The sequence below is a fragment of the Erythrolamprus reginae genome, chromosome 2 (assembly GCF_031021105.1).
Source record: "Erythrolamprus reginae isolate rEryReg1 chromosome 2, rEryReg1.hap1, whole genome shotgun sequence".
Lineage (NCBI taxonomy): Eukaryota > Metazoa > Chordata > Lepidosauria > Squamata > Dipsadidae > Erythrolamprus > Erythrolamprus reginae.
The window spans coordinates 26026311-26097693 of record NC_091951.1 but is presented as its reverse complement, the minus strand read 5'-3'; the positions used below and the strand labels follow the sequence as shown (position 1 = coordinate 26097693).

The 71383-nt window shown below is 42.2% G+C and overlaps 3 protein-coding genes across 4 annotated transcripts; all 3 read right to left on the bottom strand.

Moving 5' to 3' along the window:
• Window positions 1-11298: 11298 nt before the first annotated feature.
• LOC139160063 (zinc finger protein 850-like) lies at window positions 11299-42945 on the bottom strand. Of its 2 annotated transcripts, XM_070737592.1 has the most exons (3): window positions 42885-42945; window positions 29426-31493; window positions 11299-14481 (listed from the first exon to the last, which is right to left on the bottom strand). In XM_070737592.1, the coding sequence occupies exons 2-3, from the start codon at window positions 30642-30644 to the stop codon at window positions 12542-12544; spliced, it is 3159 nt and encodes a 1052-aa protein (XP_070593693.1). In that variant the 5' UTR covers window positions 30645-31493; window positions 42885-42945; the 3' UTR covers window positions 11299-12541. The 2 variants fall into 2 exon arrangements, with proteins under 2 accessions (XP_070593693.1, XP_070593691.1); XM_070737590.1 differs by lacking the exons at window positions 29426-31493; window positions 42885-42945 and adding an exon at window positions 20697-20765 and having other exon boundaries at window positions 11299-15385.
• Window positions 42946-48317: 5372 nt separating this feature from the next.
• LOC139160062 (zinc finger protein 850-like) lies at window positions 48318-56052 on the bottom strand. Its single transcript, XM_070737589.1, has 2 exons — window positions 56029-56052; window positions 48318-52036 (listed from the first exon to the last, which is right to left on the bottom strand). Exon 2 carries the CDS (start codon window positions 51173-51175, stop codon window positions 48845-48847), a length of 2331 nt encoding a protein of 776 aa, XP_070593690.1. The 5' UTR covers window positions 51176-52036; window positions 56029-56052; the 3' UTR covers window positions 48318-48844.
• A 4013-nt stretch (window positions 56053-60065) lies between these two features.
• On the bottom strand, window positions 60066-70307 carry LOC139160065 (zinc finger protein 665-like). Its single transcript, XM_070737593.1, has 2 exons — window positions 70236-70307; window positions 60066-63737 (listed from the first exon to the last, which is right to left on the bottom strand). Exon 2 carries the CDS (start codon window positions 63721-63723, stop codon window positions 61867-61869), a length of 1857 nt encoding a protein of 618 aa, XP_070593694.1. The 5' UTR covers window positions 63724-63737; window positions 70236-70307; the 3' UTR covers window positions 60066-61866.
• Between the last annotated feature and the right edge of the window lie 1076 nt (window positions 70308-71383).

Genomic DNA, 71383 nt, shown 5'->3' with positions numbered 1-71383 from the left:
AATCCCTCTCTCTCTCCATCCCTCTTCCTTTCTCTTCCTTCCTTCCTCTCTTTTTTGCTCTTTCTCTCTCCCTCCTTCCCTCCCTCTATGTCTTTCCCTCCCCCTCCTTCCCCCCTCTCTTTCTCTCTTGCTTTCTTTCTCGCTTTCTTTCTCATTCGCTCTCCCCTCCTTTCTCTCTCGTTCACCACGCCGGCAACAGAGAGAAAAAGAGAGAGAGAGAGATGGAAAGAGAGTGGAGGGCGCCGTTGTCTTCGCCTCTGCCCGGCGGCTCTGCAGCGAAGAGGAAGCAGCCGCGCACCGCCTCCCGGGAGCCCGGCTGACTTTTGGAGCCGTTTTGTTTTCGGCCGGGCGGAGGCGGCGCGTGGAGGCGAAGACACGGCGCCCGGCCAAGCTCCGCCTCCCGGGAGCCCAGCCGACTTTTGGAGCCGTTTTGTTTTCAGCTGGGCTCCCGGGAGGCGGAGCGTGGCTGGGCACCGTGTCTTCGCCTCCGCGTGCCGCCTCCGCCCGGCTGAAAACAAAACGGCTCCAAAAGTCGGCCGGGCTCCTGGGAGGCAGAGTGTGGGCGGGTGCCGTGTCTTCGCCTCCGTGCGGCTCTGCAGCGAAGAGGAAGTAGCCGCGCACCGCCTTCCGGGAGCCTGGCCGACTTTTGGAGCCGTTTTGTTTTCGGCTGGGCGGAGGCGGCGCGCGGAGGCAAAGACACGGCGCCCGGCCACGCTCCGCCTCCTGGTATCCCAGCCGACTTTTGTATCCCAGCTGACTTTTGGAGCCTGCTCGCTGCTTGCCGCCCGCCCGCCACGAGTGGCGGGCCGGCGGGCGGCAGGCAGCGGGCCGGCGGGTGGGCAGCGGGCGGGCGGCGAGCGGGCGGGCCGGTGGCCAGGTGTTCGGGGGGCAGCCGGCGCACGCTCCCCAAATCTCCCTGCCAGCCGACCCGCCCGGAACATTCAAAATAAGAAAACCCTTCGCCTTCGCTCTTACTTTGAATGTTCCGGGCGGGCGCGCAGGCAGGGAGATGGGAAGAGCGCACGCCGGCCCGCGCACCCGCCAGCCTCCGGAGAACGCCTGCCCGCGCGGCCGAGGAAAAGGGTGCGCGGGGGGTATTTTGGAGCACGCGCGCGCTCACGTGCGCAGCTTACAGGGAACGGTGCTGGTGAGACCACATTTGGAATACTGTGTTCAGTTCTGGAGACCTCACCTACAAAAAGATATTGACAAAATTGAACGGGTCCAAAGACAGGCTACAAGAATGGTGGAAGGTCTTAAGCATAAAACGTATCAGGAAAGACTTAATGAACTCCATCTGTATAGTCTGGAGGACAGAAGGAAAAGGGGGAACATGATCGAAACATTTAAATATATTAAAGGGTTAAATAAGGTCCAGGAGGGAAGTGTTTTTAATAGGAAAGTGAACACAAGAACAAGGGGGCAGAATCTGAAGTTAGTTGGAGGAAAGATCAAAAGCAACATGAGAAAATATTATTTTACTGAAAGAGTAGTAGATCCTTGGAACAAACTTCCTGCAGACGTGGTCGGTAAATCCATAGTAACTGAATTTAAACATGCCTGGGATAAACATATATCCATTGTAAGATAAAATACAGGAAATAGTATAAGGGCAGACTAGATGGACCATGAGGTCTTTTTCTGCCGTCAGACTTCTATGTTTCTATGGGGAAAAAACTCTACATCAAGTACTGAACAGATTCATAACAAGCTGATAATGTAGCTGACAACTATGTCATCCAAAAGGTAGAGGAGGGAAGTAGAGGAAAAACTATACTGGCCCTAATTCTTACTACCGTGTTTCCCTGAAAATAAGACTGTCTTATATTTTTTTACCCCCAAAATATGCCCTTGGCCTTATAACCAAGCAGTGTGTATGTTTCTTATTATTTTTGGGATGCAGGAAGTGGACCAGGCTGCGAGACACACATCTTACCAGACCCTGGCAGTTCCATGACTAGATGGACCATGAGGTCTTTTTCTGCCGTCAGTCTTCTATGTTTCTAAATATAAGAGGTAAACAAAAGCATACTGAGGTAAAATCAACACAGCAGCAGCATGAGGTAAAACAATGAGAGCACAGGCAGGAAACAAGGAAACTCCCCCTTTTCATTCAAGGCAACCAATCACAGCTTAGATTGCCTCATGCAACAGCTTATTAAAAGTAAAAAACAAAATGGGAAGAAATACAATATTTAATATTTATTGTCCCTCTTTCTCTCTCTGTGTGTCCTTCTCTCTTTCTATTTCTCTCTCTCTATCTTATCTTTCTCTCTCTTGCTTTCTTTCTCTCTCTTCTCTCTTTCTCTCACTCACTCTCTTTGTATCTCTCCCTCTTTCTCTCTCCCTCTGTCTCCTCCTTTCTTTCTCTCTCCCTTTCTCTCTCTCCTCTTCCTTTCTCTGTCCTTCTCTATCTCTCCCTCTTTATCTCCCTCTCACCCTCTCTTTCTTTCTCTCTCTTCTCTTTCTCTCACTCACTCTCTTTCATCTCTCTACCTTTCTTTCTCTTTCTCTCCCTTTCTATCTCTCCCTTTCTCTCTGTCCCTCTTTCTTTCTCTGTCCCTCTTTCTCTCTCTTATCTCTCCTCTCACTCACTCTCTGTCTATCTCTCTCTTTCTCTCTCTCCTTCTCTATCTCTCCCTCTTTCTCTCTCTCCCTTTCTATCTCTTCTCTTCCTTTCTCTCTCTCTTGCTTTCTTTCTCTCTCTTTCTCTCTCCCCTCCTTTCTCTCTCTCTCTCTCATACACCACACCGGCAACAGAGAGAGGTAGAGATCGGGCGCGTTACCGGGAGGTGGAGGCGGCGTGGGGCTGGACGCTGGGTGCCGGGGACGCCGGGGAGGGCGAAGGGGTGGACGTGGCTGCTGCCTCAGCTGCAGAGCCGAATGGGGGCAGAGGCAATGGTGGAGTCCGGTGCTGGGGCCATGTGGGGCCGCTCATCCAGGGGGCCGTGGACCGGCAAGCCACCCTCCACTCTCTCTCTTTCTCATACACCACGCCGGCAACAGAGAGAGAAAGAGAGAGCGGAGGGCAGCTTGCCGGTCCACGCCCCCCTGGATGAGCAGCCCCGCATGGCCCCAGTGCTGGACTCTGCCGTTGCCTCCGCCCCCGCTCGGCTCTGCAGCTGAGAGGCACATCCACTCCTTCGCCCCCCCCCCCCGGTGTCCCCGGCACCCAGCATCCGGCCCCACGCCGCCTCCACCTCCCGGTAAAGCGTCCGATCTCTACCTGCAGGAACGGGTGGTGGGGCACTGCAAAGGGCCATGCTTGAAGGCCACTATGGTGCCGCAGTCCCGGATTGCTCACTTCTCCGGCCAGCAAAGCCAGCTGCCCGGAAAAGTGGTGCACTTTTTAAATGCGCGCTTTTCAAATGCAACACTTTCCTGCATCAGCCAGCAAAGCCGGGCAGTCGGCTTTGCCGGCTGGAGAAGCGAGCGATCCGGGACTGCGTAGCTTTGCGCAGGAGGGACAGGGGAACAAGGCAGTCCCCACCACCTATGTCAGCGGCGAGGTGTGCTTGCCTTGTGCCACGGGGGGGGGGGGGGAGGTGATGGAGGTCAGGGGTTTTCAAGCAGCCGCCTCCCCCCCACGCACACACTTAGCCATGGCACACTTAGCTGTGACTTTCAGTGGACAATTTTTCAATGCCTTTTCCTGAATTTCGCATCCACTCACCGCGGAGGAGGAGGTGGAGAGGCAAGGGGGCGGGGAGGAAAGCGGGCCTGCAATTGGCCAATTTCTTTCTCGCCTTTAGGGAGAGGAACTGTTGCTGCTCTGCCATAGGGCAGCAACAGTTTCTCTCCCTAAAGGAGGCAAAGGAAGGGGCCAATTGCCGGCCCGCTTTCCTCCCTACCCCCTTGCCTCTCCACCTTCTCCTCGCTCAGCAGCCGACCGCGGTGAGTGGAGAGGAGATTCAGGAGCTTATCATATCGATCAGTAAAATCTCGTGAGCTGCCGCGGGCCGGTTAAAAGACCTCATCGGGCCGCATCCCGCCTGCGGGCTGTAGTTTGGGGACCGCTGCTCTAGGGTAACTAATCAGTACAGAATACAGCATTTTTATACATTTATCACTCCCATGTTCACACCCTTATTTCCTCCCATCTTACTCCCATATTAGGGTGGTGATTCAGCACTTTCACTGGCCATTACATCTCCTTTTTGGGGTATCTCCCTGGACTTTTTTGGGACTTTCCCAAGTTTATTCATCATTGATATTCATGCCTTTATTTGTTCTAATATTTCCACACCTTGATTGATTGAATTATTTTATTAGAGTTGAAAGGGACTCTGTAGGTCACCAAGTCCAACCCCCTGCTCAAGCAGGAAATCCTACACCTATCCAGCCTGATGGCAGTCCAATCTCCTCTTGAAAATGTCCAGAGATGGGGCATTCACAACCTCCGTTGGCAGGCCGTTCCACTGAACGCTCGCTCTGACCGTCAGGAAGTTCTTCCTTATTTCCAGGTTGAATCTTTCCTTGGTCAGCTTCCATCTGTTGTTCCTCATCTCGCCCTGCGGTGCTCTGGAAAATAGTGTGACCCACTCCTTTCTGTGGCAAGTACCTGTATACTGCTATCATGTCCCCCCTGGCCCTTCCTTTTACTAGACTATCCATGCCCAGTTCCAGCAACCTCTCTTCATATGTCTTGGTTTCTAGTCCCCTTATCATTTTGGCTGCTCTTTTCTGTCATCTTTCCAGAGTTTCCATGCCTCTTTTGAAGTGTGGTGACCAGAACTGAATGCAATACTCCAGGTGTGGTCTGACCAGGGCATTATAGAGTGGCATTAGAAACATAGAAACATAGAAGTCTGATGGCAGAAAAAGACCTCATGGTCCATCTAGTCTGCCCTTATACTATTTTCTGTATTTTATCTTAGGATGGATATTTTATTTTATCTTAGGATGGATATATATATACGAGTCTGCGGAGAGGGGCAGCATACAAATATAAATAAAAAAATAAAAAAATAAATGAAATAAAAAAATAAAAAAATAAATGAAATAAATGAAATAAATAAATAAATAAATAAATGTTTATCCCAGGCATGTTTAAATTCAGTTACTGTGGATTTATCTACCACGTCTGCTGGAAGTTTGTTCCAAGGATCTACTACTCCTTCAGTAAAATAATATTTTCTCATGTTGCTTTTGATCTTTCCCCCAACTAACTTCAGATTGTGTCCCCTTGTTCTTGTGTTCACTTTCCTATTAAAAACACTTCCCTCCTGGACCTTATTTAACCCTTTAATATATTTAAATGTTTCGATCATGTCCCCCCTTTTCCTTCTGTCCTCCAGACTATACAGATTGAGTTCATTAAGTCTTTCCTGATACGTTTTATGCTTAAGACCTTCCACCATTCTTGTAGCCCGTCTTTGGACCCGTTCAATTTTGTCAATATCTTTTTGTAGATGAGGTCTCCAGAACTGAACAGCATTAATACCTCCCTAGTCTTGGGAGTGTATCCCCCTGTTGATGCATCTTAAGATATGGGCTCTGTGGTAGAATCCTCCCAAAAATTCACAGGTACCAATTTCACACACACACACGTTTGAAAATTCAAAACAATGTTCTTTATAATGAAAATTCACTTAAACCAAGCCCTCTTTTGGTATAGCAAAGAGCACTCGTCTCCAAACAAACTGGTAATTTGTACAAGTCCCTTATCAGTTCTGTGATACTTAGCTTGCAGCTGTGAGGCAATTCACGGTCCTTCTTTCACAAAGTGAAACACACATTGCTCTAGTTTATTTATTTATTTATTATTTAGATTTGTATGCCGCCCCTCTCCGCAGACTTGTTTAGTTTCAAAGCGGGGGGGAAAATCAGCACACAAAAGGTCAAAGTCAGTGAAGCAGTCACGAAACATAACGATCAGATAATCCTCCACAATGGCCAAACCCACAGGCTGCTATTTATAGCATCCTCACTAATTACCACAGCCCCACCCAACCACAGGTAGCCTCATTTTCTTTGATAATAATCTCTCAGTTGTTGCCTATGCATCGCTCTCAGCATGCGAGGTTGTATTAACTCTTGTTTTGAATCCAAGGAGGAGCTAGATAATTGATCTCCTTCTGAGCTGTCTGCCACACTCTCCTCCTCCCTGTCACTCGTGTCTTCTTGGTCAGAGGAGCCTTCATCATCCGATTCCACCGGGGGCAAAACAGGCCTGCAGCATGTAGATGTCTCCCCCACATCCACAGTGCTTGGGGCAGGATCTGGGCCAGAGCTAACCACAACACTGCTAAACATTGTTTATTCTTTCTAAAGGTCATTCACACATTTCTTGTTATCTTGTTACCATATTTGTAGAGAAACAAATCCTCCTCTTTTTACAAGAAAAAGGTTATGTGAGGCAAATGGGAGATAGTGTCTTATTATTTTTCTTACAACTCCTCCCTTTCCCTAAGAAATTGTAGTCCATAGGTTCATGAATATTATTTTTTTAAAGAATTTTTTAATTTACAAATACATATAACAAACAGAAAACATTTAAAAACAGTGGATGTTACGTGACAAGTCAGCTTACATTTCTCATGATATTCATTAATACTTATTCATACTTATGTAGCTAATATTAACAATTCATTTACAATTGCTATACTGTACATCCTTTCAAATAGTTTTTTCCTTCTTTCTTTCCATCGATATTAAACTGCTATTTCTTTCTCCTTAATCATTACATCTTTTATTTTAACTATTTTGAACTTTTCCATTTTTCCATCCAGCACTAGAATCTATCCCAGCATTTATAATAGTCTGAAGCATTTTTATTTTTTAGTTCGTATGTTGATTTATGTTGTTTGGTTATGACCTTTAAAGCCCTTCATGGCACTGGACCAGAATATCTCCGAGACCGCCTTCTGCCGCACGAATCTCAGCAACCGATTAGGTCCCACAGAGTGGGCCTTTTCCGGGTCCCGTCAACTAAACAATGTCGGTTGGCGGGCCCCAGGGGAAGGGCCTTCTCTGTGGCGGCCCCGACTCTCTGGAACCAACTCCCCCCAGAGATTAGAACTGCCCCTACTTTCCCTGCCTTTCGTAAACTCCTTAAAACCCACCTTTGTCGTCAGGCATGGGGGAACTGAATCACCTCCCCCAGGCATGTACAATTTATGCATGGTATGTTTGTGTGTATGTTTGTTTAGTAAATGGGGTTTTTTAAATATTTTAAATTATATTTTGATTTGTCATGAATTGTTGTATCCTGCTGTGAGCCGCCCCGAGTCTGCGGAGAGGGGCGGCATACAAATCTAAATAATAAATAAATAAATAAATAAACTTCTTCTTCTATCGATATATCATTTTTCCATGCTTGTACAAAAGTTATCGTGACTGTAGTTATGTAAAATATCGATTATATTTTTAAATAGCTTCTCCCGTGCTATTCCCAATAGAAAAAGTGCCAGATTTTTTTAATTTTCTCATCTAGCATCTCTTCTAATCACACATTAATTTTTTCCCCAGTATAATTAGTTGTGGCTGCTGATTTTGACGCAGAGGAGTGGGAGCCTTCTGTTTACAGAAGACCAGTCTGTAATCAGACTGAACCAGAAGCAGAGACAGGGAGAGAAATGGAGCAGGAAGGGACTGGAGAGACAGAGAGGGGAATGGAGTCAATCAGATCTCCAGCCAGAGGTTCATCTGAATCAGAAGGGGAAGAGTTAATGAACAACCCTATTCTGAATGCTCGGGTGCGAAGAATGTTGGGAAGAGCAGCTGCGCAAATGCAGAAACAAATTATAGGTCACAGGTGATAAGACTTAATGACGTTGCCGCAACCTTGAAAAAGGGGAGGTGGCTATGTAAAAGGAAAAGAACTGGAATTAACCAGTTTTGTTCACATTGCAAAGGGGAAATTTCTTAAGATTAAAACCAAAACCTTTTTTCCTTAACCCAGACACACTGTAATGTACATAAATCACCCGCTTGATGGAGCCTGACACCTCTCCCCCAGCGCTTCAGGATCCCGGCCGGCAGCTTCAAGCGGGCGGTGGGTGGGAGGGGAAGGCGGGGAGGGCTCTGACTCAGAGCCTCCCCCTCCCGCCCACTTGAAGCTGTCGGCCGGGATACTGAATAGCCAGCCGGCAGAACCTGCCTCTCGAGTCCTCTTGCCTGGCGGGAGGCGAAGCGCTGGAGGGGGTGTGTCAGGCTCCCTCAAACAGGTGATGTCCGGGAGCCACCGAAAATCCCTGCCCCTACTTTTCTCTCATTTTGGCTGCTCCCGGCCATCGCCCGCTTGATGGAGCCTGACACCTGCCCCCCAGAGCTTCAGGATAGTTTAGTTTAATCAGATTTGTATGCCGACAGCTGGCCGACAGCTTCAAGCGGGCAGTGTGGGGGAACGGGGAGGTTCTGAACCTGCCTCACCACTCCTAAGGATCATACTAAAGTACTAAAGAAGGAAAGACAAAAAAAACCCCTATTAAGTATTCAATAAATGGTGCAAACACTTACTAACCACACTGCGCCCCCCCCCCTCACTGGGGCAGCAGCCCATTACTGGATTGGAGTCAGACCGTTTCCCACTTACCTTTTCTTTCCACCTACAAGTTTAATCCTGAGAAATGTTTGAGTAAAATGAATCAGGACAAAATTCCAAAAATCAATTTCTCACTTACACTTTCAATGAGAGATCACAAATAAAATTCAAGACTTCTCTAAACTCTTGAAATACTGCCTCGTGTGAATTTCCTTGTGTGCAATAAGGGATGATTTATGCTTGAAGTATGTAATGTCCCTAGATTGAACATTTCAAAGATTTCTCCATGGTGTAAGTCCTCTGGTGTCTTACCAGGCTGGAATTATGATTGAAACCTTTCTCACAATTAGGACATTCAAAGGGTTTCTCTCATGTGTGAGTCCTCTGGTGTACCACAAGGTTGCAATTCCGACTGAAAACGTCTTCCAGTTAGGACATTCATTCCTTTTCTTTATTTTTTAATTTTTTCCACTTACTTTACATTTATACATATACCATATCAACATGTTACAAACTTGTACATTTTTCTAATATATCATAAACAAATATCCTAAAGTCACACCATTACTTTTTTCTCCCATCTGTTTTCCTTCTATATTTCATGTTACGCCCCTCTCTCTATCTCCCTCTCTTCCCTCTACCTTCTTTCTCCCTCTCTACCTCTTACCTTTTCCCCTCCAACCTCTCTCACCTTCTTACCTACCTCCTCTTTCTAGAACCCTAAATTTATTCCAACTTTGGTGCTATTCATAAACTACCATCTTCCCTTTATCTATATTTAAATATGTAATACAGTGATACCTTGTCTTACGAACTTAATTGGTTCTGGGACAAGGTTTGTAAGGTGAAAAGTTCGTAAGATGAAACAATGTTTCCCATAGGAATCAATGGAAAAGCGATTAATGCCTACAAGCCCAAAATTCATCCCTTTCGCCAGCCGTAGCACCCGTTTTTGCGCTGCTGGGATTCCCCTTAGGCTTCCCTCCATGGGAAACCCCACCTCTGGACTTCCGTGTTTTTGTGATGGTGCAGGGGAATCCCAGCATTGCAAAAATGGGCGCTTCGCTGGCAATGGAAGTCAGGAGGTGGAGTTTCCCAGCGAGGGGAGCCTCAGCGAAATCACAGCATCGCAAAAACACCGTAGTCCTCGAAACACCACCTCCGGACTTCCGTTACCAGCAAAGCGCCCATTTTTGTGTTTGTGATGCTGGGATTCCCCTGCAGCATTGCAAAAACACAAAAGTCCGGAGGTGGGGTTTCCCATGGAGGAGAGCTTCAGGGGAATCCCAGCAGCGCAAAAACGGACGCTTCGCTGGCAACGGAAGGTCTGGAGGTGGGGTTTCCCAACAAGGGGAGCCTTTGCCTGGTAATGGAAGTCAGGAGGCAGAGCATCCTGCCGCCGGCTGCAGGTTCATAAGGTGAAAATATCTTGGAAGAGGCAAAAAAATCTTAAACCCCGGGTTCGTATCTCAAAAGGTTCGTATGACGAGAGGTTCGTAAGACGAGGTATCACTGTATATTCCTCTAGATATAACAAATATTATCTAATGTTACCTCCTTCCACCTATTTTTGTCACCTGGATCTACCAACTTTAGTTTTCAATTTTCTTTCAAATTACAGTGAACCCTCGAGTTTCGCGTCCTCAAGTATCGCGAAAGGGCTATTTCGCGAGTTTTCAACCCGGAAGTAAACTCCACCATCTGCGCATGCGTGCCCTTCCACGCATGCGTAGATGGTGGAGTTTCCCCGCCGGGCAGAGGCTTCCCTGGGTCTTCCCCCTTCCCCCAGAGGCTTCCCTGGGACACCCCAGCTCCACTCCCCAGCTGGGAAGCGGCCCCAGCAACAGCGTGGGCGGGCGGGCGGTGCCCGCGCGCTTGGGGACATCCCAGCTCTGCTCCCCAGCTGGGAAGCGGATCTAGGGAGTCCCCACCGCGCGCGCGTTGCTGGGGAAAGCGCGCGCGCTTGGGGACATCCCAGCTCCGCTCCCCAGCTGGGAAGCGGATCTAGGGAGTCCCCACCGCGCGCGCGTTGCTGGGGAAAGCGCGCGCGCTTGGGGACATCCCAGCTCCGCTCCCCAGCTGGGAAGCGGATCTAGGGAGTCCCCACCGCGCGCGCGTTGCTGGGGAAAGCGCGCGCGCTTGGGGACATCCCAGCTCCGCTCCCCAGCTGGGAAGCGGATCTAGGGAGTCCCCACCGCGCGCGCGTTGCTGGGGAAAGCGCGCGCGCTTGGGGACATCCCAGCTCCGCTCCCCAGCTGGGAAGCGGATCTAGGGAGTCCCCACCCCGCGCGCGTTGCTGGGGAAAGCGCGCGCGCTTGGGGACATTCCAGCTCCGCTCCCCAGCTGGGAAGCGGATCTAGGGAGTCCCCACCGCGCGCGCGTTGCTGGGGAAAGCGCGCGCGCTTGGGGACATCCCAGGTCCGCTCCCCAGCTGGGAAGCGGATCTAGGGAGTCCCCACCGCGCGCGCGCGTTGCTGGGGAAAGCGCGCGCGCTTGGGGACATCCCAGGTCCGCTCCCCAGCTGGGAAGCGGATCTAGGGAGTCCCCACCGCGCGCGCGTTGCTGGGGAAAGCGCGCGCGCTTGGGGACATCCCAGCTCCGCTCCCCAGCTGGGAAGCGGAGCTAGGGAGTCCCCAAGCGCGCGCGCACCCCAGGCGCGAGCAACGGGGTGGGCGGGCGAAGGGCGGGCGGCAGTGGAAGCAAAAACACCATCTGCGCACGCGCAGATGGTGTTTTTACTTCCGCACCGCTACTTCGTTAAAAATCGATCATCGCGTGGGGTCCTGGAACGGAACCCTCGCGATGATCGAGGGTTCACTGTATTCACCATTGCTTATCATGCAAATTTCTTCTTGTACTTCTTAATCTTAGGCCTTCCTCCTTATTTTCCTCAATTTATATTTTAACTGCTTCTTTTTTAGTCTGCCCTTTCCAAATCCCCTAACTTTCTAACATCTTTCTTCTTTTTATATCTCCTTTCCAATTTTATTGTCTTTTTAGTATCACATTCTCTGTATTTTAAAAATTTCTGACCTTATCACTACATTTCCATCGGTTAACAACATTCTAAAATCTCCACATTGAAAAGTCCCATTTATAAAATTTGTAAAATGTATAGTCTTATACAGAGACCTTTATAAGTAATAAATACACAAATCTTATAACAATATCTATCATTACCTAACTCCTTTTCAATCTGTTTCATTTCTCTTCATATTTTTATTCATCAGAACTTAATTTCAAACCAACATATAAAATATACATTCTTATATAAAACCCTTTGCAAATAATAGTTATGCAAGTCTTATAATATTCCAAATTACATCTATAGTTTTCTAAATCTTTTTCAACATTAACTCAATTTATAAGAGCAAATCTTATAAAGAACCTCAAAATTTGATTCAATCCAACATATACCAATTTAACCTAAATGTATTAATTTATATAACACTTCTTGACATACTAATTATGTTGATTATACTTATCTACACTCATATTGTTAACACAATTGTAATAGGAAGGAAAAGAGAAATCTCATCAAGGATCACTCATCAATTCTCTTTTGAACTCTCCCAAATTCCATTTCTTATACAATGGTACCTCTACCTAAGAATGCCTCTACTTACAAACTTTTCTAGATAAGAACTTTTCAAGATTTTTTTTGCCTCTTCTGTTCTTTCTGTTCTGTTTCCTTTTCATCTGTTCAGCCTCCTTGGTTTTCTTTTATTTCATCTTCCATTTCGCTCATCATGTATTCCATATAACCTTTATATGCCAAATTCATTTCTACTTTCTTTTCACCAGTGGTTCCAGGAAACAATTTTTAATCCCTTCATGTCTGGTGTATGACAAGACTGGAATTACGACTGAAACCTTTCTCACAATAAGGAGATTCAAAGGGTTTCTCTCCTGTGCGAGTCCTCTGGTGTTTCACCAGGCTGGAATTATCACTAAAACTATTTTTGTTTGTATGTATGTATGTATGTATGTATGTATGTATGTATGTATGTATGTATTATTAGATTTCTATGCTGCTCTTTTTGTAGCGACTCCTTTTCAACAATCAGGACATTCAAAGGGTTTCTTTCCTGTGTGAGTCCTCTGGTGTTTTACCAGGTAGGAACTCAGACTAAAACATTTCCCACAGTCAGGACATTCAAAGGGTTTCTCTCCTGTGTGAGTCCACTGGTGTTTCATGAGGTTGGAACTATCACTAAAACCTTTTCGACAGTCAGGACATTCAAAGGGTTTTTCTCCTCTGTGAGTCCTCTGGTGTTTAATCAGTTCAGAACTCTGGCTAAATCTTTTCCCACAGTAAGGACATTCAAAGGGTTTCTCTCCTGTGTGAGTCCGCTGATGTTTCACCAAGCTGGAATTCACACTAAACCCTTTCCCACAGTCAGGACATTCAAAGGGTTTCTCTCCTGTATGAATCCTCTGATGTGTCACCAGACTGGAACTATGACTAAAACTTTTCCCGCAGTCAGGACATTCAAAGGGTTTCTCTCCTGTATGAGTCCTCTTATGTTGCAACAGGCTGGAATTCTGACTAAAACTTTTCCCACAGTCAGGACAGTCAAAGGGCTTTTCTCCTGTATGAGTCCTCTGGTGTGTCACCAGGCTGGAACTATCACTAAAACTTTTCCCACACTCAGTACATTCAAAGGGTTTCTCTCCTGTGTGAGTCCTCTGGTGTTTCACCAGGCTGGAACTAATACTAAAACTTTTCCCACAGTCAAGACATTCAAAGGGTTTTTCTCCTGTGTGAGTCCTTTGGTGTAGCACAAGGCTGGAATTACAGCTGAAACCTTTCCCACAGTCAGGACATTCAAAGGGTTTCTCTCCTGTATGAGTCCTCTGGTGTCTCACCAGGTCGGAATTTTGACTAAAACTTTTCCCACAGTCAGGACATTCAAAGGGTTTCTCTCCTGTGTGAGTCCTCTTATGTTTCAAAAGGCTAGAACTATCACTAAAACCTTTCCCGCAGTCAGGACATTCAAAAGGTTTCTCTCCTGTGTGAATCCTCTTATGTTTCAAAAGACTCGAACCATCACTAAAACTTTTACTACAGTCAAGACATTCAAAGGGTTTCTCTCCTGTGTGAGTCCTCTGGTGTTTCACGAGGTAGGAACTCAGACTAAAACATTTCCCACAGTCGGGACATTCAAAGGGTTTTTCTCCTGTGTGAGTCCTCTGGTGTTGCATCAGGCTGGAATTATGACTAAAATGTTTCCCACAGTCAGGACATTTAAAGGGTTTCTCTCCTGTGTGAGTCCTCTGGTGTTGTACCAGGCTGGAATTACGACTGAAACCTTTCCCACAGTCAGGACATTCAAAGTGTTTTTCTCCTGTGTGAGTCCTCTGGTGTCGCACAAGGTGGGAATTATGACTAAAGCTTTTCGCACAGTCAGGACATTCAAAGGGTTTCTCTCCTGTGTGAGTCCTCTGGTGCATCACCAAGCTGGAATTCTGACTAAAACCTTTCCCACAGTAAGAACATTCAAAGGGTTTCTCTCCTGTGTGAGTCCTCTTGTGTTTCACCAGGCTGGAATTTTCACTAAAACTTTTTCCACAATCAGGACATTCGAAGGGTTTCTCTCCTGTGTGAGTCCTCTGGTGTGTCACCAGGCTAGAACTATCACTAAAACTTTTTCCACAGTCAGGACATTCAAAGGGTTTCTCTCCTGTGTGAGTCCTCTGGTGTTTCACCAGGCTGGAATTCTGACTAAAACTTTTCCCACAGTAAAGACATTCAAACGGCTTCTCTCCTGTGTGAGTCCTCTGGTGTGTCACCAGGCTAGAACTATTGCTAAAACATTTCTCACAGTCAAGACATTCAAAGGGTTTCTCTCCTGTGTGAGTCCTCTGGTGTTGCACTAGGCTGGAATTGCAACTGAAACCTTTCCCACAGTCAGGGCATTCAAAGGGTTTTTCTCCTGTGTGAGTCCTCTTGTGTTGCACCAGCTTGGAATTATGACTAAAACTTTTCCCACAGTCTGGACATTCAAATGGTTTCTTTCCTGTGTGAGTCCTCTTGTGTTCCACCACCTTGGAACTCTGACTAAAACTTTTCCCACAGTCTGGACATTCAAATGGTTTCTCTCCTGTGTGAGTCCCTTGGTGTTTCATGACTGAAATTAATTTTTTTACATACTCAGCACATTCAAATGTTTTCTCTTCTTTGCGAGTCGGGTAGTTCAGCAGACTGGAATTCTCTCTTTGAAATATTTCTCACAGAAAAGGCTGTTCAAATCCTTTTATTCTAGTGTATGTCTTTTATTGTCTCATGACCTGAGAATTTCTAAAGAAACATTTACACAACCTGCACAGTCATATGTTTTCTCTTTCATGTGTGTCTTCTGGTATTACACCATGTTGCCATGCTCACTAAAGTACTTAGCACATTGGGAGCACTTTTGTGACTTCCCTCTTATGTGGTTGCTTCCGTGAATCACAAGGGAGCTGTTCTGACCAGTTTTTGCTACGTTGAGATAATGTGTATGGCTTTTCTCCTGTCTAGCTCCTTGTTAAATAAACAGCTGTGATTTGCAACCTCTTCTTTTTCCACAATAGGCAAATTTATGTTGCTTTTCCAAAGCTGAGGTCACCAGAAATATGGATAATGCTTTGTTTAGTGTTGTTTTCATTCAAGCCGTTTTCTTCCTCACAGGGAGAAGCCTGCGTTCCTGTCTGCTCTAAGTGACTTTACTATTGGCCTTTTCCTCCCCACTGACTTCCAGATATTTCCCTCTTTTGCTGATTGAAAAATAATCTCCTTTGACTTTTCATGTAACATTTCCTTGAGTTCTGCATAATCTGCTTATTCGAGCTTGAAATCTTTCTTGTTTTTCTCTCTCTTGTCTAACAGCTGCTGGAAGAGGAGGAGAATTGTATGGTTATCTGAAAGAAATGGAAAATAATTTGATTTATCTGTAAGATTCAAAGAAAAATAGAACTTTAATTGTTTATAAAGTAGTTAGAGATGATGGGAAAAAAGAAAAAAAAGTATATATAATAAAAAAGCAAATATTCCCCAATACTAATCACTTACATAATTTATGATTCATAGAAGACTAGCTAGATCCATGTTCAAATATCCATTCAAATTCAATTGTTTAATTGGGTCAATCAAGAATTCTTAGCAATGCAAAGAACAATCATCAAATATATATTTAAGTGCTGGGGATAGATTATATAATTGTAGGCATAATTCCCTCTAAGCTGAGCAGTGAGCAATCGCTCACTTAAAAATCATCATCAACTCAGAGTTTTCCAAACCTGCCCAGAAGCCGAGAGGGAAAGAGTGAGAGGGAAGGAGAGAGAGAGGAAGAGAGAGAAACAGATAGAAAAAAGAGAGGAAGAAAAAGAAAAAGAATGGGAGTAAGGAAGAGAGAAAGAAAATCAAAATCTAGTTTGAAACTAGCTCAACTATTTAAGTGGCATTTTGATATTGATAGAGTTGCCCTATTATGAGCTCACTGTTATAGACAGTATTTTATTTTGAAATTCTCTGAGGCAAAAGAGGGTGGGTTTTTTATTTGTTTGTTTGTTTGTTTATTTATTTATTATTTCTGTGCCGCCCAGTCCCAAAGGGACTGCCGCTCAGACACTATACTTTTCCGCCCACCCCAAAAAAAATTAGAGGGAACACTGATTGTAGGTACTGTTTTTCCCCAAATATAAGACCGGGGACCAACTTGTGTTTGGACGCAAAATGGGGGTGGCAGGGAGGGTGGAGCAGAGTGGCGCAGGGGTGGGGCGTGAGACAGGTGGAGTTTGGCAGCTCTGTGTGTCTCTGGCTGGTCTCTTTACAGAAAAAAGCTTTGCATGGTACAGAGACTATTCTCACTGCAAGGAGTTTTTAATTGCTTGTCCTAATGGGAAGAGTTTCTGTATTTTGCAAGCTTTTATTTCCTAAAAAGACCAGCCAAAAGACACAGAGAGCTGCCAAAGTCAAGTACCGGTGAGATGCCTGTCTTGCAGTGCGATGTGCTCTGTCGTGTTCCTGGTGTTGTGTCCCCTGACCCAGCTCCAGCTCTCGATTGAAATCGTAGGAGGAAGAAACTCTTGATGGCTGCTTGAGGAAGAGCTGACAGCCAAAATTCTAGCTGAGCTCAGTGGCAGGAACAGCTGGTTATGCACTGCCTTGTCCCCCTCTCTCTCACATGTCTCTCTCTCTCTCTCTCTCTCTCTCGGCAGGGAGGAGGGGGAAGCGTGCATGTAAGACAAAGCACCAGAAGGAACCTTTTGGCTGGCTGAAAGAAAAGATACGGAAGCGCAGCTTAGCACAACCAGAAGATTGGCTTTCAGCTCAGCTTTCTTACCCAGCCTGCGAGAGTGTCTCCCCTCCACGAGATCCAGAGTCGGAGGAGGATCAGTGTCCTGCAGGCCGTTAAAATGCACCGCCCTTGCCTTCATCCTCCATCTGAAGGAGACAGGTGGTGGATGAAGAGGCCTGAGCCGTCGAGCAAGCAGGAGGCATTTCAAACTGATGTAGGCAGAGCCCAGATGAGCGCAGGGCTTGAGAAGCAGATGTCCCTGTCGCCCTCCCTTTTGGCTCTGCCTCTTGCCTCTGTCTCCCTCACTTGCTAGACTGGTTTGGCCTTTGGCAGCATTTTGAAACCTGCTCCTGCCTGCGATGAAGCCTTCAAAGGTTGTCTGCATGTTTTTCGCAGGTAGGAGCGTGTTTCAAACTGACGTAGGCAGAGCCCATATGAGCCGAGCTAGGTACCTGGGGTTTTGCCAGTTTATAAAGCCTTACAAGGTGTGCAGATTCTCCAAATATCTCCAACATACTACTGAAACTGCTGCGTTTACAGCTTCTAGAAGTTGCCCCAAAAATATCATTTTTGCCGATTCTGCATTTTGCAATCTTTATTTGAGATCTCCTAGAACAGCCAATTTTTAGTCTTTTGAACTAAAATTTTGCACAGCATAGGTTTATATAATAAAGAAACTATGTCCCATATTTCATCAAAATCTAAGATGGTAAGGTGGGGATGATCTTTACAATTGTCCCACTTCACACAGAATGAGTCTTATCTTACATCAATACCTGAGAAGATCCTGAATAAGATAACCAAGGAACAGATCCACAAACATCTAGAACCTAGCAAACGTATAACCAGAAGCCAACATGGGTTTGTTGAAAAAAGATCATGCCAAACAAATCTTATTTCCTTCTTTGAAAAAGTGTCTAAATTAGTAGACCAGCAAAATGCTGTGGACACAGTATTTATTTATTTATTGGATTTGTATGGCGCCCCTCTCCGGAGACTCGGGGCGGCTAACAGCAACAATAAAACAGTGTACAATAGTAATCTGATATTAGAAATGATTTAAAAATCTATTAATATAAAAACCAAACATACATACATACATACCATGCATAGAATTGTAAAGGCCTAGGGGGAAAGAGGATCTCAATTCCCCCATGTCTGGCGGCAGAGGTGGGTTTTAAGTTGCTTACAAAAGGCAAGGAGGGTGGGGGCAGTTCTAATCTCAGGGGGGAGTTGGTTCCAGAGGGCCGGGGCCGCCACAGAGAAGGCTCTTCCCCTGGGTCCCGCCAGGCGACATTGCTTAGTTGACGGGACCCGGAGAAGATCTACTCTGTGGGACCTAACTGGTCGCTGGGATTCGTGCAGCAGAAGGCGGTCCCTGAGGTAATCTGGTCCGGTGCCATGAAGGGCTTTATAGGTCATAACCAGTCTGCGGAGAGGGGCGGCATATAAATCTAAATAATAAATAAATAATAAATAATAAATAACCAACACTTTGAATTGTGACCGGAAACAGATCAGCAACCAATGCAGACTGTGTATACCGGCATTTGATAAAGTGGAGAACAACCTAATACTTCGCAAATGAAGAAAATGTGGTATGGATAGCATCATCATCCGATGGATTTGTAACAGGCTGACAAACCACACTCAATCATTAGTCAATGGAACTACATCTATATAGAGGGAAGTAAGTAACCATGTGAAGAACCCCAAGGCTCTATGTTAGTTTCACTATTCTTCAATATGTTCATAAATAATTTCTTTCTTTAAAAATAAAATAAAATAAACTTTATTTAAACACACAAAATACAAATGATAAAACTCGCACAGAAAAAGAAAAAAAAGATTGAGATAAAAGCTGGACAATTTGTGACGTTCCTGTAGTACAAATCTAATAGTTCTTATTTACTTTTACATGAACTGTATTTACATATATACATCGAGTATGGCAAAGGTCTTATTCCGGTATATCTTTTGGTTTTTCTTTCATGACTGATTCTCTGGCATTTACTTCCCATATTATCTAGCATTTATTAACTCTCTGATTTTATTTTTTGTCCCTTTTTTCCATTCAGTGATAAAACCTACTCCAAGAGTTAGTATAATCTTGCTCATCTATATTTTTTATTTCTTTAGTTAAACTATCCATTTCTGCAGACATTGTGATTTTTTCAATTATATCTTCCTCACTAGGCAAATTTCTATTTTTCCAATGTTGTGCAAGCACTATTCTTGCTTTTGCCATTATATGGAGGATTGGAAACAATTGATTTTTCCCAAATTTTCACAGGGTTTACTGGGCTAAAAAATATCAGGTTTCTTTTCTATTTTTTTCCTAATATTTCTTGTAACCATGTTTGAATTTCCCCCCAGTATCTCTTAACTTTGTCACAACTCCACCACATGTGATTCAATAATATGATTATATATTATACAGTGTTCCCTCGATTTCCGCGGGAGATGTGTTCCAAGACCGCCTGCAAAAGTCGAATTTCCGCAAAGTAGGGATGCGGAAGTAAATACACCATTTTTGGCTATGGACAGTATCACAAGCCTTCCCTTAACACTTTAAACCCCTAAATTACCATTTCCCATTCCCTTAACAACCATTTACTCACCATTATTACTGGTACTCACCATTGAATAAGACACTTAGTGATCCTGATATTTATAAACATAATTATTTATTAACAATAATCATTTTTTTTGTTATTTATTTGCAAAAATTATTAGTTTGGTGATGACATATGATGTCATTGGGTGGGAAAAAACGTGGTATAGGGAAAAAACCGTGAAGTATTTTTTAATTAATATTTTTTTAAAAACCGTGGTATAGGCTATTCGCGAAGTTCGAACCCGCGAAAATCGAGGGAACACTGTACATTATATAATATGATCTAAATTCTTTAGTGCATCTCCAACATCTAGATGAACGGTTTTTGTCTATTTCAGCTAATTTCATAAACAATTTCAATGAATGACTAGAATGGGAATTCATTGTTTGGTTGTTTGGACTTATATTCCACCCAACTCCCAGAGGAAAATTTGGAGACAACACTAAGCTGGCAGGAATAGCTAACACCCAAAAAGACAGACAGGGCTAGAATGAAGATCAGGTGAAGTGTTAGTATTACAGTAGTTTATAATGCTTTGGTAAGATCACACTTGCATTACTGCAACTAGTTTTGATTGCCATGTTTTTTAAACTATAGAGTCTCTACACCTTTTTAAAAACATGGCAATCAAAACTAGTTTAGCCGCAAGCCCCCCACTCTCTTCTCTGCCCTCTTTATAGAGTGCAGAGAAGAGCAGTGGGGGGCTTGAGGCTAAAACATATAAAGAAGGGTTGGAGGAATTGAGTATGTCTAGTCTAGTGGAAGGAAGGACTAGGGGTGACATCATAGCAGTGTTCCAATAGTTGAAGGGTCAAAAACGGGGTCAACTTATTTTGCAATGCAACAGAAGGCAAGACAAGAAGCAGTGGGTGGAAACTAATCCAGGAGAGAAGCAGCACACAACTAAGGAGAATTTTCCTGATGCTGAAGAACAATTAATCAATTGTCTGAAATGGTATTGGTTCTCCTGCTTGTGCAGGGCGTAGGAATAGAAGACCCGCAAGAAGGTCCCTTCCATCTCTCTCACAAACCCCCAGTGATGGAGCACCCACAACCTCTGCAGGGAAGCCATTCCCAAAGAATCAACCTTAACTTGAAAGAGACATTTTCAATCTTCCCACCAGCAGAAAATTGCAGCCACCAGTTTCACAGCGTGCAGCACCAGTGGGCTTAAATTTGGGCAGGAGAGGAACCTGCAGCAGCAGCAGAAGCTGACATGCTTCATCCGAGTTGCTTCTCTGCTTCCAGGCCATGGAGGAAAAACAAACAGCCCGACTTGCTCCCGGACTCTCCTCCCACCTACTCTCAACTCACCTTCCAGTTGCCGCTTCGATCCTCGGAATAGCACAAAAGCCGCTCTGCACCCCACCTTCCTCCAATGAGTCTTCCGGAAAAGGAAGTTCCTCTGCGTTTCTTTTTCCGCGGATCTTTTCTAGCACTTCAGTACTCGGTGGTTTTAACTCGTCACCTTTTGTCACAGATGCTGCCTTTCTGATAGCGGCAGAAAAACACTCTTGCCCCGTCTCTATCTAATGCGTTTGCAAGATTTTTTCACTGTATAAATTCTATCAAAACGTTTTTCACTTCTAGCAACTGACCTTTGCAAGTGAGCTTAGTGAAACAGCGAATTGTTATGCTACTTGGCTTACCAAGTTTAGATATGAGCTGAGCCCTAATTCTTTTTTACTTTTATTTTTTTTTAGATTTTTGCTGAATTTAAAACAAACCATACAAAATATACATACTGTATCTACAAGACCACCATACCAAAAAAAAAAAGGGGGGGGGGAAATGGGAAAACATTTTCCCCTAAATTTATTTTTTAAAGGAAATATTTTTATTTATCAAAACGTGTACATGGTGACATGTTATAAACAAACAAAAGCAAAATAGGTATAAAAATAGGTATAGGTAGGCACAATGGTTCGCTTATGCACACCCCTTGCAGACCTCTTAGGAAAGGGGTGATGTTCACTGTAGACAGTCTAAGTTTAAAGTTTTGGGGGAACAAACCAGAGTCAAGTAGTGCATTCCAGGCACTGATCACTCTGTTGCTGAAGTTGTATTTGAGCTGTTTACATTGAGTTTGAATCTATTGTGTGCTCGTTTGCTGTTGTGGTTGAAGCTGAAGTATTCATTGATAGGTAGAAGGTGGTGGCAGATGACACAATCATCCTTGTTAAGGGTCACTCTCAGTGGAAATCAAAACCTCCCTACATCCCAAAACTTCAAGACTGATTTCCCATGGCTCCAAAGGATTTATTACATGGGAGCACCATCAGGCCAGACGCTCTAAGAGAGTCAACTTCCCTTACAGCTACTTGATAATAACCTTTCCAATCAGGTAACCCTAATCTGCCTATTTTTTGCTTCCTGTAATAGTTTTAATCTTATCCTAGTTTTTTTTTTACTTTGCCATATGAATTTACTAGTTATTCAATTTAAATTTATAAAATAATCCAGCTTTAATTCGATTGATATCGTCTGCAAGAGGAATAAAATCTTTGGAAGCATATTCATTTTTATAACTGCGATTCTTCCCATAAAAGAAAGCTGCAGTTTACTTCAATTCTCTAAATCTTTTTTAATTTTTTATTTAATACATCATACTTATTCTTTTTAAATGTTATATTTCTGGCAGTTAAATTAATTCCCAAATATTTGATAGTATTTGTTGTTTGAACATTTAGCTTTCCTTTTTTTTTCTGGGTATAATTTTTTTATTGCTTTTCACACCTTACAGAGATTCCAATTTATATACCTCAAATTAAAATATAATATCAAATGCCAAATTCTTAGTCAAATTAATATTTTTTTTCTAATTATCTATCCAATTATTTCTGGTATGTATCATTCAACTTGTGCTACCTCCTTTCCAAATGCCATCATCCGGATTTTAGATAATGTTCTTTGCGTTCATTTATATTTAAAGTGCTATAACTCTCTAAATTTCTCTTGGCTGTTTGCTATTTTTCCTAACTATTCCATTGTGCTTCGCTCCCTTTCTAGCGTTCTTAGAAAACACTCCTACTTTCATTTGGGAAAAAAACCCTCAACTTATCGTAACTGCCCTTAACAATAGAAAATATTTAAATTTATGTCTCTTTAAAAGCCCAGGAAGGAAAGAAAAAAACTTAAAAAGAATAAAAGGAAAAAGGAAAGAAAAAGAAGAGCGGAAAAGAAAAAGAAAAGGAAAAACACTATTCATATTGTATCTTAATCTATACATAGGAGGAAGGGTTGTTGTTAGAAATTTTAAAATACATTTCCTACTCAATTCATTTATTTCACTTCTTTCATTATATCAGTACAGTGATCCCCCGTTTATTGCGTCCCCAACCATTGCGAACAGGGTACTTCGCTATTTTTCAACCCAGAAGTCAAAATACCATCTACGCATGCGTGCCTGGGGCACGCATGCGTAGATGGCAACCGGGAGATCAGCTGCTGGGCGGCTTCCCTGAGTCTTCCCCCTCTTGCTGGTGTCAGCGAGGAGTTTCCCCACCGCCCACGCAAACTCCTCGCTGCCGCCCGCCCTTCGCCCGCCCACGCCGTTCATTCTCGCCGCTTTTGACCTGAGTCCGGAAGCGAATTCGCTCCCGGACTCAGCTCAAAAGCGCCGATAGCAAGCGGCAAGGAACGGCTTGTCCACGCTGGTTCTCGGCGCTTTCGAGCTGAGTCCGGGAGCGAATTCGCTCCCGGACTCAGCTCGAAAACGGCGAGAATGAACGGCGTGGACAAGCCGTTCCTTGCCGCTTGCTATCGGCGCTTTCGAGCTGAGTCCGGGAGCGAATTCGCTCCCGGACTCAGCTCGAAAGCGGCGAGAATGAACGGCGTGGACAAGCCGTTCCTTGCCGCTTGCTATCGGCGCTTTCGAGCTGAGTCCGGGAGCGAATTCGCTCCCGGACTCAGCTCGAAAGCGCCGAGAACGAACGGCGTGGACAAGCCGTTCCTTGCCGCTTGCTATCGGCGCTTTTGAGCTGAGTCCGGGAGCGAATTCGCTCCCGGACTCAGCTCGAAAGCGGCGAGAATGAACGGCGTGGACAAGCCGTTCCTTGCCGCTTGCTATCGGCGCTTTCGAGCTGAGTCCGGGAGCGAATTCGCTCCCGGACTCAGCTCGAAAGCGGCGAGAATGAACGGCGTGGACAAGCCGTTCCTTGCCGCTTGCTATCGGCGCTTTCGAGCTGAGTCCGGGAGCGAATTCGCTCCCGGACTCAGCTCGAAAGCGCCGAGAGCCAGCGCCCCCCGGACCCCCAACCCGGGTTTGGGGGGCTGCTAGGAAGCCCTCCATGCCGGCGGCAAACAGCCGCGCCGCCCCCAATCTTCGGCTCCTCGCTAGCGCTGTGGGAGTAAAAACACCATCTGCACATGCGCAGATGGTGTTTTTACTTCCGCAGCGCTACTTCGCGAAAACCCGCTCGTTGCGGGGGGTCCTGGAACGGAACCCTCGCAACGAGCGGGGGATCACTGTATATCATTTCTACTTTAACAGATCAAAATAACTATAAATCATTATTATTCCATTATTTTATGTGAAAAGTATCTTCCATTAAAAAAGACCAAAGTATTAATATTCCTCCATAATCTAGATATTTTCCATTGCCGTTCTTAGTGTGATAATCTTTCCCAATCTATAAACCCCGCTGCCAATCCCAGCGTAATAATCTTCTCTAATTTGTGTCACTGTCGTATCAGTGCAATAATCTTTCCTATTCTAATTTTCACTGCTAAATGCAGTGCTATAATCTTCCCTAATCTATATATTTCCCTAATCTATATACTATCCCTAATTCTAAATATCTTCCACTATCAAACTCAGTGATAATCTTCCCTAATCTATTAATTTTCACTCTGTTTTTTCAACTGTCTTTCCTTATAATGCCTAACATAACTAGTGCTAGTTATTATCCCATATTAATCCTACTCCTGTTATTGTAACTCTCCTCCCTTTTCTTTTCCCCCTTCCTCCCACTTTGTTTATCAGTATAAATCAAATATGCAATTTATAATTCAATCGATCAGAATAATTAAAAAAGATAGAGAGAAGAGCAAAGAAGAGAAAAAAAGGTCATCCAGAATTAATCATAATAATTATCAAATATCTCACCAATATTATGCACAATAATCAAAGCTATTTTCAATTTTTTCATTTATAAACCATCATTTGGAAATAGAGACTTTGGCCTGCCACAGTAGAATAGTATCATGGGTACCGGGAAGGGTGGTTGCATGAGAGAAAAATTTACTAGCCACAATAAATTCCTTTCTTAGAGTCCAAGGTCATCCTTTGTTCTTTACTAACAGATGTACAAAGGCACTCGGTGGAATTCCAGCAACTGGACTGGTCCATATGATGAACTTATGGGTATAGGAACAAGGGGTGAAACAACCTGGGCAGAATACTGGAAGGAATTTAGTACTAACATGACTCTGTTAAGAAATCAAACCTTGGCAGAGAGAAATGGACTGGAATCTGATTTATTTCTCAGATGCTAATTGGAGTGCTGACAGAGATACAACCTGCAGGAGAGGTTACAAGTTAACAATTGTAGTTTGTTAGAAATCCGCTGCATGTGTGGAGTTCTCATCACTAAGCAAGAGCTGGGAAATGAGCTTCACATTACTTTTTAATTATTAAATTCACTTATTATTAAACTTCATTGCTGCTCATCTCAGAGTTTCAGGCACCTCTGAGTTTCTCGCCTTGCCCTAATGTTCATAGCAACTCTGACAATACCCATTTTTAATACAGTAATACCTCATCTTACGAACCTAATTGGTTCCCGGGGGAGGTTCGTAAGGCGAAAAGTTCGTAAGATGAAACATTGTTTCCCGTAGGAAACAATGTAAAATGAATTAATGCGTGCAACCAAAAAACCCGCAAAAAAACGCCACCGCCCGGCTGTCACCTTTTGAAACAGCCGGGCGCTTCTCAGCGTTCTCCCAATGCCAAACCCGGAGGTTCGGCAAAAGTTCGGGTTCGGGTGGCCGCCGAGAAGCCCCACCGCCCGGCTGTCACCTTTTGAAACAGCTGGGGGGCTTCTCGGCGGCCTCCCTAATGCCGAACCCGGAAGTTCGGGTTTGGCGTTTGGGTTCAGGAGGACGCCAAGAAGCCCCACGGCTCTTTCAAAAAGCGACAGCTGGGCAGCGGGGCTTCTCGGAGGCAGCAGCGGGTTCGTAAGACAGAAAAGGTTCGTAAGAAGAGGCAAAAAATTACGGAACCCCGGGTTCGTATCTTGGGTTGTTCGTATGGTGAGGGGTTCGTATCACGAGGTACCACTGTATGTCAAATTTTTCTGATAATTCTGAGACATTTTCTATTGTAATTTTTTTTCTTTTGTTAAGGTAGTAAAACAGAGAAGCTTGTCCCTGTTCTTTCTGACAGTGTGGCAAAATGGCAGCCACTTCCAAAACTCTACCACATGGCCCAGGGACAAATTCAGGGCACATTGAAAATGGTGGTTGATTTCACGACAGAGTTATGAGGCCCAAGGATGTGAATCCTTCTCTTCCTCCTCAACATGAAGATCAGAGACCTCCATAAGGTAAAGGGGAGGAGGGTGTGAGGTCTGGTGGGATGGGAGCAGTGAAGGGCTGTAAAAATTTTCACTACAACACTGTGGGCGTGGCTTATTGTGTGGTTGTGGCTTGATGGTCATGTGACCAGGTAGGAGTGGCTTGCCAATCATGTGACCATGGAGGTGGCTTAAAGGTCATGTGACTGGGTGGGAGTGGCTTGTCGAGCAAGGTAATTTTTCAAATAAATGTCTGGACTCTTTTTCAGTTGATTCAGTCACATTATTTGAATAGCTAAAAAAAGAATAAATGATCATTATTTGTTGAGGAGCAGGGTAACATTTATGGTTTTGTACTGAGCCCTCAAGGTTCAGTAGGATAACAGATTAGTCAAGTAGCTCAATTTTCTTTAATTGCTATAAAAGTTTAGTTCTAGATAATGATTAAAATGATTAAAGTGTTTATGTGTAAAAACATACCATTTAATTATTTCCTATTTTAATTAAGGATCACACTTAAGTACTAAAGAAGGAAAGACAAAAAAAACCCTAATAAGTATTCGATAAATAGAGCATACGCTTACTATCCACACTGCGTCCCCCCCCCCCCCCCCACTGGGGCAGCAGCCCATTACTGGATTGGAGTCAGGCCATTTGCTACTTTCCTTTTCTTTCCACCTACAAGTTTAATCCTGAGAAATATTTGAGTAAAATGAATCAGGACAAAATTTCAACCATCAATTTCTCACTTACACTTTCAATGAGAGATCACAAATAAAATTCAACACTTCTCTAAACTCTTGAAATATTGCCTCATGTGAATTTCCTTGTGTGCAATAATGTTGAATCTATGTCCAAAGATTCAACATTTCAAAGATTTCTCCATGGTGTAAGTCCTCTGGTGTCTTACCAGGCTGGAATTATGATTGAAACCTTTCTCACAATTAGGACATTCAAAGGGTTTCTCTCATGTGTGAGTCCTCTGGTGTACCATAAAGTTGCAATTCCGACTGAAAACGTCTTCCAAATAGGACATTCATTTCTTTTCTTTTCTTTTTATTTTTTCCACTTACTTTACATTTATACATATATCATATCAACATGTTACAAACTTGTACATTTTTCTAATATATCATAAACAAATATCCTAAATTCACACCATTACTTTTTTCTCCCATTTGTTTTCCTTCTATATTTCATGTTACGCCCCTCTCTCTATCTCCCTCTCTTCCCTCTACCTTCTTTCTCCCTCTCTACCTCTTACCTTCTTCCCTCCGACCTCTCTCACCTTCTTAATTCATAATTAGGCCTTACTCCTTATTTTCCTCAGTTTATATTTTAACTACTTATTTTTAGTCTGCCCTTTCCAAATCCCCTAACTTTCTAACATCTTTCTTTTTTATTCTCCTTTCCAACTTTATTTTCTTTTTAGTATCACATTCTCTGTATTTTAAAAATTTCTGACCTTATCACTACATTTCCATCCATTGGTTAATAACATTCTAAAATCTCCACACTGAAAAGTCCCATTTATAAAAATTGTAGAATGTATAGTCTTATACAGAGACCTTTATAAGTAATAAATACACAAATCTCATAACTATATCAATCATTATCTAAATCCTTTTCAATCTGTTTCATTTCTCTTCCTATTTCTATTCTGTGGAGAGGGGCGGCATACAAATCTAATAAATTATTATTATTATTATTATTAATTATTCATCAAAACTTAGTTTCAAGCCAACATATAAAATATACATTCTTATATAAAAATCCTTTACAAATAATAGTTATGCAAGTCTTATAATATTCCAAATTACATCTATAGTTTTCTAAATCTTTTTCAACATTAACTCAATTTAAAAGAACAAATCTTATAAAGAACCTCAAAATTTGATTCAATCCAACATATACCAATTTAATCTAAATGTATTAATTTATATAACACCGCTTGATATAATAATTATGTTGATTATACTTATCTACACTCATATTGTTAACACAATTGTAATAGGAAGGAAAGGAGAAATCTCATCATAGATCACTCATCCATTCTCTTTTGAACTCTTATACATTTCTTATACAGTGGTAACTTTACCTAAGAACGCCTCTACTTACAAACTTTTCTAGATAAGAACAAGGTGTTCATGATTTTTTATTGCATCTTCTCAGGAATAATTTTCCACTTACAAACCTGAGCCTCCGAAGCTAAAACTGGAAAAGGCAGGGAGAAGCCTCCATTGGGCCTCTCTAGGAATCTCCAGGGAGGAAACTGGGCCAGAAAAGGCGGGGAAAAGCCTCTGTGGAGCCTCTCTACGAATCTACTGAGAGGAAACGGCTGGAAACACGGGGAGAAGTCTCTGTGGGGCCTCTCTAGGAATCTCCTAGGAGGATACAGGGCCGGAAAAGGTGGGGACAAACCTCCATTGGGCCTCTCTAGGAATCTCTTGGGAAGAAACAGGGCCTCCACCCTCCATGTGGTTTCCCCAATCGCACACATTATTTGCTTTTTACATTGATTCCTATGGGAAAAATTGCTTCTTCTTACAAACTCTTCTACTTAAGAACCTGGTCACGGAATGAATTAAGTTTGTAAGTAGAGGTACCACTATATATGTTCCTTTCCTCCCTATTCTTGTACCTTTTTCATTTTCTTTCTATTGTTGCTATACCAATAATTCCTTTTCTTACAAATTTCTTTCCTTTCTTTTGTTTGCTTAAATCTATTTTTAGTTTTTCCTAATCTCTTCTCTCTAATATTTTTAAATTGCTTCCTCTGGTACTAATTATCCCCTCTTGCTCTTTTCATGTCACTGTAAATCCCAGTATAATGGTCAGTTTGTTCGTTATTTTCAATTCTCCTTTCATTTTTTGTGTGTGTAAATACCAGTGTAATCATCAGTTTGTCCATCATTTTCAATTCTCTTTTCATTTTTCATGTCACTATAAATCCCAACATTGTTATCAGCCTGTTTTTCTGTTCTGTTTCCTTTTCATCTGTTTCCTTTTATTTCATCTTCCTTTTCCCTCATTATGTATTTCATATAACCTTTATATGCCAACTTCATTTCTATTTTCTTTTCACCAGTGGTTCCAGGAAAAAAAAATTAATCGCCTCATAAATTTCAGTTTAACATGTCTAGTGTATGACAAGATAGGAATTACGACTGAAACCGTTCTCACAATAAGAATATTCAAATGGTTTCTCTCCTGCATGGGTTCACTGGTGTTTCATGAGGTTGGAACTATCACTAAAACCTTTTCAACAGCCAGGACACTCAAAGGGTTTCTCTTCTATGTGAGTCCTCTGGTGTCTAATCAGTTCAGAACTCTGGCTAAATCTTTTCCCACAGTCAGGACATTCAAAGGGCTTCTCTCCTGTGTGAGTCCGCTGATGTTTCATCAAGCTGTAATTCACACTAAAACACTTCCCACAATCGGGACATTCAAAGGGTTTCTCTCCTGTGTGAGTCCTCTTGTGTTTCACCAGGCTAGAACTATCACTAAAAGTTTTCCCACAGTAAGGACATTCAAAGGGTTTCTCTCCTGTGTGAATCATCTTGTGTTTCACCAGACTGGAACTAATACTAAAACTTTTCCCACACTCAAGACATTCAAAGGGTTTCTCTCCTGTATGAGTCCTCTTATGTTGCACCAGGCTGGAATTCTGACTAAAAGTTTTCCCACACTCAGGACATTCAAAGGGCTTCTCTCCTGTGTGAGTCCTCTGGTGTTTCACCAGGCTGGAATTCAGACTAAAACTCTTCCCACAATCAGGACATTCAAAGGGTTTCTCTCCTGTGTGAATCCTCTGGTGTGACATCAGACTGGAACTATGACTAAAACTTTTCCCGCAGTCAGGACATTCAAAGGGTTTCTCTTCTGTATGAGTTTTCTTATGTTGCTCCAGGCTGGAATTCTGAGTAAAACTTTTCCCACACTCAGGACAGTCAAAGGGTTTCTCTCCTGTGTGAGTCCTGTGGTGTTTCACCAGGCTGGAATTCTGACTAAAACTTTTCCCACAGTAAAGACATTCAAATGGCTTCTCTCCTGTGTGAATCCTCTGGTGTGTCACCAGGCTGGAACTGTTGCTAAAAAATTTTCCACAGTCAAGGCATTCAAAGGGTTTCTCTCCTGTGTGAATCCTCTGGTGTTCCACCAGGCTGGAATTACAACTGAAACCTTTCCCACAGTCAGGACATTTAAAGGGTTTCTCTCCTGTGTGAGTCCTCTGGTGTTGCACCAAATTGGAACTCCGACTAAAACGTTTCCCACAGTCAGGACATTCAAAGGGTTTCTCTGCTGTGTGAGTCCTCTGGTGTTCCACTAGGCTGGAATTACAACTGAAACCTTTCCCACAGTAAAGACATTTAAATGGCTCCTCTCCTGTATGAGTCCTCTTATGTCGCACCAGACTGGAATTATGGCTAAAACTTTTCCCACAGTCAGGACAGTGAAAGGGTTTCTCTCCTGTGTGAGTCCTTTGGTGTTTCACCAGGCTGGAATTCAGACTAAAACTTTTCCCACAGTAAAGACATTCAAATGGCTTCTCTCCTGTGTGAATCCTCTGGTGTGTCACCAGGCTGGAACTGTTGTTAAAACATTTCTCACAGTCAAGGCATTCAATGGGTTTCTCTTCTTCGTGAGTCCTCTGGTGTTCCACCAGATTGCAACTCCAATTAAAACGTTCCCCACAATCAGGACATTCAAAGGGTTTCTCTCCTGTGTGAATACTATGGTGATTCATGACTGAAATTACTACTAAATTTTTTTACGTAGTCAGTGCATTCAAATGTTTTCTTTTCTTTGGGAGTCGGGTAGTTCAGCAGGCTGGAATTCTCTCTTTGAAATCTTTCTCACAGAAAAGGATGTTCAAATCCTTTTATTCTCGTGTGTGTCCTTTAGTGTCTCATGACCTGAGAATTTCTAAAGAAACATTTACACAATCTGCACAGTCATATGTTTTCTCTTCCATGTGTGTCTTCTGGTATTCCACCATGTTTCCCATTGGGAGTACTTTTGTGGCTTCCCTCTTGTGTGGTTGCATCCAGGAATCTCAAGGGAGCTGTTCCGACTAGTTTTTGCTACATTGAGATAATGTGTATGGCTTTTCTCCTGTCTAGCTCCTTGTTAAATAAACAGCCGTGATTTGCAATCTCTTTGCAAATTTATGTTGCTTTTCCAAAGCTGAGGTCACCATAAATATGGATAATGTCTTGTTTAGTGTTGTTTTCATCCAAGCTGTTTTCTTCCTCACAGGGAGAAGCCTGCGTTCCTGTCTGCTCTAAGTGACTTTACTATTGGCCTTTTCCTCCCCACTGACTTCCAGATATTTCCCTCTTTTGCTGATTGAAAAATTATCTCCTTTGACTTTTCATGTATCATTTCCTTGAGTTCTTCTTAATCTGCTTATTCGAGCTTGAAATCTTTCTTGTTTTTCTCTCTCTTGTCTAACAGCTGCTGGAGGAGGAGGAGAATTGTATGGTTTTCTGAAAGAAATGGAAAATATTTTGATTTTTCACTTGATTTTCTTCCCTTTTCAACGCTGGTTCTTATTTACAACTGTCCAGAGTGCTCTTATTGCCATCCTCTTTGTCTGTAAGATTCAAAGAAAAATAGAACTTTAATTGTTTATAAAGTAGTTAGAGATTATGGGAAAAAAGAAAAAAAAGTATATATAATAAAAAAGCAAACATGCCCCAATACTAATCACTTTATTATTTATGATTCATAGAAGACTAGCTAGATCCATGTTCAAATATCCATTCAAATTCAGTTGTTTAATTGGGTCAATCAAGAATTCTTAGCAATGCAAGGAACGACCATCAAATATATATTGAAGTGCTGGGGATAGATTATATAGAAACATAGAAACATAGAAGTCTGACAGCAGAAAAAGACTTGATGGTCCATCTAGTCTGCCCTTATACTATTTCCTGTATTTTATCTTAGGATGGATATATGTTTATCCCAGGCATGTTTAAATTCAGTTACTGTGGATTTATCTACCACGTCTGCTGGAAGTTTGTTCCAAGGATCTACTACTCTTTCAGTAAAATAATATTTTCTCATGTTGCTTTTGATCTTTCCCCCAACTAACTTCAAATTGTGTCCCCTTGTTCTTGTGTTCACTTTCCTATTAAAAACACTTCCCTCCTGGACCTTATTTAACTGTTTTTCCCCAAAAATAAGACCGGGGACCAACTCGTGTTGGGATGCAAAATGGGGGTGGCAGGGAGGGTGGAGAAGAGCAGCGCAGGGGTGGGGCGTGAGACAGGTGTTTTACCGGTACTGAAATTTGGCAGCTCTGTGTGTTTCTTGGTTGGTCTCTTTACAGAAAAAAACTTTTGAACGGTATGGAAATTCTTCTCACTGCAAGAAGTTGTTAATTGCTGTTTCTGTATTGTGCAAGGTTTTATTTCCTAAAGAGACCAGCCAACAGTCACACAGAGCTGCCAAAGTCAAGTACCGGTGAGATGCCTGTCTTGCAGTGCGATGTGCTCTGTCGTGTTCCTGGTGTTGTGTCCACTGACCCAGCTCCAGCTCTCGATTGAAATCGTAGGAGGGAGAAACTCTTGATGGCGGCTTGAGGAAGAGCTGACAGCCAAAATTCTAGCTGAGCTCAGTGGCAGGAACAGTTGGTTATGCACTGCCTTGTCCCCCTCTCTCTCACATCTCTCTCTCTCTCTCTCTCTCGCATGTCTCTCCCTCTCTCTCCCTCTCCCTCTCTCTCTCTCTCTCTCGGCAGGGAGGAGGGGGAAGAGTGCATGTAAGACAAAGCACCAGAAGGAACCTTTTGGCTGGCCGAAAGAAACCTTTCTCCTTTCCCTCCATGAGTCTCATGAACACTCATTTCTGGCCACGTTTTGAAAAGAGAAAGATTTGTTGCATCCCGCATGTTTGGAAAAGATAAGGAAGCGCAGCTTAGCACAACTAGAAGATTGGCTTTCAGCTCAGCTTTCTTACGAAGCCTGCGAGAGTGTCTCCCCTCCACGAGATCCAGAGTCGGAGGAGGATCAGTGTCCTGCAGGCCGTTAAAATGCACCACCCCTGCCTTCATCCTCCATCTGAAGGAGAGAGGTGGTGGATGAAGAGGCCTGAGCCACGAACAAGCAGGAAGTGTTTCAAACTGATGTAGGCAATAGGGTTGATATTCCTGGAGGGGTCTGTAATATGGCTAATGATTTAGCTTTACTAGATAAATGGTAAAAGCAATGGAAACTGCAGTTTAATGTTTCCAAATGTAAAATAATGCACTTGGGGAAAAGGAATCCTCAATCTGAGTATTGCATTGGCAGTTCTGTGTTAGCAAAAACTTCAGAAGAGAAGGATTTAGGGGTAGTGATTTCTGACAGTCTCAAAATGGGTGAGCAGTGTGGCCGGGCAGTAGGAAAAGCAAGTAGGATGCTTGGCTGCATAGCTAGAGGTATAACAAGCAGGAAGAGGGAGATTGTGATCCCCTTATATAGAGCACTGGTGAGACCACATTTGGAATACTGTGTTCAGTTCTGGAGACCTCACCTACAAAAAGATATTGACAAAATTGAATGGGTCCAAAGACGGGCTACAAGAATGGTGGAAGGTCTTAAGCATAAAATGTATCAGGAAGGACTTAATGAACTCAATCTGTATAGCCTGGAGGACAGAAGGCAAAGGGGGGACATGATCGAAACATTTAAATATTTTAAAGGGTTAAATAAGGTTCAGGAGGGAAGTGTTTTTAATAGGAAAGTGAACACAAGAACAAGGGGACACAATCTGAAATTAGTTGGGGGAAAGATCAAAGGCAACATGAGAAAACATTATTTTACTGAAAGAGTAGTAGATCCCTGGAACAAACTTTCAGCAGACGTGGTTGGTAAATCCACAGTAACTGAATTTAAACATGCCTGGGATAAACATATATCCATTGTAAGATAAAATACAGGAAATAGCATAAGGGCAGACTAGATGGACCATGAGGTCTTTTTCTGCCGTCAGTCTTCTATGTTTCTATGTTTCTAGGCAGAGCCCAGATGAGCGCAGGGCTTGAGAAGCAGATGTCCCTCTCGCCCTCCCTTTTGGCTCTGCCTCTTGCCTCTGTCTCCCTCACTTGCTAAACTGGTTTGGCCTTTGGCAGCATTTTGAAACATGCTCCTGCCTGTGATGAAGCCTTCAAAGGTTGTCTGCATGTTTTTCGCAGGTAGGAGCGTGCTTCAAACTGACGTAGGCAGAGCCCATATGAGCCGAGCTAGTCCTGCGGGGTGTTTGCACACCTACTCTCACTTTCTCTCACTCTCCTGGCTAAAAGATTGCCTGCCGGAGAAAGAGCGCTTACCAGCTGGTCCCTCCTTTCCCCAAAAAGAATTGGGGAGGGGCTTATTTTTAGGGTGGGGCTTATTCCAACACGTCCTGAAAAGCCCTATAGGATATGTCTTAGGTCTTATTTTCAGGGAAACACCATATTATTATTATTATTATTATTATTATTATTATTATTATTATTATTGTTGTTGTTGTTGTTATTGTTGTTATTATTATTCCAAAAATAGTCATTATCTCCTATGCCTCTTGATTTTAGGCTGTATGGATCATGGATTCCCTGTCCTGAATTTGTATTTTTACTCACCATTTTTTTTAGTTCTATCATTTCTAGATGCCCTAAATTCTTAATTTCTTCTCTCCTTTCATATCTCCCATCCAACTTTGTAACTTTTTAATTTTTAATTTTAACTCATTTTCTATATTTATACAAATACAATTCTTGTCGTTACTATTCCATCCATTGGTAAATAACATTTAAAATTTCCCATAACAAAAACCCTCCAATTTATAAATTATATAAACGTATATAAATACCTCAAAGAATATTGATTATACAGAACTTATAATATTGTAAAATATTAATAATCATCTGAATCCTTTCAATATTAAATCGGGTTTGTAAATTATACAAATCTTATATAAAAGAAATCTGATTAAAAAGGGTAATAATTGTCTAAATTATATATCTTTCCAACAATAGAGCCTGAGTGGAACAATGGTTAGAGTGCAGTACTGCTACTTCTGCTGATCACTGGCTACCAGCAGTTTGGCAGATCGAATCTCAGTAGGCTCAAGGTTTACTCAGCCTTCCATCCTTTCAAAATGAGGACCCAGATTAGATTAGATTAGATTTATTGGATTTATATGCCGCCCCTCTCCGCAGACTCGGAGCAGCTCACAACAATGGCAAAAACAGTACATAGTGACAAATCTAATAATTACCAATCTAATTACAGTTTTAGGTTAAAAAATTCATAAAAGCAACCCCAATATATATAAAAAACAAGCACACAATCAATCAAACACCAAAACAACATGGGCAAGGGGGAGATGTTTCAATTCCCCCATGCATGACGGCAATTGTTGGAGGCAATATGCTCACTCTTTGTAAACTGCTTAGAGAGGGCTATAAAGCACTGTAAAGCAGTATATAAGTCTAAATGCTATTTCTAAATGCTAATTGCCCTACTATAGTCTAATGTATTTCCCTTCTTTTCTTTATTCTTTTTTCCTGTCAACATCAATATTTAATTCAATTAATTAAAAGTTTAATTTAATTCTGTCCATCATTCAGTACATCATAATGTAAACTTATTCCTTGGAGATGGGCAGTATAGAAATCAAATACATAATGAAACAAATAAATAATAATAATAAAAAATATTAACCTATAAAAACTTTTTAACTAAAATAATTATACTGATTATAGAAACTTATACACAACTAATATTATCAACACAATTAGGTATAATAAAATAACAGCAGAAAAAAACCTCATGATCCATCTAGTCTGCCCTTATACTATTTCCTGTATTTTATCTTAGGATGGATATATGTTTATCCCAGGCATGTTTAAATTCAGTTACTGTGGATTTACCAACCACGTCTGCTGGAAGTTTGTTCCAAGGATCTACTACTCTTTCAGTAAAATAATATTTTCTCATGTTCTTTTGATCATTCCCCCAACTAACTTCAGATTGTGTCCACTTGTTCTTGTGTAACACTTCCCTCCTGGATCTTATTTAACCCTTTAATATATTTAAATGTTTCGATCATGTCCCCGCTTTTCCTTCTGTCCTCCAGACTATACAGATAGAGTTCATTAAGTCTTTCCTGATACGTTTTATGCTTAAGACCTTCCACCATTCTTGTAGCCCGTCTTTGGACCCGTTCAATTTTGTCAATATCTTTTTGTAGGTGAGGTCTCCAGAACTGAACACAGTATTCCAAATGTGGTCTCACCAGCGCTCTATATAGCGGGATCACAATCTCCCTCTTCCTGCTTGTTATACCTCTAACTATGCAGGCAAGCATCTTACTTGCTTTTCCTACCGCCCGACCACACTGCTCGCCCATTTTGAGACTGTCAGAAATCACTACCCCTAAATCCTTCTCTTCTGAAGTTTTTGCTAACAGAGAACTGCCAATATAATACAGTGGAACCCCGACATAAGAGCTGCTCTACTTAAGAGCAACTCGAGATAAGAGCTGGGAGGGGAGAGATATTTTTGTTCTACTTACAAGCCCAAATTCGAGATACAAGCGCCAAGGAGCTGTCTCCTGAAGCCAAACGCTAACTTCCGCGTTCGGCTTCAGGAGACAGCTGCGAAGCGGCGCGCGTGTTTTAAAAGGTTGCAGCCGGCCTGGGGGGCTCGGGGGGGTGCTTGCAGCTTTCTTTCTTGCTCTTTTTCTTTCTCTCTTTTTCCTTCCCTTCCTCTATTTCTTCTTTTCTTTCTCCTTCCCACCTTCTTCCCTCCCTCCCTCCCTTCACTCATTCCTCTCTTACTCTCCCCTTTCATAAGTTTCCTTGCTTCCTTCCTCTGTTCCTGTCCCTTCCCCCTTTCTTTCTTTCTTTCTTTCTTTCTTTCTTTCTTGCTCTTTTTCTTTCTCTCTTTTACCTTCCCTTCCTCTATTTCTTCTTTTCTTTCTCCTTCCCACCTTCTTCCCTCCCTCCCTCCCTTCACTCATTCCTCTCTTACTCTCCCCTTTCATAAGTTTCCTTGCTTCCTTCCTCTGTTCCTGTCCCTTCCCTCTTTCCTTCCTTCCTTCCCACCCTCCGTCCATTCATTCACCCATTCCTCTCTTGATCGCTTAAAGCCGGTCCCTGGTGCAAAAAGGGTTGGGGACCTCTGTCCTACAGGATTGGGTGGCAGAGAAGTTGAACATATGTAAATTTAAAAGTTTAAGAAAGTTTACAAGTTAAGTGAAAGAAACTTCATTATTCATTTATATGTACATGTACATTTCTTCATTAAAAACATGTCTTTCTGCATAATTTAGACTAACTTTGTGAGTTTTTTGAGGGCTGGAACCAATTAAAATTATTTACATTAATTCCTATGGGGAAAAGTCGTTCGAGATAAGAGCTGCTCGACTTAAGAGCCCAGGTCCGGAACGAATTAAACTCGTATCTCGAGGTACCACTGTACTCCGATTGAGGATTCCTTTTCCCCAAGTGCATTATTTTACTTGGGGAAAATTCCAGCTTCTTTTCTGTTTTCTTTATACCTCTAATGTCCAAAATACATTTTTGTAAAATCTTCATAAATGTATTTGAACATTCAAGCCAGTTCTTTTTATTTATTTATTTTATTTATTTATTATTTAGATTTGTATGCCGGCCCTCTCACCAGACTTGGGGCGGCATAAACACCTGTCTCCATTTTGTAAAAATTCACAATTCACAAAGTTCACCATTTTTTTATTGAATCACAAATCCCTATAGTCTCTTTACCCATCCAGTCAACAAAGTTCACCATTTTTTAATGTACATCTCACATCCATGTAGTCTCTTTATATTTCAATCCAGTCCACTTCAAAGTCCTCTTGTCTTCTATCACCAAATCATTGCACCATGAAACACAATAGCAGGTTACATACTGCTTTTAAATTCATTCAGACTCCTAAATATGTTCTTCTAGTCAAGGTCAGTCTCCAGCTGTCAGCATAAACATGCTTCCATAAACTGTTGTAGTATTTTCTTTTAACCAGCAGATGGCATTATCAATTCCCATTATAAGGCAATTTTTTTTAAAAAAACCTCCACTTAACACCTATAAAACGTTTTCTTCAAATTCTTATTTATTTCACTTTAATTTCCACCAGGTCAGTTATAAGAAAATCCTCAAAATTGCGTTTTTAATCCTGCTCCTTTAAGTCTCCCTAACTTTACAGTTGCTAGATATCCACTGAACTCCACTTTGAAACTAGTTTTGTTTTCCTTTAAATTTTATTTTTCTTCTTTTAATCATTAAATCGGACAAACACTAACCAGCTTCTGCAATTCTTCACCTCATCTTGTAGCTTTTGTCTAGATTTCATTTGTTCATCTATTAATTCTTTGTATTTCCATATTTTCCCTTCTAGAGTTAAGTTAGGGTGGCAAATTGCTTCTATAGGAGAAATCCATTCTGGAATTTTTAAGAATTGATCTTTTTTTTAACCTCCTTCCAAACATCTAATAAGGTTTTTCTCATAGTATGTTTGTTAAAATAAGAATGTGTTTTATACTTTCCGTACCATATAAAGGCATGCCAGCCAAGCATATAATCGTGACCCTCCAAATTCAATAATCTTTTGTTTTCCAAAGTTAGCCATTCCTTAATCCAAGATAAGGCTGCAGCCTGGTAATATAACTTTCAATTGGGGAGAGCAAGCCCTCCTCTTTTTTTAATATCTTCTAAAGCACTTAGTTTTATTCTCGCCTTTTTCCCTTGCCATAATTTTTTTGACAATCTTTGTTAATTCTTTAAAAAAATTTCCTCCAGGATTTATAGGAATTACCTGGAATAAAAACAACACTTTGGGTAAAATATTCATCTTAATTGTTGAAATTCTCCCTATGAAGGATAATTGTAAATTGTTCCATATTTATAAGTCCTTTTTAATTTCACCAATGAGTTTCATATAATTGTCATTTTTTAGAGACATTGTTTTAGCTGTAACCCAAATACCTAAATATTTCACTTTCTTTACTATCTTCATATCCGTCAAATTTTCCAATTGTCTTATTTGTATATCTGCCATATTCTTAATTAATAGTTGTGTCTTATTTCTATTAATTTTTTAAACCCGCAACACATTTATTTATTTATTTATTTATTTATTTATTTATTTATTTACTTACTTACTTACTTACTTACTTACTTACTTACTTACTTACTTACTTACTTACTTTATTTATTAGATTTGTATGCCACCCCTTTCCATAGACTCGGGGTGGCTCACAACCCAATAAAACAGTTCATGGCAAATCTAATAATTTACAATTTAAAATATTTGAAAACCCCATTATTAAACAGACATACATACAAGCATACCATACATAAATTGTATAGGCCCGGGGGAGATCTCTCAGTTCCCCCATGCCTGACGACAAAGGTGGGTTTTAAGGAGTTTACGAAAGGCACATCCATATTCTTCTATCAATTCTATTAAATATGGGATTGATGTTATAGGATTTTCTACCATAAGAAACCACATCATCAGCAAAGGCTTGAACTGATAATTTTAGCTGGGTTTTTTTTGGTAATCTAAGTGCTGTAGTTACTGGAACTGGAAGAACTGCTAGAATATGCTGTTCAGATATCCAACAGGAATCTCTTGGTGCGATGCCTGTCTTGCGGTGGGATGTGCTCTGTCGTGTTCCTGGTGTTGTGTCCACTGACCCAGCTCCAGCTCTCGACTGAAATCGTAGGAGGAAGAAACTCTTGATGGCGGCTTAAGGAAGAGCTGACAGCCAACATTCTAGCTGAGCTCAGTGGCAGGAACAGCTGGTTATGCACTGCCTTGCCCCCCCTCTCTCTCTCCCTCCCTCCCTCTTTCTCTCTCTCTCTCTCTCTCTCTCGGCAGGGAGGAGGGGGAAGAGTGCATGTAAGACAAAGCACCAGAAGGAACCTTTTGGCTGGCTGAAAGAAACCTTTCTCCTTTCCCTCCATGAGTCTCATGAACACTCATTTCTGGCCACAAATTGAAACATAGAAACATAGAAACACTCTCTCTCCCTCCTACCTTCCCCCCTCTCTCTTTCTCCCTTCCTCCCTTCCTTTCTATTTATCTTTGTCTCTCTCTCTCTCTCTCTCTTTCTTTTTCTTCCTTCCTTCCTCTTTTCTCTCTCTTCCTCCCTCCTTTTCTCTCTATTTCTATCCCCTCGCTCTTTAGAAACATAGAAACATAGAAGTCTGACGGCAGAAAAAGACCTCCTGGTCCATCTAGTCTGCCCTTATACTATTTTCTGTATTTTATCTTAGGATGGATATATGTTTATCCCAGACATGTTTAAATTCAGTTACTGTGGATTTACCTACCACGTCTGCTGGAAGTTTGTTCCAAGGATCTACTACTACCAAGGATCTACTAATTGAAAAGAGAAAGATTTGTTACCCAGCTTTCTTACCCAGCCTGCGAGAGTGTCTCCCCTCCACGAGATCCAGAGTCGGAGGAGGATCAGTGTCCTGCAGGCCGTTAAAATGCACCGCCCTTGCCTGCATCCTCCGTCTGAAGGAGACAGGGGGTGGATGAAGAGGCCTGAGCCGTCGAGCAAGCAGGAGGCGTTTCAAACTGATGTAGGCAGAGACAAGACGAGCGCAGGGCTTGAGAAGCAGATGTCCCTCTCGCCCTCCCTTTTGGCTCTGCCTCTTGCCTCTGTCTCCCTCACTTGCTAGACTGGTTTGGCCTTTGGCAGCATTTTGAAACATGCTCCTGCCTGCGATGAAGCCTTCAGAAGGTTGTCTGCATGTTTTTCGCAGGTAGGAGCGTGTTTCAAAAAGACGTAGGCAGAGCCCATATGAGCCGAGCTAGGTACATGGGGGTTTGCCAGTTGATAAAGCCTCACAAGATGTGCAGATTCTCCAAATATCTCCAACATACTACTGAAACTGCTGCGTTTACAGCTTCTAGAAGTTGGCCCAAAATATCATTTTTGCCGACTCTGCATTTTGCAATCTTTATTTGAGATCTCCTAGAACAGCCAATTTTTAGTCTTTTGAACTGAAATTTTGCACAGCATAGTTTTATATAATAAAGAAACTATGTGCCATATTTCATCAAAATCTAAGATGGTAAGGTGGGGATGATCTTTAAAATTGGCCCACTTCACACAGAATGACTCTTATCTTACATCAATACCTGAGAAGATCCTGAAAAAGATAACAGATCTACAAACATCTAGAACCTAGCAAACTTATAACCAGAAGCCAACATGGGTTTGTTGAAAAAAGATCATGCGAAACAAATCTTATTTGCTTCTTTGAAAAAGTGTCTAAATTAGTAGACCAGCAAAATGCTGTGGACACAGTATACAGTACTGGCATTTGATAAAGTGGAGAACAATCTAATACTTCGCAAATGAAGAAAATGTGGTATGGATAGCATCACCATCCGATGGCTCTATGTTAGTTTCACTATTCTTCAATATGTTCATAAATCATTCCTTTCTTTAAAAATAAAATAAAATAAACTTTATTTAGACACACAAAATACCAATGATAAAACTTGCACAGAAAAAGAAAAAAAACCATTGAGATAAAAGTTGGACAATTTCCTGTAGTACAAATTTAATAGTGCTTATTTACTATTACATGAATTGTATTATCTAGCATTTATTAACTCTCGGATTTTATTTTTTCCCTTTTTTCCATTCAGTAATAAAACCTACTCCAAGAGTTATTATACTCTTGCTCATCTATATTTTATTTCTTTAGTTAAACTATCCATTTCTGCAGACCTTGTGATTTTTTCAATTACATCTTCCTCAACAGGCAAATTTCTATTTTTCCAATGTTGTGCAAGCACTATTCTTGCTTTTGCTGTTATATGGAGGATTGGAAAAAGTTGATTTTTTCCCCAAATTTTCACAGGGATTACTTAACAAAAAAAATTTCAGGTTTCTTTTCTATTTTTTTTCCTTAATATTTCTTTTAACCATGTTTGAATTTCCCCCCAGTATCTCTTTTGTCACAACTCCACCACATGTGATCTAATAATATGATTATATATAATATAATATAATATATATATAATATGATCCAAATTCTTTAGTGCATCTCCAACATCTAGATGAACGGTTTTTGTCTATTTTAGCTAATTTTATTTCAATGTATGACTAGAATGGGAATTCATTGTTTGGTTGTTTGTACTTATATTCCACCCAACTCCCAGAGGAAAATTTGGAGACAACACTAAGCTGGCAGGAATAGCCAACATCCCAAAAGACAGACAGAGCTAGAATGAAGATCAGGTGAAGTGTTAGTATCGGTTTATAATGCTTTGGTAAGATCACACTTGCATTACTGCAACTAGTTTTGATTGCCATGTTTTTTAAAAGGTGTAGAGACTCTATAAAGAGTGCAGAGAAGAGCAGTGGGGGGCTTGAGGCTAAAACATTTAAAGAAGGGTTGCAGGAATTGAGTATGTCTAGTCTAGTGAAAGAAAGGACTAGGGGTGACATCCTAGCAGTGTTCCAATAGTTGAAGGGTCAAGAACGGGGTCAACTTATGTTGCAATGCACCAGAAGGCAAGACAAGAAGCAGTGGGTGGAAACTAATCCAGGAGAGAAGCAGCCCACAACTAAGGAGGATTTTCCTGATGCTGAGAACAATTAATCAATTGTCTGAAATGGTATTGGTTCTCCTGCTTGTGCAGGGCGTCGGAATAGAAGACCCGCAAGGTCCCTTCCATCTCTCTCACAAACCCCCAGTGATGGAGCACCCACAACTTCTGCAGGGAAGCCATTCCCAAAGAATCAACCTTAACTTGAAAGAGACATTTTCAATCTTTCCACCTACAGAAAATTGCAGCCATCAGTTTAGCAGCGTGCAGCACCAGTGGGCTTATACTTGGGCAGGAGAGGAACCTGCAGCAGCTGACAGGTTTCAGCCCCGTTGCTTCTCTGCTTCCAGGCCGTGGAGCAAACTAAACAGCCCGACTTGCTCCCGGACTCTCCTCCCACCTGCCCTCAACTCACCTTCCAGTTGCCGCTTCGATCCTCGGAATAGCACAAAAGCCGCTCTGCACCCCACCTTCCTCCAATGAGTCTTCCGGAAGAGGAAGTTCCTTTGCGTTTTTTTTTCCTCGTATCTTTTCTAGCACTTCAGAACTCGGTGGTTTTAACTCGTCCCTTTCACCTTTTGTCACAGATGCTGCCTTTCTGATTGCCATCTCCGGATAGCTGCAGAAAAACACTCTTGCCCCGTCTCTATCTAAGGCGTTTGCAAGATGTTTTCACTGTATAAATTCTATCAAAACTTTTTTCACTTCTAGCAACTGACCTTTGCAAGTGAGCCTAGTGAAACAGTGAATTTTTATGCTACTTGGCTTACCAAGTTTAGATATGAGCTCAGCCCTAAATTTATTTTACTTTGGAAAAAAAAAGATATTTATTGAATTTAAAACAAACCATACAAAATATACATACTGTATCTACAAGACGAACATAGAAAAAAGGGGGGTGGGGAAATGGGAAAACAGTTTTCCCTAAATTTATTTTTTAAAGGAAATATTTTTATCAAAACGTGTACCTGATAACAGTTATAAAGAAACAAAAGCAAAATAGGTATAGGTAAATTTGGAGAATAAGATAGTAGGAGAGGGATGGTAGGCACAATGGTTCACTTATGCACGCCCCTTGCAGACCTCTTAGGAAAAGGGTGATGTTGATTGTAGACAGTCTAAGGTTAAAATTTTGGGGGTTTGGGGAACAAACTAGAGTCAAGTAGTGCATCACATTACTTTTTAATTATTAAATTCATTTATTATTAATCTTCATCGCTGCTCATCTCAGAGTTTCAGGCACCTCTGAGTTTCTTGCCTTGCCCTAATGTTGGTGCTGCAACCCAACAGGACCGACACAGACTTCAGAGGATAATCAGAATTGCAGAAAAAACAATTGCTGCCAATCTGCCTTCCATTGAGGACCTGTATACTGCACGAGTCAAAAAGAGGGCGGGTAAAATATTTACTGACCCCTCACTTCCTGGACACAAATTGTTTCACCTCCTACCCTCAAAACGTCACTACTGAGCACTGCACACCAAGACAACTAGACACAAGAAGAGTTTTTCCCGAACGCCATCACTCTACTAAACAAATAATTCCCTCAACACTGTCAGACTTTCTACTAAATCTGCACTTCTATTCTACTAGTTTTTCTCATCATTCCTATCACCCATTTCCTCCCATGTTGACTGTATGACTGTAACTTGTTGCGTATATCCTAAGATTTTTATTAATATTGCTTCTTCATTGCTTATTTGACCCCCATGACAATCATTAAGTGTTGTACCACATGATTCTTGACAAATGTATATTTTATTTTATGTACGCTGAGAGCATATGCACCAAGACAAATTCCTTGTGTGTCCAATCACACTTGGCCAATAAAAATTCTATTCTATTCTATTCTATGTTCATAGCAACACTGACAATACCCATTTTTAATACGTCAAATTTTTCTGATAATTCTGAGACATTTTCTATTGTACATTTTTTTTCTTTTGTTAAGCTAGTAAAACAGAGAAGCTTGTCCCTGTTCTTTCTGACAGTGTGGCAAAATGGCAGCCACTTCCAACTTTACCACATGGACAGGGACAAATTCAGGGCACATTGAAAATGGTGGTTGATTTCAGGACAGAGTTATGAGACCCAAGGATGTGAATCCTTCTCTTCCTCCTCAATATGAAGATCAGAGACCTTCATAAGGTAAAGGGGAGGAGGGTGTGAGGTCTGGTGGGATGGGAGCAGTGAAGGGCTGTAAAAATTTTCACTACAACATTGTGGGCGTGGCTTATTGTGTGGTTGTGGCTTGATGGTCATGTGACCAGGTAGGAGTAGCTTGCCAATCATGTGACCAGGGGGTGGCTTAAAGGTCACGTGACTGGGTGGGAGTGGCTTGTAAAGCAAGGTAATTTTTCAAATAGATGTCTGGACTCTTTTTCAGTTGATTTAAGTCACATTATTTGAATAGCTAAAAAAAAAAGAACAAATGATAGACAGCATTATTTGTTGAGGAGCACGGTAACATTTTATGGTTTTGTACTGAACTCACAAAGTTCAGTAGGATAACAGATTAGGCAAGTAGCTCAATTTTCTTTAATTGCTATAAAAGTTTAGTTCTAGATAGTGATTAAAATGATTAAAGTGTTTATGTGTGAAAACATACCATTTAATTATTTCCTATTTTAATTAAGGATCATACTTAAGTACTAAAGAAGGAAAGACAAAAAAACCCTATTATGTATTCGATAAATAGTGCATACACTTACTACCCACACTGCGTCTCTCCCCCCCCCCCCCCCCCCCCCCACTGGGGCAGCAGCCCATTACTGGATTGGAGTCAGGCCATTTGCTACTTTCCTTTTCTTTCCACCTACAAGTTTAATCCTGAGAAATATTTGAGTAAAATGAATCAGGACAAAATTCCAACAATCAATTTCTCACTTACACTTTCAATGAGAGATCACAAATAAAATTCAAGACTTCTCTAAACTCTTGAAATATTGCCTCATGTGAATTTCCTTGTGTGCAATAAGGGATGATTTATGCTTGAAGTATGTAATGTCCATAGATTCAACATTTCAAAGATTTCTCCATGGTGTAAGTCCTCTGGTGTCTTACCAGGCTGGAACCTTTCTCACAATTAGGACATTCAAAAGGTTTCTCTCATGTGTGTCCTCTGGTGCAGTGTTTCCCAACCTTTTTTGAGCCGCGGTATATTATTCATATTTTCAAAATTCTGGGGAACACTGAACCGGGGGGGGGGGGGGCGCTAAAGAAAAGTTTGGACAAAAAAATATGTCTTCCTCCATCATTTCACTCTATTTCTCCCTCCCTCTTTCTCTCTCTTCCTTCCTTCCCTTCTTTCTCTCTCTACATCCCTCTTTCTTTCTTCCTTCCTCTCTTTTTTGCTCTCTCTCTCCCTCCTTCCCTCCCTCTATGTCTTTCCCTCTCCCTCCTTCCCCCCCTCTCTTGCTTTCTTTCCCTCTCTTTCTCTTGCTTTCTTTCTCTCTCATTCTCTCTCCCCTCCTTTTTCTCTCTCTCTCTTTCTCTCTCGTTCACCACACCGGCAACAGAGAAAAAGAAAGAGAGAGAGAGAGAGACGGAGAGAGAGTGAAGGGCACCGTTGTCTTCGCCTCCGCCCGCCGGCTCTGCAGCTAAGAGGCAGCAGCCATCAGCCCCCTCGCCCTCCCAGATATCCCCAGTGCCCGGCCACGCGCCGCTTCCCATTAGCCCGGCCGACTTTTCCCTGCTGCCGTTTTCTCTTCATGGCGCAAAGCCATACGGTCCCGGACTCCTGGATCACTCGCTTCTCTGGCCAGCGAGCCGGCTGCCCGGAAAAGCATCGCGCTTTTTCAATGCACGGCGCTTTCCTGGGCAGATGGCTTTGCTGACCGGAGAAGCGAGCGATCTGGGAGTCCGGGACTGTGTGGCTTTGCGCCATGAAGAGAAAACAGCTCCGGCAGCAGGGAAAAGTTGGCCGTTTTCTCTTCATGGCGCAAAGCCACACAGTCCCGGACTCCCGGATTGCTCGCCCCAAGGCAGGAGGCGGCGGCGGAGGAGAGGGGGCGGATCGCGCCCCAAGGCAGGAGGCAGCGGCGGAGGAAAGGGGGCAAATCGCGCCCCAAGGCAGAAGGCGGAGGAGAGGGGGCAGATCGCGCCCCAAGACAGGAGGCGGCGGGGGAGGAGGAGAGTGGGCGGATCGGGCGGGTAATGGGGCAGGGCGGAGAAGCCAGGGGCACGTTTGGCCGGAGGCACCGTGGGGAGGCAGGGGTGGCCGCGGCTCCCTTTACTCGTACTGCCGCACCTTCCCACCCCTGCCTCCTTTTTCCCGCCTTCCTTCTTTGGGGCCCAGCAGGAGAACGCCGGATACGGCGGTCCGGCACCGGCAGTGCCCCGCCCAGCTGGAGCTTCCCTAGGAGCTTCGCGGCACACCTGACCGTGTCTCGCGGCACACTAGTGTGCCGTGGCACACCGGTTGGGAAACGCTGCTCTGGTGTACCAAAAGGTTGCAATTCCGACTGAAAACGTCTTCCAGATAGGACATTCATTTCTTTTCTTTATTTTTTTATTTTTTCCACTTGCTTTACATTTATATATATATCACATCAACATGTTACAAACTTGTACATTTTTCTAATATATCATAAACAAATATCCTAAATTCACACCATTACTTTTTTCTCCCATCTGTTTTCCTTCTATACTTCATGTTACGCCCCTCTCTCCCCTCTACCTTCTTTCTCCCTCTCTACCTCTTACCTTCTTCCCTCCGACCTCTCTCACCTTCTCACCTACTTCCTCTTTCTAGAACCCTAAATTTATTCCAACTTTAGTGCTATTCATAAACTACCATCTGCCCTTAATCTATATTTAAATATGTAATATATTCCTCTAGATATAACAAATATTATCTAATGTTACCTCCTTCCACCTAATTTTGTCACCGGGATCTACCACCTTTAGTTTTCAATTTTATTTCAAATTATTCAACATTGCTTATCTTCCAAATTTCTTCATTTTCTTTTACTTCTTAATCTTAGGCCTTAATCCTTATTTTCCTCGATTTATATTTTAACTGCTTCTTTTTTAGGCTGCCCTTTCCAAATCCCCTAACTTTCTAACATCTTTCTTCTTTTTATATCTCCCTTCCAACTTTATTCTATATATTTTAAAAATTTTCTGACCTTATCACTACATTTCCATCCATCGGTTAATAACATTCTAAAATCTCCACATTGAAAAGTCCCATTTATAAAATTTGTGAAATGTATAGTCTTATACAGAGACGTTTATAAGTAATAAATACACAAATCTTATAACAATATCAATCATTACGTAAATCCTTTTCAACCTGTTTCATTTCTCTTCATCAAAATTTCAAATCGACATATAAAATATACATTCTTATATAAAACCCTTTGCAAATAATAGTTATGCAAGTCCTATAATATTCCAAATTACATCTATAGTTTTCTAAATCTTTTTCAACATTAACTCAACATTAACTTAATTGCTTCTTCTTACAAACTCTTCTACTTAAGAACCTGGACACGGAACGAATTAAGTTTGTAAGTAGAGGTACCACTGTATATTTCCCCTTTCCTCCCTCTTCTTGTACCTTTTTCATTTTCTTTCTATCGTTGCTATACTAATAATTCCTTTTCTTACAAATTTCTTTCCTTTCTTTTGTTTGCATAAATCTATATTTAGTTTTTCCTAATCTCTTCTCTCTAATATTTTTAAATTGCTTCCTCTGGTACTAATTATCCCCTCTTGCTCTTTTCATGTCACTGTAAATCCCAGTACTGTATAATTATCAGTTTGTTCATTATTTTCAATTCTCCTTTCATTTTTTTGTCAGTGTAAATACCAGTGTAATCATCAGTTTGTCCATCATTTTCAATTTTCTTTTCATTTTTCATGTCACTATAAATCCCAACATTGTTATCAGCCTGTTTTTCTGTTCTGTTTCCTTTTCATCTGTTTCCTTTTATTTCATCTTCCTTTTCCCTCATTATGTATTTCATATAACCTTTATATGCCAACTTCATTTCTACTTTCTTTTCACCAGTGGTTCCAGGAAATTTTTTTTAATCTCCTCATAAATTTCAGTTTAACATGTCTGGTGTATGACAAGATAGGAATTACGACTGAAACCGTTCTCACAATGAGGACATTCAAATGGTTTCTCTCCTGCATGAGTTCACTGATGTTTCACCAGGTTGGAACTATCACCAAAACCTTTTCAACAGCCAGGACATTCAAAGGGTTTCTCTCCTGTGTAAGTCTCCTGGTGTTTCACCAGGCTGGAATTATAACTAAAACTATGTTTGTTTGTTTGTTTGTTTGTTTGTTTGTTTGTTTGTTTGTGTGTATGTGTGTATGTATGTATGATTAATTCGATTTCTATGCTGCTCTTTTTGAAGCGACTCATTTTCCAGAGTCAGGACATTCCAAGGGTTTCTCTCCCGTGTGAGTCCTCCGGTGTATTACAAGGCAGGAATTCTCACTAAAACCTTTCCCACAATCAGGATATTCGATGGGTTTTTCTCCTGTGTGAGTCCGCTGATGTTGCACCAAGCTGGAATTCTGACTAAAACTTTTCCCACACTCAGGACAATGAAAGGGTTTCTCTCCTGTGTGAGTCCTCCGGTGTTTCACCAGGTTGGAATTATCACTAAAACTTTTCCCGCAATCAGGACATTCATAGGGTTTCTCTCCTGTATGAGTCCTTTGGTGTGTCACCAGACTGGAACTATCACTAAAACTTTTCCCACAGTCAGGACATTCATAGGGTTTCTCTCCTGTATGAGTCCTTTGGTGTGTCACCAGACTGGAACTATTACTAAAACTTTTCCCACAGTCAAGACATTCAAAGGGTTTCTCTCCTGTGTGAGTCCTCTTATGTTTCACCAGGCTAGAACTATAACTAAAACTTTTCACACAGTCAGGACATTCAAAGGGTTTCTCTCCTGTGTGAGTCCTTTGGTGTAGCACCAGGCTGGAATTACAACTGAAACCTTTCCCACAGTCAGGACATTCAAAGGGTTTCTCTCCTGTGTGAGTCCTTTGGTGTGTCACCAGACTGGAAGTATTACTAAAACGTTTCCCACAGTCAAGACATTCAAGGGGTTTCTCTCCTGTGTGAGTCCTCTTGTGATTCACCATCCTAGAACTATCACTAAAACTTTTCCCCCAGTCAGGACATTCAAAGGGTTTCTCTCCTGTGTGAGTCCTTTCGTGTAGCACCAGGCTGGAATTACAATTGAAACCTTTCCCACAGTCAGGACATTCAAAGGGTTTCTCTCCTGTGTGAGTCCTCTGGTGTCTCACCAGGGCAGAATTTTGACTAAATCTTTTCCCACAGTCAGGACATTCAAAGGGTTTCTCTCCTGTGTGAATCCTCTTATGTTTCAAAAGGCTAGAACTATCACTAAAACATTTCCCACAGTCAGGACATTCAAATGGTTTGTCCCCTGTGTGAATCCTCTTATGTTTCAAAAGGCTAGAACCATCACTAAAACTTTTACCACAGTCAAGACATTCAAAGGGTTTCTCTCCTGTGTGAGTCCTCTGGTGTTTCACCAGGTAGGAACTTAGACTAAAACATTTCCCGCAGTCCGGACATTCAAAGGGTTTCTCTCCTGTGTGAATCCTCTGGTGTTGCAACAGGCTGGAATTATGACTAAAATGTTTCCCACAGTCAGGACATTCAAAGGGTTTTTCTCCTGTGTGAGTCCTCTGGTGTCGCGCAAGATTGGAACTGTTCCTAAAACGTTTCTCACAGTCAAGACATTCAAAGGGTTTCTCTCCTGTGTGAGTCCTCTGGTGCATCACCAAGCTGGAATTCTGATTGAAACCTTTCCCACAGTAAGAACATTCAAAGGGTTTCTCTCCTGTGTGAATCCTCTTGTGTTTCACCAGGCTGGAATTTTCACTAAAACTTTTTCCACAATCACGACATTGGAAGGGTTTCTCTCCTGTGTGAGTCCTCTGGTGTATCACCAGTTTAGACCTATCACTAAATCTTTTTCCACAGTCAGGACATTCAAATAGCTTCTCTCCTGTGTGAGTTCTCTGGTGTATCACCAGGTTGGAACTGTTGCTAAAATTTTTCCCACAGTAAAGACATTCAAATGGCTTCTCTCCTGTGTGAGTCCTCTGGTGTGTCACCAGGTTGGAATTGTTCCTAAAACGTTTCTCACAGTCAAGACATTCAAAGGGTTTCTCTCCTGTGTGAGTCCTCTGGTGTGTAACCAGGCTAGAACTACGACTAAAACTTTTTCCACAGTCAGGACATTCAAAAGGTTTCTCTCCTGTGTGAGTCCTCTGGTGTTTCACGAGGCTGGAACTAGTGCTAAAACCTTTCCCACAGTAAAGACATTTAAATGGCTTCTCTCCTGTGTGAGTCCTCTGGTGTGTAACCAGGCTGGAACTAGTGCTAAAACTTTTCTCACAGTCAAGACATTCAAAGGGTTTCTCTCCTGTGTGAATCCTCTGGTGTTGCACCAGGCTGGAATTACAACTGAAACCTTTCCCACAGTCAGGACATTCAAAGGGTTTTTCTCCTGTGTGAGTCCTCTGGTGTTGCACCACCTTGGATTTATGACTAAAACGTTTCCCACAGTCAGGACATTCAAATGTTTTCTTTTCTGTGTGAGTCCTCTGGTGTTGCACCAGCTTGGAACTCCGACTAAAACTTTTCCCACAGTCAGGACATTCAAATGATTTCTTTCCTGTGTGAGTCCCCTGGTGTTTCATGACTGAAATTACTACTAATTTTTTTACATACTCAGCACATTCAAATGTTTTCTCTTCTTTGCGAGTCGGGTAGTTCAGCCGACTGTAATTCTCTCTTTGAAATCTTTCTCACAGATATGATGTTCAAATCCTTTTATTCTCGTGTGTGTCCTTTAGTGTCTCATGACCTGAGAATTTCTAAAGAAACATTTACACAATCTGCACAGTCATATGTTTTCTCTTCCATGTGTGTCTTCTGGTATTCCACCATGTTGCACATTGGGAGCACTTTTGTGGCTTCCCTCTTGTGTGGTTGCATCCAGGAATCACAAGGGAGATGTTCTGATCAGTTTTTGCTACATTGAGATAATGTGTATGGGTTTTCTCCTGTCTAGGTCCTTTTTAAATAAACAGCCGTGATTTGCAATCTCTTCTTTTTCCACAATAGGCAAATTTATGTTGCTTTTCCAAAGCTGAGGTCACCAGAAATATGGATAATGTCTTGTTTAGTGTTGTTTTCATCCAAGCTGTTTTCTTCCTCACAGGGAAAAGCCTGCGTTCCTGTCTGCTCTAAGTGACTTTACTATTGACCTTTTCCTCCCCACTGACTTCTAGATATTTCCCTCTTTTGCTGATTGAAAAATTATCTCCTTTGACTTTTCATGTAACATTTCCTTGAGTTCTGCATAATCTGCTTATTCGAGCTTGAAATGTTTTTTGATTTTCTCTCTCTTGTCTAACAGCTGCTGGAGGAGGAGGAGAATTGTATGGTTTTCTGAAAGAAATGGAAAATAATTTGATTTTTCGCTTGATTTTCTTCCCTTTTCAACGCTGGTTCTTATTTACAACTGTCCAGAGTGTTCTTATTGCCATCCTCTTTCTCTGTAAGATTCAAAGAAAAATAGAACTTTAATTGTTTATAAAGCAGAGATGATGTGAAAAAAGAAAAATGTATATACAGTGTTCCCTCAATTTTCGCGGGGGATGTGTTCCGAGACTGCCCGTGAAAGTCGAAATTCCACGAAGTACAGATGCGGAAGTAAATACACTATTTTTGGCTATGAACAGTATCAAAAGCCTTCCCTTAACAGTTTAAACCCCTAAATTACAGTTTCCCATCCCCTTAGCAACCATTTAGATTATTACTTACCATGTTTATTCATTAAAGTTTATTAAAAAAATTTATATTAAAGGTGGTCGAAAGTTTGGCGATGACTTATGACATCATCGGGCGGGAAAAACCGTGGTAGAGGAAAAAAAACTTCGAAGTATTTTTTAATTAATTAATATCCTCACCTTCCACAAGAGTCTGAGACCATCAAGTTTAAGTTTAATCAGATTTGTATGCCGCCTCTCTCCGCAGACTCGGGGTGCCTCACAGCAATAACAATACAATGTAAAACAAATCTAATATTTAAGTTAATTTTAAAAACACCACAAATTAAAACCAATCATACATACTAGCATACCATGCATAAATTTTATAAGCCTAGGGGGAGGGAACATGTCAATTCCCCCATGCCTGACGACAGAGGTGGGTTTTAAGGAGCTTACGAAAGGCTAGGAGGGTGGGGGCAACTCTGATATCTGGGGGTTGGTTGGTTGCAAAGGGTCGGGGCCACCACAGAGAAGGCTCTTCCCCTGGGTCCCGCCACAGAGAAGGCTCTTCCCCTGGGTCCCGCCAAACGACATTGTTTAGTTGACGGGACCTGGGGAAGGCCAACTCTGTGGGACCTAACTGATCGCTGGGATTCGTGCGGCAGAACTCTTGCCCCTGGCCGATGAATATATATCTGTTGTTGGAATGGGAATGATAGATTTTTAATGAAATTTGGGGTTTTAGATTAGCTAGTTTTTAAATTTAATTGGATTCAGGACACTTTGTATTGTCCCAAGAGCCTTCGGAAAGGGCTGCAGCACCAATATGAAACACCATCCTTACTGGCAAGATTTGGATGTTAAAGGCAAAAAGCAGAGTAGCTACAGAGAGCCAGCAGATGACAGACTCCAGATCACAGCTGATTAAGAAGACCCGGTGCTCCACTCAATCCATGAGTGGAGAGAGGCACAGAAGTCAGCAAGGCTGCTTGAGAGGAAGGTGCTCCACCTCCCTACACAAGGAACAGCTGTGGAAGAGTGATTTAACCAGATGTGGGGTAAAAGTGTATTACTTGAAAATTGCTTGCTTTGGTGTGTATCTTCCCAGCTTTGCTGGGTCTTCTCTTTTGAATTTTGGACTGTATTTTGGGATGTGACTTTCCTTGTGGACTTTGGATTTGATTATTGGACTGTGCTTTTGTTGTTGGAAATCTGGACTTGTGGGTATCATTACTTCTCTTTTTACCTGATGGTCAGCTAAGACTTACTTTTTACATTTTGGTAATCCAGACTGGGGGCTTCACTGCCACCATTGTTGCTTCATTTGATATAGTGATAAGTGAGTAAACTTAAACCTTGTCTTGCCAGCATGACTGATCAGCAGTTCCAATCTTCAAAATCAGTAGTTCCAATCTTCAAAAAACCTGGGAAATGGATTCAGAAAACTACAGACCAATTATGGGTCATTCCGTGTCAAGTGGACCAGTGGTCTCCACCTTACCATCTCAGATTTTGATGAAATTTGGCACATAGTTTCTTTATGATATAAAACTATGCTGGGCAAAATCTTAGTTCAAAAGACTAAAAATTGGGAGTTCTAGGGGACCTCAAACAAAGTTTGCAAAATGCTGAGTCGGCAAAAACGACATTTGGGGCCAACTTCTAGAAGCTGTAAACACGGCAGTTTCAGTAGTATGTTGGAGATACTTGGAGAACCTTCACACCTTGTAAGGATTTATAAACTGCCAAACCCCATGTAACTAGTCCTCTTACTTTTTCAATGGTGCAGGCTCAAACTTTGCAAAATAAATCCTGAAAGATGAATTTACAGCAATCTTCAGGCTGCTGTAGTTTCAAAACTACAGCAGGATTTTTTTTAAAAAAAAATAAAGAACAGAAGCTGTTATAAGACTGTGTTCAATAATATTAAAAAAAGGAATGTTTGTTAGGATATGGAAGGGTGAGGCCAGGTTTCAAATAAGAGTCCGAAAAAGTGGGGGGTTTGTCAGTATTGTTGCATGATAGAGGAAACAGGCCCATTGATGTTTCTAATGGCTGTATAAGTCAATTAGTGCTTTAAACATGCATTGGTCCATGGTGGCTCATCGCAAGAGGTCACTTTTTCAGACCCTTATTGGCCTCACCTGGCCTCACCCTTCTGTTTCTTAACATTTCTTGTATTCTTTTTTTAAAAAATGCTACTTATTGAAAAAAGAATCACTTTTACTACACTTGTATCAAGGGTGCAGTGCAGAAATCACAGGCTGCCCGCAAACTGTTGAGGAGATTTTTTTCTATCCTTATATGAAGAGACACAAAAATTAAAGCAATACTGTATATTCTTAAAGAAGAGAATCTGCTCTTTCTAATGGTGCTAAATGGAAGAAGATTGAAGCTGTCCCAAAGGATCAAACAGGGCATCAAAGATAGCCAAAATTTGGCAAAAACCCATTAAGTACCAACTTTGAACTCTTATATTTTTTCAACAAATTGAAGGAAAGTGCTGCAAATTGGAAGTCCTCGTTGCAGCTGTGTCCTTAGTACACCTGCAAAAAATTAACCTGAAAGGCCAAGTAGTTTTGAAACTACAGCAGCCTGAAGATTGCAGTAAATTCATTTTTCAGGATTTTTTTGCAAAGTTTGAGCCTGAACCATGGAAAAATAAATAAATACATAAATAAATAAATAAATAATTTATTAGATTTATATGCTGCCCCTCTCCGAGGACTCGTAGTAAGAAGACTAGGTGCATGGGATTTTGCCAGTTTATAAAGCCTTACAAGGTGTGCAGATTCTCCAAATATCTCCAACATACTACTGAAACTGCTGCGTTTACAGCTTCTAGAAGTGGGCCCAAAATATCATTTTTTCCGACAGCATTTTGCAATCTTTATTTGAGATCTCCTAGAACACCCAATTTTTAGATTTTTGAACTAAATAAAGAATAAAGAAACTATTTCATCAAAATCTGAGATGGTAAAGTGGGGATGATCTTTAAAATTGGCCCACTTCACACAGAATGACTCTTATCTTACATCAATACCTTAGAAGATCCTGAAAAAGATAACCAAGCAACAGATCTACAAACATCAAGAAAAATATTCCCATATTTTCAAAAAAGGTGGAGACTCTATAAACAGTGCAGAGAAGAGCAGTGGGGGGCTTGAGGCTAAAACATATAAAGAAGGGTTGCAGGAATTGAGTATGTCTAGTCTAGTCTAGTCTAGTGAAAGGAAGGGCTAGGGGTGACATCATAGCAATGTTTCAATAGTTGAAGGGTCAAAAACGGGGTCAACTAATTTTGCAATGCACCAGAAGGCAAGACAAGAAGCAGCGTGTGGAAACTAATCCAGGAGAGAAGCAGTCTACAACCAAGGAGAATTTCCCTGATGCTGAAGAACAATTAATCAATTGTCTGAAATGGTATTGGTTCTCCTGCTTGTGCAGGGCGTCAGAATAGAAGACCCGCAAGGTCCCTTCCATCTCTCTCACAAACCCCCAGTGATGGAGCACCCACAACCTCTGCAGGGAAGCCATTCCCAGAGAATCAGCCTTAACTTGAAAGAGACATTTTCAATCTTCCCACCTGCAGAAAATTGCAGCCACCAGTTTCACAGCGTGCAGCACCAGTGGGATTAAATTTGGGCAGGAGGGGAACCTGCAGCAGCAGCAGCAGAAGCTGACATGCTTCATCCGAGTTGCTTCTCTGCTTCCAGGCCGTGGAGGAAAAACAAACAGCCCGACTTGTTCCCTCCTCCCACCTACTCTCAACTCACCTTCCAGTTGCTGCTTCGATCCTCGAAAGAGCACAAAAGCCGCTCTGCACCCCACCTTCCTCCAATGAGTCTTCCGGAAGAGGAAGTTCCTCCGCATTTTTTTCTCTCAGATCTTTTCTAGCAATTCAGTCCTCGGTGGTTTTAACTGATCACCTTTTGGCACAGATGCTGCCTTTCTGATTGCCATCTCCTGATAGCGGCAGAAAAATACTCTTGCCCCGTCTCTATCTAAGGCGTTTGCAAGATGTTTTCACTGTATAAATTCTATCAAAAGGTTTTTCACTTCTAGCAACTGACCTTTGCAAGTGAGCCTAGTGAAACAGTGAATTTTTATGCTACTTGGCTTACCAAGTTTAGATATGAGCTGAGCCCTAAATTTATTTTACTTTTTTTTTTTTTAAAAAAAAAGATCTTTATTGAATTTAAAACAAACCATACAAAATATACATACTGTATCTACAAGACTTTTTAAAAGAAATATTTTTATTTTATTTATTTGTCAAAACGTGTACATGATAACAGTTATAAAGAAACAAAAGCAAAATAGGTACAGGTAAATTTGGACAATAGGACAGTAGGAGAGGGACGGTAGGCACAATGGTTCTCTTATGCACACCCCTTGCAGACCTCTTATGAAAGGGGTGATGTTGACTGTAGACAGTCTAAGGTTAAAGTTTTTGGGGTTTGGGGAACAAACCAGAGTCAAGTAGTGCATTCCAGGCACTGATCACTCTGTGGCTGAAGTTGTATTTGAGCTGTTTACATTGAGTTTGTATCTATTGTGTGCTCGTGTGTTGTTGTGGTTGAAGCTGAAGTATTCATTGACAGGTAGAACAGTGTGGCAGATGATTTTATGAACTACATTTAAATCAGATCAAAGGCAACGGAGTTCTAAATTTTCTAAGCCCAAAATTTCAAATCTAGTGGAATTCTGTGAGTAGTGGATTGGAGGACCATTTTTGTGAAATATTTCTGGGCTATCTCAGTTGTAAATGTTCATGAAGGTTTAAAGAATGACACAATCATATTTGTTAAGGGTCACTCTCAGTGGAAATCAAAACCTCTCTACATCCCTAAACTTCAAGACTGATTTCCCATGGCTCCCAAGGATTTATTACATGGGAACACCATCAGGCCAGACGTTCTAAGAGAGCCAACTTCCCTTACAGCTGCTTGATAATAACCTTTCCAATACTAACGTCTTCCCATCATCCCACCCAGATTAAGGTTCATCCTACACCCCCACACCCACCAGTCCATCACAAGGACCAGTCCGAGTGCAGGGATTTCATCAACTGAATCCAAAACTGGGCTAAATGTCCCCACTGTGGTGAGCCGATGAATTACTTTAATTTAGCTTAATTTATTTGACTTATATGCCACCCAATCCAATAGGACTCAGGGCGGCCTACAATCATGCCAAATCAAGGAAAATGGGGTTCAATATTTAATTTATCTACAAAAGTCAGCCTTGGACCTTACTTTGTACTTTGGCCTTTCATCAGCACTATTTAAAAAAAAGAGTAAAGGCCACACTTGGTATACTGAGTTCAGTTCTGGTCCCCAAATAAAACTTATCAGGAAAGACTTCATGAACTCAATCTGTATAGTCTGGAGGACAAAAGGGAAAGGGGGGGGGACAGGTGGGGTTTCCCAGCCAGGGGAGCCTCAGTGAAATCGCAGCATCGCAAAAACACAGAAGTCCGGAGGTGGGGTTTCGATGACTTCCGTGTTTTTGCGATGCAGCAATTTCGCTGAGGCTCCCCTCGCTGGGAAACCCCACCTCCAGACTTCTGTTGCCAGCGAAGCACCCATTTTTGCGCTGCTGGGATTCTTCTGCTGGGATTCCCTTTCAGCATCACAAAAACAGAGAAGTCTGGAGGTGGGGTTTCCCATGGAGGGGAGCCTTAGGGGAATCCCAGCAGCGCAAAAACAGGCACTTCGGCTGGCAAAAGGGATGAGTTTTGGGCTTGCATGCATTAATCGCTTTTTCATTGATTCCTAGCCTGAGTTATGAGAAAAAATGTAAAGGCAGGCAACACCGAAATTCGCACTTTTTCCAAACTCTGAAAATCAATTTTAAAAAATGTAGAATTTTTTTCTTCACATTTTGCATTTTCTGACGCACTATTGACAAATAACAAAATCTCCAAAAAAATAAAAGTATAAAAATAAGTGTCATTGGTTCACTTGACACTGAATGACTCATCTCTATTTGTGCCTTTCACCTTGTCCCATAGTACATTTTGAATATTTAACTTTTTATTTTGAAGAAGCAAGTGTTTCATGCTTATGATACTTTTTTTTTGAAGAGCAAGGGAATACTGACCACAATTCTTTCTCCCTTTTCAATGTATTGATTATATGATCCTGCTATATAGATTATGATCCCGCTATATAGAGCGCTGGTGAGACCACATTTGGAATACTGTGTTCAGTTCTGGAGACCTCACCTACAAAAAGATATTGACAAAATTGAACGGGTCCAAAGACGGGCTACAAGAATGGTGGGAGGTCTTAAGCATAAAACGTATCAGGAAAGACTTAATGAACTCAATCTGTATAGTCTGGAGGACAGAAGGAAAAGGGGGGACATGATCGAAACATTTAAATATGTTAAAGGGTTAAATAAGGTCCAGGAGGGAAGTGTTTTGAATAGGAAAGTGAACACAAGAACAAGGGGACACAATCTGAAGTTAGTTGGGGGAAAGATCAAAAGCAACATGAGAAAATATTACTTTACTGAAAGAGTAGTAAATCCTTGGAACAAACTTCCAGCAGACATGGTTGGTAAATCCACAGTAACTGAATTTAAACATGCCTGGGATAAACATATATCCACCCTAAGACAAAATACACAAAATAGTATAAGGGCAGATTAGATGGACCGTGAGGTCTTTTTCTGCCGTCAGACCTCTATGTTTCTATATAAAGACTTTACTGCAGGAAGGCACTAGAAAAGACTGTAATTCCATAAATCTGGCCAAGGGCTCTCCAAAATTGGCAACTTTTAAAACTTGTAGACTCCTAGAATCCCTCAGCCAGCATTGTAATTCTGGAAGTTGAAGTCGACAAATCTTAAAAATTGCCAAGTTTGGAAATCCCTAGTCTGGGCCCTGGCAGATTTTGAAGTTAGGAAATTCCTTCCTTGTGTTTTCCAAGATGGGTTTTAATAAACTGGCTGTCCGGATATATATATATATGTTCTGTCGGGCTCTCTGGTAGAATCCTCCCAAAAATTCACAGGTACAAATTTCAGACACACACACGTTTGAAAATTCAAAACAATGAAAATTCACTTAAACTAAGCCCTCTTTTGGTATAGCAAAGATTAGATTAGATTAGATTTATTGGATTTATATGCCACCCCTCTCCGCAAACTCGGGTTTGTCTCCAAACAAACCGGTAATTTGTACAAGTCCCTTATCAGTTCTGTGATATTTAGCTTGCAGCTGTGAGGCAATTCAAACTCCTTCTTTCACAAAGTGAAACACACTTTGCTCTGGTTTAGTTTCAAAGCAGGGAAAAATCAGGAAACAAAAAGTCAAAGTCAGTAACTCAGTCATGAAACACAACGATCAGATAATCCTCCACAATGGCCAAACCCACACGCTGCTATTTATCTCAGCCTCACTAATTACCACAGCCCCACCCAACCACAGGTGGCCTCATTTTCTTTGATAATAATCTCTCAGTTGTTGCCTATGCATTGCTCTCCGCATGCGTGGCTGTATCATTAACTCTTGTTCTGAATCCAAGGAGGAGCTAGATAATTGATCTCCTTCTGAGCTGTCTGCCACACTCTCCTCCTCCCTGTCACTCATGTCTTCTTGGGCAGAGGAGCCTTCCTCATCAGATTCCACCGGGGGCAAAATAGGCCTGCAGCATGTGGATGTCTCCCCCACACCCAGTCCTTGGGGCAGGAGCTGGGCCAGAGCTAACCACAACAATATATATGCAGAGTTGTGCAGGAGGACTAGATAAGTTATCAGAATATAATGTGGCAATTAAGGAACTAGATAAATGACGAAGACACGTTTGTAGAAAACAGCAGTTTTACTCTTCAGTGCAAAATAGCTTCTGCTTCAGTCATGAACTTTACTTTAGCTACAGTATATTCAGCCTTCTTACAAGTAGATACTAAGCCAATCCAGGTTTCTCGTAGTTAGTAAACCAATCCAGGTTTCTCCGTATCACTATCACTACTCTACTTAATATTTAACTCACACTTGAACTGCTCCATCCATCCAACTAACAACCACCAACATCAACAGCAGATGCTCAATGATCAACAATCAAGGATCCACAAATTCATGGGGAAGTTGATTTGCATCTTATAATGCTCTGGCCCAATCAAATTGCAGTTTGCATCCTATGACTCAGCATTAGCATGCCTTACATTCTACTTTTACCTTATATGGTACTACGATGAAATATCACCCAGGATTGCTAATCCTGACATTGGCAATGGTCACATTTTTTTTCTGGAAAAATGGGCTGACAAAAGCCACACCGAAAAAAAGCCTCAAAAATGGGCCAGGAAAAAACTCAAAATCGAGAGGGGGGAAAAAAACACCCCTCAAAAAAGGGCCAAAAAAGCCCTTTTAAAAAGCCCGAAAATGGGGTGCACAGAGGCCAAAAACTTTTTTTCCTCTTCAAAATTTAAGTCATGTTATACTCAGTTGTGTCTTTATAGTCAGAAAAATATGGTAGTTTCCACATCCCTACCTACTTTTGCTGTGCAAATTGACAAAAGTTAATCATTTGTACCCTATGTAAACTGAGCACATGTGCATTGGAGATACATTCCCTGTATGTTCAATTACACTTAGAAACATAGAAACATAGAAGACTGACGGCAGAAAAAGACCCCATGGTCCCTCTAGTCTGCCCTTATACTATTTCCTGTGTTTTATCTTAGGATGGATATATGTTTATCCCAGGCATGTTTAAATTCAGTTACTGTGGATTTACCAACCACATCTGCTGGAAGTTTGTTCCAAGGATCTACTACTCTTTCAGTGAAATAATATTTCCTCACGTTGCTTTTGATCTTTCCCCCAACTAACTTCAGATTGTGTCCCCTTGTTCTTGTGTTCACTTTCCTATTAAAAACACTTCCCTCCTGAACCTTGTTTAACCCTTTAACATATTTAAATGTTTCGATCATGTCCCCCCTTTTCCTTCTGTCCTCCAGACTATACAGATTGAGTTCATTAAGTCTTTCCTGATATGTTTTATGCTTAAGACCTTCCACCATTCTTGTAGCCCGTCTTTGGACCCGTTCAATTTTGTCAATATCTTTTTGTAGGTGAGGTCTCCAGAACTGAACACAGTACTCCAAATGTGGTCTCACCAGCGCTCTATATAAGGGGATCACAATCTCCCTCTTCCTGCTTGTTATACCTCTAGCTATGCAGCCAAGCATCCTACTTGCTTTTCCTACTGCCCGACCACACTGCTCACCCATTTTGAGACTGTCAGAAATCACTACCCCTAAATCCTTCTCTTCTGAAGTTTTTGCTAACACAGAACTGCCAATGCAATACTCAGATTGAGGATTCCTTTTCCCCAAGTGCATTATTTTACATTTGGAAACATTAAACTGCAGTTTCCATTGCTTTGACCATTTATCTAGTAAAGCTAAATCATTTACCATATTACAGACCCAATAAAGTATTCTATGCTATACTATTTCTATTTTTATTCTTATTTTTATTCTTTCTCATCTTATTCTACTCTAGCGCAAAGATCTAATATCGAAAATTTAATTCCTAGTTAAACAAGGTAACTTTTCTTTTTAATGGATCAAGATGTTTCTGCACACTTCACCCATTGCTACGGCTTTCCCCCTGTGTGGCTTCTTTTATGGCGTGTAAAACTCTTTCCGTCTGTGAAAGTCTTTCCACAGTCAATGCATTTAAACGGCTTCTCCCCTGTGTGCATCCTATTGTGGGCGGTAAGACTGCGACTCTCACTGTAACATTTTCCACACTCCAGGCATTTATAGGGTTTCTCCCCTGAGTGAATCCTTCTATGGTTCCTGAGTGAATAACTTTGATTGAAGCTTTTTCCGCACTCATGACATGTATACGGTTTCTCCCCAGTGTGGATCCTCTTGTGGACACTAAGGTTACCACTTTTCCTGAAACTCATGCCACACTCAGTGCATTTATATGGTTTCTCCCCTGTGTGAATCCTTTTATGGATTATCAGTTCTCTGGAATCACTGAAGCATTTCCCACACTCCTGGCACTGATAGGGTTTCTCCCCAGTGTGGGTCCTGCTATGTACGATATGGCCATTTTTTGTACTGAAGCTCTTTCCGCACGTGCGGCATTCATACGGTTTCTCTCCGGTGTGGAGCCTTTTGTGGCGAGCGAGACACCCCATCTGAGCGAAACATTTGCCACATTCGGTGCACTTGTAAGGCTTTTCACCTGTGTGGGTCCTTTTATGCATATTAAGGTAGCTTGTTTCACTGAAGCACTTCCCACACTCAGAGCATTGATACGGTTTCTCTCCACTGTGGATCCTTTCGTGAGAAGTTAGGTGGCTGGATCTGCTGAAGCTGTCTCCACATTCCAGGCATTTGTATGGTTTCTCCCCGGTGTGGGTCCGTTCATGGGCATGAAAGGCACTAGAGCTGGGAAAGAGCTTTCCACACTGCAGGCAGTGAAAGGGCTTCTCCCCCGTGTGGGTTCTGTTATGGACAATAAGGTGTGAATGGCAAGAGTAGCTCTTTCCACACTCCATGCAACGGAATGGTTTTTCCCCTGTGTGAGTCCTCTCGTGGGTCTGAAGATGGACTTTTTGACTGAAGCTCTTCCCACAGTTCAGGCATTGATAAGGTTTCTCCCCTTTATGCACCCTGTTATGTTTAGCTAGGGTATCACGCCGGTTGAAGCTTTTCCCACACTCTGTGCATTGATACGGCTTCTCTCCGGTGTGGATCCTCTTATGTGTATTGAGGTTGCGTTTTTGGGTGAAGTTCTTTCCACACACGGTGCACTGATACGGCTTTTCCCCTACGTGGGTCCTATTGTGGGAAGTGAGGTCACTTGCAGAGCGGAAGCTCTTCCCACATTTCAGGCATTTACATGAGTTATTCCCAGCGGAGCTTTTTCGGGGGCCATTTGGTTCCTTGCTCTGAGTAATCCGCATTCTCCCCTCCCTGCGTCGATGCAACCTCTCCTCTCTGTGGACGCTCTGATGGGAAGTAAGGCAGGTGCCGTTTCTGAAGGTCCTTCCACAATCCAGACATTCGTGTGGAGCCTTTGCTTTGTGAATCTTTTTATGCAATGCAAGGGAGTGGCTTGTACCAAAGCTTTCTTCGCACTCCGTACATTTGTACAATTTCCCTCCTTCTTGTATTCTTTCATGTAGAGGAGGAGGAAGGCTCCCTTTGGAGCGTTGCCTGCTTTCATCTTGTGTTTCTCCAGCACTGTTTTTCCAACAGTCACACAATTTTGATTCACCTCTGAGTATTTTCCCACACCTGGAACAGACTTCTTTTTCTTCGCCATCATCTGTGTCCAACAAGACGTTGACATCTGCACGTGGTATACTAGAAGAATTCTCCAGCTCCCCCATTAACTGGTTTTCCTCAGAACTTTGCTTTCCATACATCTTTTCTGCAACTTCTTTCTCCTCTTTTCGCAAAGGTGTTGCTGCCTCTTGGCCAGAATCCTCCATCTCTCATCCGTCACCTGTTTGCAACAAAAAAGAAAAAGAAAAGTTAACACAAACACCATTGCTATATTTAAATACAGTCATACCTCGTCTTACGAACCTAATTGGTTCCAGGGGGAGGTTCGTAAGACGAAAGGTTCATAAGACGAAACATTGTTTCCCATAGGAAACAATGTAAAGTCAATTAATCCGTGCAACAACCCCGCAAAAAACCCCCGCAAAAAAACGCTGCCGCCCGGGTGTCTCCTTTTAAAACAGCCTGGAGGTTTCTCAGCGACCTCCTGAACGCCGAATGCCAAAACCGAACTTCCGGGTTCGGCGCTCGGGAGTCCGCCGAGAAGCCCCCCGGCTGTTTTAAAAGGTGACAACCGGGCGGCGGGGCTTCTCGGTGGCCTCCCAACGCCAAACCCGGAAGTTCGGGTTTGGCGTTCAGGTTCAGGAGGCTGCTGGGAAGCCCCCCGGCTGTTTTAAAAGGTGACAGCCGGGCTGCGGGGCTTCCCAGCAGCCTCCCGAACCCCGAACTTTTGTCGAACTTCCGGGTTTGGCGTTCGTAAGACGAAAAAAGTTCGTAAGAAGAGGCAAAAATTTTCTGAACCCCGGGTTCGTATCTCGGCTTGTTCGTAAGACGAGGGTTTCATATCTTGAGGTACCACTGTATTATCAAACTTTCTCCAAACACCCATTTTTTCAAAACATTGTACAATGCTTGGCTAGGTTCATTCTAAAGCGCATGGCTACGCACCCAAAAAGTACCCCCCGCGCACCCTTTTCCAAGGCCACGCAAGGAGCTGGGCTTGGAGTTGGGAGCGGGGAGCGACGAAAGAGCGGAGGCCGGTGAAGGTTGTTTTGAATGCCGGCCGCCTCTGCCTCCCCAGCGCCTCCGGCCCCCTCGCGCCCCCGGCTTCTCACCGTTGCCCCCCGCCCGCCCGATCCGCCCCTCTCTCCGGCTTTCTTGGGGCGCAGCTCCTCCCACAGCAGTGCTGGCGGCTACGGTTTCTCGTCCTCCTCAACTGGCCGCTGGCCGCTTGGAGCGCTTTGGGAATGCCCGCCCCGCTCTTCTCGCAGTCCCTTAGCTGAGAGTGCTTTCGTCCTGGCTGTCAGCGAGGGGGCTGCAGGAGAGGTGGGGCAGGCATTCTTCTTACAGCGGAGGCCGGCGAAGGTTAGTTTGAATGTTGGTCGCGCATGAGCGCGCACTTCCCATCTCCCTGCCAGCCAGCCCGGAACATTCAAAATAAGAAAAACCTTTGTTGGCCTCCGCAGAGAAGAAAGGAAGAGAGAGAAAGAGAGAACAAGATAGAGAGACAGCAACAGGCAGACCGAGATAGAAAGTGAGAAAGTGTGAGAGAGAAAGAGGGGGGGAGAGAGAGATGGCAAGAGAGAGAGAACAAGAGATAGAAAGCGTGAGAGAGAGAGAGAAACAAAACAAGAGAGGAAGAGAGAGAGAGAAAGCAAGAGAGAGAGAGAAAGCAAGAGAGAGCAACAGACAAAGCGAGATAGAAAGGGGAGAGAGAGAAAGTTAGAAAGAGAGAGAGAGCAAGGGGGGAGAGCGTTCAGGAGGATGCTGAAAAGCCCCCCCCCCAGCTGTTTCAAAAGGTGACAGCCAAGCGGCGGGGTTTCTCGGCAGTGGCGGGTTCGTAAGACGGAAAACATTCGTAAGAAGAGGCAAAAATTTTCTGAACCCCGGGTTCGTATCTCGGATTGTTCGTATGGCGAGGCGTTCGTATCCTGAGGTACCACTGTATTTATTTATTTATTTATTGTATTTTTATGCCGCCCCTCTCCGTAGACTTATTATATATATATATTATATATATAATGTACATTCTAACAATTATAATTTACTTATATAGTATGCGTAAGTGGGGAAGGAAAAAGAAGAAGGGGATGGGGAAGAAGGAGAAGAGATATAAGCGGAGGAAGGATAGAAAGTTAGTAGTAAGAACAGTGTAGAGGGCCAGAGTTAGAGCTGGGGCTTCAGTGCTTTGCGACCTGTGGTTTAAACATATAGGTGGTGTAGGTTTCCCTGAAGTTGTATCCATATGTGTTTGACGTAGTTGCTAGTGCCAACATGTATCAGGGGTTTGTTCATTCAGTTTCTTTGTAGTTCAATATTTGTTTCGATCAATATTTACAGTTTGTCGTTTCAATTTGATATTATGACTCATGTCGTAGATTGCTGGTTTTACACATTGTTTTTGTTGGATATTTTTCTTGATGAATAATTTTTAAGTAATTTCTTTTTTTTAACCAATGGTACTATTTGTCCCAGGCCTTGTAGAAATCTTTCTCACCCCTGTTTTGCAGTTCCATTGTTAACTTGGACATTTCTGCACATTCTATTATTTTAATCAGAAGAGATAAAACGCTTGGGTTTTTTCCTTGTTTCCAGGATTGTGCGTATAAAATCCTCACAGCTGTAATAATGTGAATTATAATATATCTATTGTCTTTATTCATATTTTGTCTTATGAATCCTAATAAAAATAGTTCAGGTTTTACTTAGATGGTCTGGGAGGTGATCTGATCTAGTATAGTTTTAATTTTATGACAATATTTTTGGGTGGTTTCACATGTCCACCAGATGTGGTAAATATGTGCTTGGTTTTTCCCTGCACTTCCAACATAGAGGTGATAAATTTGGATACATTTTTGCAAGTCTAGCCGGTGGCAGGTGCCATCTGTAAAACATTTTACAGTGATCCCCCGTTTATTGCGTCCCCAACCATTGCGAACAGGGTACTTCGCTATTTTTCAACCCGGAAGTCAAAATACCATCTACGCATGCGTGCCCGTTTTTTCTATGGGCACGCATGCGTAGATGGCAACCGGGAGATCAGCTGCTAGGCGGCTTCCCTGGGTCTTTCCCCTCTTGCTGGCGTCAGCGAGGAGTTTCCCCACCGCCCACGCAAACTCCTCGCTGCCGCCCGCCCTTCGCCCGCCCACGCAGCGTGGACAAGCCGTTCGTTGGCGCTGGCTATCGGCGCTTTTGAGCTGAGTCCGGAAGCGAATTCGCTCCCGGACTCAGCTAGAAAGCGCCGAGAGCCAGCGTGGACAAGCCATTCGTTGGCGCTGGCTATCGGCGCTTTTGAGCTGAGTCCGGAAGCGAATTCACTCCCGGACTCAGCTCGAAAGCGCCGAGAGCCAGCGTGGACAAGCCGTTCGTTGGCGCTGGCTATCGGCGCTTTTGAGCTGAGTCCGGAAGCGAATTCGCTCCCGGACTCAGCTCGAAAGCGCCGAGAGCCAGCGTGGACAAGCCGTTCGTTGGCGCTGGCTATCGGCGCTTTTGAGCTGAGTCCGGAAGCGAATTCGCTCCCGGACTCAGCTCGAAAGCGCCGAGAGCCAGCGTGGACAAGCCGTTCGTTGGCGCTGGCTATCGGCGCTTTTGAGCTGAGTCCGGAAGCGAATTCGCTCCTGGACTCAGCTCGAAAGCGCCGAGAGCCAGCGCCCCCCGGACCCCCAACCCGGGTTTGGGGGGCTGCTAGGAAGCCCCCCATGCCGGCGGCAAACAGTCGCGCCGCCCCCAATCTTCGGCTCCTCGCTAGTGCTGTGGGAGTAAAAACACCATCTGCACATGCGCAGATGGTGTTTTTACTTCCGCAGCGCTACTTCGCGAAAACCCGCTCGTTGCGGGGGGTCCTGGAACGGAACCCTCGCAACGAGCGGGGGATCACTGTATAATGATTTTCCTTATATGCAGTTGCCATTGTTAGCTTGTAGTTGACAGTCCAAATTTTTTCCCATTCATTTAAGTTAATTGTATATCTAAAATTTTGTGACCAAGCTATCATGGATCCTTTAACTATTTCTTCTACCGTATCGTGTTGAAGGAGGAGATTATATATGTTTGATATTTGTTTTTTTTGGGGGGCCAAAAATGATCTTATCAAGGAGATTGTTTTTTTGAAAGCCAAATTTGTTCTTATCTTCATTATGTTTTGATTTAATTTGTAGGTAGGATAGCCAATCCACTTTAATACCTTTTTTCCACAAGTTTTTGTTTAGGGATTAGTTCATTATTTTCGTTTAACAGTTGATCATATGTTATGATTTTGTCAAGGGTTAATGCGTTCGGGTATATAATTGCTTCTGTTGGGGATATCCATTTCGGGATACAGAGATAATTTTTAATGAAGTACCAGGTGTTAATTAAAGTTTTTCTTATGTAATGTGACCTAAAATATGTTGGTATTTTACCTGTCAGCCATCAAAAAGGCATGCCACCCTGATTGAAGGTCGTAGCCTTCAAGTGTTAATATTCTAGAGTTTTTTAATCTTATCCATTCTTTCAGTAAATTTGCAATTGAGGCATGGTAATATAATTCCATGTTTGGTAACCCGAATCCACCTCTTGTTCTATGGTCTTGTAGGTTTTTGAGTTTTATTCTAGCCCTTTTTTGGTCCATATAAATTTGTGAATTTTTTTGTGAAGGTTATTGAAAAAGGTCCTGTTTAATTTATTTATTTTTTGTTCGCAAAATTCGAACAAGCCTTTTGCTGTGAAAATTTGGCTTCTTTTTAGGCTGTTGCAAACTAGTCTGAGCTGTTAGTTACTTTACTGACTCTTTTCTCTTGCACAGATTGGCATAGCAGAAGAGATTCCTGTTGGATTCTTGAACCGCATATTCTAGCAGTTCTTCCAGTACCAGCAACTACAGCACTTAGACAACAGTACAAATTACCAAAAAACCCAGCAGTACAAATTACCAAAAAACCCAGCTAAAATTATCAGTGAAAAATTCTTGTCTCTGCAGCACTGATGTTTTACTACAGCTTGGGAACCATTAAGACCACCTCTTTTAAGATTGGGAACCAAGGCAAAGATACACAAAAGAGGCTTGGGAACCTTGTATAAGAGGTTCCAAAGAAGCCCACCTTCAGGTTTGGGAACCTGTGCCAAGTGCTCCACCTACCTGGCTGTGGGGCGTGACCTCTTGGCAATGAGCCACCGTGGACCAATGCATGTTTAAAGCACTAATTGACTTATACAATCATTAGAAACATCAATGGGCTTGTTTCCTCTATCGTGCAACAATATTGACAACCCCCCCACTTTTTCGGACCCTTATTTGAAACTGGGCCTCAGCCTTCCATATCCTAACAAACATTCCTGTTTTTTAATATTATTGAACACAGTCTTATAGCAGCTCGTGTTTTTTATTTTTATTTTTTAAAAATCCTACTTATTGAAAAAAGAATCACTTTTACTGCACTTGTATGAAGGGTGCAGTGCAGAAATCACAGGCTGCCCACAAACTGTTGAGATTTTTTTCAATCCTTATATGAATAGACACAAAAATTAAAACAATATATTCTTAAAGAAGAGAATCTGCTCTTTCTAATGGTGCTAAATTGAAGCTGTCCCACAGGATCAAACAGGGCATCAAAGATAGCCAAAATTTGGTCAACCCCCATAAAGTACCAATTTGAACTCTTATATTTTTTCAACAAATTGAAGGAAAGTGCTGCAAATTGGAAGGCCTCATTGCAGCTGTGTACTTAGTACACCTGCCAAAAATCAACCTGAAAGGCCAAGTAGTTTTGAAACTACAGCAGCCTGAAGATTTCTGTAAATTCATTTTCCAGGATTTCTTTGCAAAGTTTGAGCCTGAACCATAGAAAAATTAATAATAATAATAATAATAATAATAATAATAATAATAATAATAATAATAATAATTTATTAGAGTTATATGCCGCCCCTCTCCAAGGATCGTAGTAAGAGGACTAGGTGCATGGGGTTTTGCCAGTTTATAAAGCCTTACAAGATGTGCAGATTCTCCAAATATCTCGAACATACTACTGAAACTGCTGCGTTTACAGCTTCTAGAAGTGGGCCCAAAATATCATTTTTTCCGACAGCATTTTGCAATCTTTATTTGAGATCTCCTAGAACAGCCAATTTTTAGTCTTTTGAACTAAATAAAGAATAAAAAAACTATTTCATCAAAATCTGAGATGGTAAAGTGGGGATGAAAGGAAGGACTAGGGGTGACATCATAGCAGTGTTCCAATACTTGAAGGGTCAAGAACGGGGTCAACTAATTTTGCAATGCACCAGAAGGCAAGACAAGAAGCAATGGGTGGAAACTAATCCAGGAGAGAAGCAGCCCACAACTAAGGAGAATTTTCCTTTTGCTGACAACAATTAATCAATTGTCTGAAATGGTACTGGTTCCCCTGCTTGTGCAGGGCATTGGAATAGAAGACCCGCAAGGTCTTTTCCAACTCTGTCACAAACCCCCAGTGATGGAGCACCTACAACCTCTGCAGGGAAGCCATTCCCAAAGAATCAACCTTAACTTGAAAGAGACATTTTCAATCTTCCCACTAGCAGAAAATTGCAGCCATCAGTTTAACAGCGTGCAGCACCAGTGGGCTTAAATTTGGGCAGGAGGGGAACCTGCAGCAGCAGCAGAAGCTGACACGCTTCAGCCCAGTTGCTTCTCTGCTTCCAGGCCGTGGAGGAAAAACAAACAGCCCGACTTGTTCCCTCCTCCCACCTACTCTCAACTCACCTTCCAGTTGCTGCTTCGATCCTCGAAAGAGCACAAAAGCCGCTCTGCACCCCACCTTCCTCCAATGAGTCTTCCGGAAGAGGAAGTTCCTCTGCGTTTTTTTCTCTCTGATATTTTCTAGCAATACAGTACTCGGTGGTTTTAACTGGTCACCTTTTGTCACAGATGCTTCCTTTCTGATTGCCATCTCCTGATAGCGGCAGAAAAAATACTCTTGCCCCGTCTCTATCTAAGGCGTTTGCAAGATGTTTTCACTGTATAAATTCTATCAAAACGTTTTTCACTTCTAGCAACTGACCTTTGCAAGTGAGCCTAGTCAAACAGTGATTTTTTATGCTACTTGGCTTACCAAGTTTAGAGCCCTAAATTTATTTTACTCTTTTAAAAAAATAAAAATAAAAATTGAATTTAAAACAAATCATAGAAAATATACACACTGTATCTAAAAAAAACGGGGGTAGGGAAATGGAAGAACATTTTTCCTTAAATTTACTTTTTAAAGGAAATATTTTTATTTATCAAAATGTGTACATGATAACAGTTATAAACAAACAAAAGCAAAATAGGTACAGGTAAATTTGGACAACAGGACAGTAGGAGAGGGACGGTAGGCACAATGGTTCTCTTATGCACGCCCCTTGCAGACCTCTTAGGAAAGGGGTGATGTTGACTGTACACAGTCTAAGGTTAAAGTTTTTGGGGTTTGGGGAACAAACCAGAGTCAAGTAGTGCATTCCAGGCACTGATCACTCTGTGGCTGAAGTTGTATTTGAGCTGTTTACATTGAGTTTGTATCTATTGTGTGCTCGTGTGTTGTTGTGGTTGAAGCTGAAGTATTCATTGACAGGTAGAACAGTGTGGCAGATGATTTTATGAACTACATTTAAATCAGATCGAAGGCAACGGAGTTCTAAATTTTCTAAGCCCAAAATTTCAAATCTAGTGGAATTCTGTGAGTAGTGGATTGGAGGACCCTTTTGGTGAAATATTTCTGGGCTATCTCAGTTGTAAATGTTCATGAAGGTTTAAAGAATGACCCAATCATCTTTGTTAAGGGTCACTCTCAGTGGAAATCAAAACCTCTCTACATCCCTAAACTTCAAGACTGATTTCCCATGGCTCCCAAGGATTTATTACATGGGAGCACC

Excerpts from the sequence above, each read along its gene's own strand:
- LOC139160063 (XM_070737592.1), bottom strand. The coding sequence starts at position 30,644 with ATGAATCACCATAGTATTCACACAGGAGAGAAACCCTTTGAATGTCCT. Across the intron at positions 14,482-29,425 it reads AGGAGAGAAACCCTTTGAAT|ACTGTGGGAAAAGTTTTAGT; the intron begins GTCCTTACTGTG and ends TTGAATGTCCAG.
- LOC139160065 (XM_070737593.1), bottom strand. The coding sequence starts at position 63,723 with ATGGAGGATTCTGGCCAAGAGGCAGCAACACCTTTGCGAAAAGAGGAG.
- LOC139160062 (XM_070737589.1), bottom strand. The coding sequence starts at position 51,175 with ATGAAACACCAGGGGACTCACACAGGAAAGAAATCATTTGAATGTCCT.